Source organism: Crotalus tigris, unplaced genomic scaffold (assembly GCF_016545835.1).
Source record: "Crotalus tigris isolate CLP2741 ecotype Arizona unplaced genomic scaffold, ASM1654583v1 scf7180000024469.1203045, whole genome shotgun sequence".
NCBI classification, from domain to species: Eukaryota; Metazoa; Chordata; class Lepidosauria; order Squamata; family Viperidae; genus Crotalus; species Crotalus tigris.
Genome location: NW_024100640.1, coordinates 45,088 through 105,933, shown reverse-complemented (window position 1 = coordinate 105,933; position 60,846 = coordinate 45,088). Strand labels below are relative to the sequence as shown.

The 60,846-nt window shown below is 42.4% G+C and overlaps 1 protein-coding gene across 2 annotated transcripts; it reads left to right on the top strand.

Moving 5' to 3' along the window:
• Window positions 1–3,371: 3,371 nt before the first annotated feature.
• Window positions 3,372–49,022, top strand: BCAT1 (branched chain amino acid transaminase 1). 2 transcript variants are annotated; one of them, XM_039332893.1, is made up of 12 exons: window positions 3,372–3,670; window positions 20,684–20,752; window positions 28,627–28,827; window positions 32,515–32,571; window positions 35,704–35,814; window positions 36,940–37,059; window positions 41,360–41,523; window positions 42,211–42,353; window positions 43,565–43,650; window positions 43,792–43,932; window positions 44,894–44,968; window positions 47,952–49,022. In XM_039332893.1, the coding sequence occupies exons 1-12, from the start codon at window positions 3,665–3,667 to the stop codon at window positions 47,991–47,993; spliced, it is 1,215 nt and encodes a 404-aa protein (XP_039188827.1). In that variant the 5' UTR covers window positions 3,372–3,664; the 3' UTR covers window positions 47,994–49,022. The 2 variants fall into 2 exon arrangements, with proteins under 2 accessions (XP_039188827.1, XP_039188828.1); XM_039332894.1 differs by lacking the exon at window positions 32,515–32,571 and having other exon boundaries at window positions 3,376–3,670.
• Window positions 49,023–60,846: the final 11,824 nt, after the last annotated feature.

Here is a 60,846-nt window from a genome sequence, read left to right as displayed (position 1 = left end):
CGTGATTGGCGGACATTTTGGACTGTGGAGGGCCTGTAGGGAAAAAGGATTAACTACGCTTGCTTTTTCATGGGAAACCCAGAGCTGGTTTCGCTTTCTTCGGTGCCAGTGTGGTGTATTCAGTAAAGCTTCATATTCTTGGAAAACAGCATCCCAGGAGTTCCTTTTTCTGGATTCGCCAACTGGACAGTTCACACTGGGAATGCTGAACAGAAGTTACTTTAGACTAAAATTGAAATAATGTTCAGCTATAAATAATAATGGATTATATTTATTTGAGGGGGTAAAACCCGTGCACCACTGTTGTAGCTGAGATTAGAGATGGCCACAAATGTTGGTTGATTTTGCAACAGTCTTGTGGACACAAAAATCGGATGATATGCATTTGTCTCCAAGAAACTGGAGTTTCAGGGGAGTCCTGTTCTGAACTAAGAGCCAGTTTGATTTAATGATTAAGGCAGGGATCTTCAAACTTGGCCCTTTTATGACTTGTGGACTTCAACTCCCAGAATTCCTCAGCCAGGGAGTTGAAGTTCACAAGTCATAAAAGGGCCGAGTTTGAAGACCCCTGGGTTAAGGTATTAGGATAGAAAGCAGGAGACTGAATTCTAATCCCACCTTAACCATGAAAACCAGCTCTTGGTGACCTTGGACCAGTCACCCTCTCTCAGCCTAACTCACCTCACAGGGTTGTTGTGGGTAAAGTAGGAGGAAAAAAGAGCATTAGACATCTTTACCACCTAAAATTGTTTACAAAACAAATAAGGCAAGCTATATAAAATCAATCAGTCAAGAAGGCATTATACGATCAGTTGACACAATGAACATGACTTTGGGTAAATTCTGGGAGACAGTGAAGGACAGAGAGGTCTGGAGTGCTAGGGTCCATGTGGTCAGAAAAGAGTCGGACACAACTTGATGACTGAACCACAACAACATGATCATTTGGTTCCTAGAGAACTGAAATATGTTTCAGTTTTGAAAAGACTTAACTAGCAGTAATTAAGTCTATAGTTAGGAAAATCAGAGTTCCTCATAATGGATGAACCTTGGATATATTTCTCAGCCTACAGTCTCTAAGAGGGTGAAAACTCCTTAATTTGTCTAGAATTTGTCTTGAATCTCTGATGTAACCTGAAGATGGAGCACCAACTTAGTTTTAGGAGAGAGAGTCTTCAAACTTGGCCCTTTTATGACTTGTGGATTTCAATGCTCAGAATTCCTCAGCTAGGCACGCTGGCTGAGGAATTCTGGGAGTTGAAGTCCACAAGTCATAAAAGGGCCAAGTTTGAAGACCCGTTTTAGGAAATTGATTTTTTTTAAAAAAATTGATTATGCATCATCGTCAGGATTGATTCTTCATGAGAGCTTTACTCCAAGGAGGATAGACCCCCATTTTGGTCCTTCAGGTCTTCCAAAAATGCACCCATGGTCCCTCTAACTGAATCCATCCACCTTGCTGCTGCTTGTCTTCCTTTCTTTCTTTCCTTCCACTTTCCCTACCCTTACAACCTTCTCCAGAGAGCTGAGTCTTCCCATAACACAGACATGTCAAACATAAGGCCTGGGGGCTGGATGCGGCCCGCGAAGTGGTTTCATGTGGCCCGTGAAGCCATCCTGGAAACAGTGAGGGAATGGCCCCCGCTGCCTTGGCCCTGGCCCAGGCCAGCCGGGAGCCAATGTACAATTTTGTGGTGGCCATCTATGCTGAAACGCATTCAGTCTTAGCTCCACAAGGCCATCCGGAAACAGCGAGGAACCAGCCCCTGCCGTGTCAGCCCCGCCCCCTGGGTGCATGCTGGCGAGGTGTCACCCTTTGTGAGGAATGAAGAAATGGACCATGCCTTGGCGCTTGCCCCGGTCCCACCCCCTTCTGCCAGAGACCCTCAGATCTGTCCCACTCCTGCCCAGGCCCCCACAGGCACCCTTGACACAAACGATGTAGAGCTGGCCATGCCCACCCAGTAGGCCACACCCACTCCATCCACACTCACCCAGTAGGCCGCCCCCCGAGGGCAACTACAATGCTGATGCGGCCCTCAATGAAATTGAGTTTGACACCCCTGTCATAACATATCCAAACCCCGATCATTTTGAACCTGATAATTTGTCTTGAATGAAAATTTTGGGGTTTTGTTCAACCACCCGTTTCCTTAGCTGTCCATGGTACTTTTTAGGACTCTTCTCCAACACCAATTTTCAAAATCATTTTGATATTCTTTCCGTCCAACTTCTTAAAAATCCAACTTGTGCTTCCATCCAGCATCGCAGGGAATATCACTGCCTGAACGATTCTGATCTTTAGGAAACAGGATAAGGCAATCGAAATATTTGGAGTAAATTTATACATCTGACCGAAGGCAAAGTATGACAGGTCTGGTTGTAACTCAGCCTGTTGCGTGAATGCAGCAAATATGGTCTGCTTGGCAAACCGCAGCTGAACATCCAATGTGAGAGGGAAACAAGATTGATGGTATCCTTGATTTAATAACTACAACAATTCAACCATCATCTCTTTCTTTTCTACTAGAACAATTAATCAGTGGAACAACCTGCCTCCAGAAGTTGTGAATGCTCCAACACTGGAGGTTTTTAAGAAGAGACTGGACAGTCACTTGTTTGAGATGGTATAGGTCAGGGGTAGGCAACCTTGGCTCTTTTATGACTCGTGGACTTCAACTCCCAGAATTCTTGAGCCAGCATGGCTCAGCTTGGAAACCTCTCCCTTTCCCCTCAGCATGGCTGGCTCAGGAATTCTGGGAGTTGAAGTCTACGAGTCATAAAAGAGCCAAGGTTGCCTACCCCTGGTTTAGGTTCTCCTGCTTAAGCAAGGGGCTGGACTAGAAGACCTCCAAGGTCCCTTCCAGCTCTATTTTATTCTATTCTATTCTATTCTATTCTATTCTTTGTTTCTTATCTTATCCTATCCTATCCTATCCTATCCGTTTCTTTTTCCTATTCTATTCTATTCTATTCTTTCATTATTCTATTCTATTCTATTCTATTCTATTCTATTCTTTCATTCTATTCTATTCTATTTTTTATTATTCTATTCTATTCTATTCTATTCTATTCTATTCTTGATATGTCTGTGAGTGTGTGTGTGTGAGAGAGAGAGACAGAATTTGTGTATAAAGCCAGGTTCGTGAATCACGTTAAATTACAGCCTATTCTTCCTCGCCAGCTGGAGTCGACTCGCCAACGAAGGAGACGGTCGATCGTTTTGGCAGCCACGTGAAATTTCTGTCAACGTTCCTCCTTCCTTCAATTCGCTTTGCAACAGCGGACCAATGAGAGCGTCCGAAAGTTGTTGTTTTTTTTTTCCCCGCCCCGCGTCTTGCTGCCCCTAGCGGAGCTTCGAAGGAGGTGCCGTTTCCTGCCGGTGATGCAATAAATCCGAGCTGGGTCGCTGCTGTCCGCGGCGAGGAAGCTTCACTCGCGGCTGCAACGTGTCTCATCAACGGCTGCCTTTGCTCCGGTCCCCAAGGCTGCCGAGGAAGCGGAGGGGTGGGGGGAGGGAAAGGAGGGCTGCCTCTGCCAGTTGCAGCGGTGCAGCTGTGCAGCTGTGCAGAGATCCGTCAAGAAGAAGAAGAAGAAAAGAGAGCGCTCTCCCCCCATCTCTCTTTGCCTGCTTGGAGAAATTGGAGTGGATTTTGCTGTCAAGATGAAGGTACTGTAAGAATTTCCGAGGGGAAACACTGGCTAGAGATGCAACTGCTGGCGGGGTGGCAAGCGATCTGCCTCTCCCCCCCCCGCCCCATTCACAAAGCGGGGGGGGGCAGCTTCCACTTGCAAATAATAACAGTATAAAAGAGCGAATCGCGCTCTAGTTTAGGCGCATCTTTCGTAAATGCATCCTTGCTGCGTTCTGCACGCTTCTATAGCATCCGTAGAGACGAGGGTCGAAAAGACAGAATAAAAATAGGGGGGGGGGGAAATATTGCCGTCGATCGTTTGATTTCCTCCCCCGCCGCCCCCCCCCGCCCTTCCTTTCGTGGATTGGGGTCATTGTTCTTGTGGTTTAATAAAAGCATACGACCTGTGGGTTTGGGATGGATTAAGCAAGAGTTGAACTCCATATGGTGGGCAAGACACCGAAATATTTGTGCGTTTCCGTAGGCGCGTTTGTACGCTTAAGGGCTGCTCGCCCCCCCCCCCCTTACCAAGGACAGATCCTGCTTCTGAATAGGCAATTCGGGGGAGGTGGGGGGGAAAGGATTTATTCTTTTAAAAGGATGAAGATGGATTTCTGGCTTTTGCAGTTTTTGGTTTGGTCTGTGAGACGCAACATTTTAAGGGCTCAGGCGTTTATTTATAGCCTCTTGCTTTGCAATCCATTTCCAGTTCCAAATCAGGTCAAGCGAGAGCAACTGAGCCACTGACAACGGGAAAAATCAGGGAATGGAAGATGGGGATTGAGATCCTCTCTCCTGTCATGCAAGTATCCTCCCCCCCCCTTCCTTCCTTTTCTCTGGAAACTGAGTTTTTTTTTAGTTGAAAAAGAATGGTTCCAGATATTTGTGTGGGGCTTCCCCTCCACAAACACACACACACACACACACACTTATTTCTGCAGAAGAACATCTCCACAGACCTTTGTTTGTAGTATTTGGTAACCTCTCAGAGGTATTCACAGGAAAGTCCACCCTGGTTAGTCCATTCGCTATACCTTAGAAAAGTTTGGGCGGAATTGCTAGGAAGATTTCAGCAAAAGAGAGGACAGGCAAAGCCTACAGACCTCCAAGTTGTCATATAGATTGCTAGTGGAAAAAATAGTGAGTTGTTCATTGTTAAAAATGTCTTTGGCTCATATTACTGCAGCTGCTCCTAAACTGGCCTCCTTTTGCTAGTTGACAAATGTAATATAGCCTGGGTGCCCACAGCTGTTTGACATTTATGAAGAGGCCAGCCATCCAACCCTGATTTATGTCTGATCCAGGAAAATAAAAACTGCTAATTTCTTCAGAGGCTACTCAAGATCGTAGGGGACAGATGCCAACTGGAGTGTGATCCCCACAGGAACGAAGAAGGAAGACTAATAGAAAACTCCTGGTGGTGGAGAACGTCCCTGTTGGGATTCTGTTCCAGTTCTGCTGTCTTTCAAGATTTGTTTACAGGAAGCCCTTGACTTAACAACCATTCATTTAGTGCCAGGGGCAGGCAAACTTGGCTCTTTTATGACTCATGGACTTCAACTCCCAGAATTCCTGAGCCAGCCATGCTGAGGGGAAAGGGAGAGGTTTCCAAGCTGAGCCATGCTGGCTCAGGAATTCTGGGAATTGAAGTCCACGAGTCTTAAATTAGCCAAGGTTGAGGAAACCTGATATAGGCCAGAGGTAGGCAACCTTGGCTCTTTTATGACTGGTGGACTTCAACTCCCAGAATTCCTGAGCCAGCCACGCTGAGGGGAAAGGGAGAGGTTTCCAAGCTGAGCCATGCTGGCTCAGGAATTCTGGGAATTGAAGTCCACGAGCCATAAAAGAGCCAAGGTTGCCTATCCCTGATTTAGTGATTGTTTGAAATTACGATAGCATTGAAAAAAGGGACTTAGGACAGTTTTTTACACTTACGACCGTTGCAGCATCCCCATAGCCCCATGATCAAAATTTGCACACTTGGCATTGGGCATGTATTTATGACGGTCGTCGTGTCCCGGGGTCATGCAATCACCTTTTGTGACCTACCAACAAGCAAAGTCAATGTGGAAGCCAGATTTGCTTAATGACCGTGTCACTAACTTAACAACTGCAGTGATCACGTTAGCAATTGGGAAGAGAAAGGCCGTAAAATGGAGCAAACTTCACTTAACAGCTGTCTTGCTTAGCTCAGTGCGGTCGTAAGCAGAGGGCTACCTACGTTTATTAAATGTGGAGACTGCCCATCTCACCTATAGAGCAACTCTGAATGGTATGCAATTCAGCCATAAAAGATGGGCGGCTAATACGTGTTATAAATAAATAAACACCATCTCAATATTGTGATCCGCTTGGAGGCAGTTAAAAGAAGAAACGAAATAACTGCAGTTACAAAAGACAGAGGGAGGGTCTTCGTGGTGTTAAACAACCCCAGGGTTGTGTGTTCCTCTGTAGGCCTTAAGTGAATTGGCTGAGCCAAGTCTGCATAATTATTGATGTAGATCAGTGGTTCTCAACCTGTGGGTCGGGACCCCATTTGGGGTCGAACGACCATTTCACGGGGGTCACCAAACAACGCAATCCGCCATTTTTTCCCCCTTTTCCTTAGCTGTGCTATTCCCTTTTATTCTATTGGCTTTTGAAAGCCAATAGAATAGACTCTCTTGAATAGAGTCTAATTCTATTGGCTTTCAAAAGCCAATAGGAATTGTCCAGGCTGTCTCTGCCCTGCTGAGCCCGCCAAAAGTCCCATTCTGCAAACGGTGCTGCACCAGTTGAGTAGTCCTCGACTTATGACCGGTTGAGTAGTCCTCGACTTACGACTGGCTGGGGATCACGGCATTAAAAAGGTTGAGAACCACTGATGTAGATACACATTCTGTATGCTTTCCATTTTTCTGAATATCTCAATCAGTCAGCATTCTATGACTGCAGATGCTTATTTATTATTGGGTCATTTCGGATCATTTTTCTTGGTTTGGGGTAACACACATACATCCCATCTTTTTTTAGCTTTCTGGAACTTCCCCCAAGCTTGCTGCTTTCTGGATGGTACTTTAGGGACTTTCCCCAAATTTCCTGTCGCCACACAGCTAAACCGTGGTGCCAGTTGAGCTGCATAAGCACTTTATGAATCAGCTCAGTGTTAGTGTTAGTCGTGGGGCTAAGGCACCGTTTGTTGAAATGCTGTTTGTGGAACAAACCACCGTGAGCTGGGTTTTGACCATCTGCACAAATTGTCCCTTGCGAAGCAGAGTGGATGGGCCTAACATCACGCAGAAGCAAATTTGAATGAAGCATAGAACAGGCTTTCTGTGACATGCTTGACAATAGGAACGGAATGTTTTTAAGGGTGGGTGTGGGATATGAGAAGCTAAGATTGATTGATGTATGGGTGGTAGGCCACGTCATGTTAAATGCATTTTTGCTTTCCACCACCAACCACCTGGTCTTTTTAAAAGTGTAGAGAACCAAGGGGGGGGGGGAATAGAGGTTTACTTGAAGAGACTGCTAATCTGGTTTTTCAAGGCTTTCCTAGTTTTGGGATGGTCCCTATGAAGATGCTTTGTCTTCTCCCAACTCTCCATTATTGCCAATAAAGGAAAATATTTGTAGCTCAGAGTTGAAATGAGGGTTCCTTGATGCTTTCTGAGCTGGGCTGTTTCCTTGCAGATGTTTCATTACCCGACTAGGTAACATCATCAGGGCTAGTGATCCGTGCTAGCACTGATGATAGTACCTAGTTTGTGTAATGAAACATCTGCAAGAAAACAACCAAGCTCAGAGAGCATGAAGGACCCCTCGTCTCCCTTACTGAGACAGAGAAATTCCATCAAGTTTTGGAATGTCAAGAGGGTTCCAGGATGTGGGTCCTAGACCTTTAGCAAAGCTGGCGTAATGTATTTGCTGATGTCCACCAGCCTCCTCACTGTTGCATTTCAGGATGGGTGATAGTTCCAAAAAGTCTTCAAAGGTATCCCCAAAATGAGTTCATTGCAATAATTCAATCTAGATGGAATGAAGGCATGTATGTTGTTGTTGTTAGTTGCGAAGTCGTGTCCGACCCATCGCGACCCCATGGACAACGTTCCTCCAGGCCTTCCTGTCCTCTACCATCTTCTGGAGTCCATTTAAGATCATACCTACTGCTTCAGTGACTCCATCCAGCCACCTCATTCTCTGTCGTCCCCTTCTTCTATTGCCCTCAATTTTTCCCAGCATTAGGCCCTTCTCCAGTGAGTCCTTCCTTCTCATTAGGTGGCCAAAGTACTTGAGTTTCAACTTCAGGATCTGGCCTTCTAAAGAGCAGTCAAGATTGATCTCTAGGATTGACCGGTTTGATCGCCTTGCAGTCCAAAGGCATGTATAGCTGTGGTCAATTCTGCCCTGGGCATGAATGGAAGCTGTCCTAACTCATCCTTCATTCTAACTCACCTGGGAGAGAATCAAATCAGGAAAACCTATGGTGGGATAGAAAAGGTAAATTGAGAATAAGGCTCTTCAAGGAAGGCAACAATGAGGACATTCTCTTAGGTATTTCTACTCATGACATCTTTGGGGCATCCCTAGATAAAAGCAGATCCAGAATAGGAACTTTCGTTTGCTTGTTTAGATCAGGATGAGATTTATGCTGATGAGTTTTATCTCCAAACATTCTTGGCTCCCATCGTCAATCCTCAGATATGATAACTACAAGCAGTTCTCAACTTACCATCATTTGTTCAAAGTTGAAATAGCACTGAAAAAAAGAGACTTATGACCATTTTCCATACTTCCAAGCGTTGCGGCATCCTTGTCACGTGATCAGAATTCAGACGCTTGGCAACTGGCATGTATAAATGACAGCTGCAGTGTCTCAAGGTCATGTGATCACCTCTTGAGACCTTCTGACAAAACAAAGTCAATGGGGAAGCCAGATTCACTTAATAACCATGCTGTTGACTTAACAACTGCAGTGATTCACTTAACAATGGAAGCAAGAATGGTCGTAAAATGGGGCGAAGCTCACTTAACAACTGTCTCGCTTAGCGGAAATTTGGGGCTCAATGGTGGTCGTACGTCAAGGAGTACCTGGATAACCCCAACACCCTCTTCAGGTCACAGATCCCCTATTACTGATTAGGTTGTAGCAGACCTATGGCAGGTGACAGCATTGACTGGATCGCTTAGGACTACAGGATGCCATAAGCAGTCCATCAAAAATTAACCACTTGATGATAATGATGCTTATGTTCAGGTGCATGAAGTAAAACAGCAAGGAGTACAGTGTAATTATGTGCATGGGAAGTCATAAGTGGCAGTAGCAAGAATGAGATCAAAGGGAAGATTAAAATTAAGGATAAACATTGCTGCATTGTGTGTTCCTGGTAAGAGTTCACGCGTGTCTAATTCAGGATACTGTACTTCATTCCATTTCCTCTCCAAGCTGGTTTCCATTTTCTTACCCAGTAATTACCAAACTACCAAAGGAATATGACACTTGTTTTTTTTTAATGTAGGTTGGCTGATACATCCTCTTTGAATAGACTTTCTTTATATGATGAATGTATGTATGTATGTATGTAAGTATGTATGTATGTGTTTTTTTATGATGCACCCGATCGGTCCAAGGAGCTCGAAATAGTTACATCAGCTTCCCTTTTATATATTATATAAAAATATAATATATAATAAACAGGAACATGACCCCAGAAAATAGGAGCATAGCTGTCAACCTGCAGGAACAGCTACAGCAAGAAACAGACCAAAAGCAGGGGGGGGGGAGCCATTGCTTTATTTATCTGAACAAAATCTCTCCTTCCTTTCAGCCAACTTACTGTTATAAATTGAATTTTATCTACATTCCAATTTCCCTTGGAATTGATTGCTTTCGCTCATCGCATATCTATTAAGAATCTAGGTTACTGGGTTTGAATGGAGGGCAATCGTCCAATAAACCATTTTAGTGTTAGAGATTAAATTAATGTTTTCCTAAGGGTTTTTGTTATAACTGTTGCCATATGCTGCCAAACAGGGAAACAAATTAGCTTTGTTTTTTTAATGGTCAGGGCTCACTGCTGCTGCTTAAAACTCAAGATTTTCTCTCCCATGACATTAAAGAATATAGCACAGTAGTTTACACTGTGTCATAAACCAATCCTGGTGCATCAATTTCTTCTAGACCCTTCCTTCCTTCCTTCCTTCCTTCCTTCCTTCCTTCCTTCCTTCCTTCCTTCCTTCCTCCCTTCCTCCCTCCCTCCCTTCCTCTCTTCCTCTCTTCCTCCCTCCCTCCCTCCCTTCCTCTCTTCCTCCCTCCCTCCCTTCCTTCCTTCCTTCCTCCCTTCCTCCCTCCCTCCCTCCCTCCCTTCCTTCCTCCCTCCCTCCCTTCCTTCCTCCCTTCCTCCCTTCCTTCCTCCCTTCCTCCCTCCCTTCCTTCTTTCCTTCCTCCCTCCCTCCCTCCCTTCCTTCTTTCCTTCCTCCCTCCCTCCCTCCCTTCCTTCCTCCCTTCCTCCCTTCCTCCCTCCTTCCTCCCTCCCTTCCTTCTTTCCTTCCTCCCTCCCTCCTCCCTCCTCCCTCCTCCCTCCCTTCCTTCTTTCCTTCCTTCCTCCCTCCCCTCCCCTCCCTTCCTTCCTTCCTCCCTTCCTCCTTCCTTCCTCCCTCCCTCCCTCCCTTCCTCCCTCCCTCCCTTCCTTCCTCCCTCCCTTCCTTCCTTCCTTCCTCCCTCCCTCCCTTCCTTCCTTCCTTCCTTCCTTCCTTCCTCCCTCCCTTCCTTCCTCCCTTCCTCCCTTCATCCTTCCCTCCCTTCCTTTCTCCCTCTCTCTCTCTCCCTCCGTCCCTGGAATAAGTCTTGATTTTTTTTTTCTTATGTAATACTTCTTTTGGTATTTGAGAAAGGCTATTCTGTTTCTGCTCAGTCTTGGATTTTTTTTTCAGGACTGAAGGTAGCCAGTTTGCTCAGTGCCCTCTTGTAAGGTTGGGTGCATCTTCTGGTTTGATCAAGGTTTGATCAGTACGAAACCCTCTTTGGTACATTTCTGAAGATGTCTCGTAGGTATCAATTGCCTTCTGCTACACTAGAAGCAAGTATCATTGTTAAAGATCTCCCGTAGGCATCGAGTTACCTTTTGCTACGCTAAAGGGGAGAATCATTTTGGACTGGAGATGCTAAGGATTGCCCTTGCATGCCCATGTCTAGGTTACAGTCTTGGGACGGTTATGCCGATCCCTGGTCTTCTCACAGCAGTTCTGCTTCGTCATTAGGAAAGGTTGCTTTGAGAGAATGAATTGAACTGTCAGGTATCCGGTGATCGGTTTGAATCAGTAACAGCTCTCCATCACGAGCTTCTTACAATTCATGTTTAGTTTGCTTGGTTGCACAAGCTGCTCAGTTCGGAATGCCCATCAATCTGGCCCTTGCTGGCTGTGACAGCTTTATTGCAAATAACACACACAGGTACAAGATGTTTTGCGATCTTGGGCAATTACTCATGATATCTTTTGCGCTTGGAGAATTTTTAATGTTCAGGTCCAGTTCCACCTGGAAATACCTGGATGTTCTCTATGGCGGTTTCTCCATTACAGGTAGTCCTCAACTTACAACCACCATGAAGCCCCAGATTTCTGTTGCTAGGCCAGACAATGTTTATGGGAGTTTTGCCACAGTTGTTAAGTGAATGATTGCAGTTGTTCAGTTAGGAAAATGGTTGCTAAGTGAATCTGGCTTCTCCATTGATATGGCTTGCCAGAAGGTCGCAAAAGGTAATCATATGACCCATGTCATAAATACAGTAGTGGCCAAAATTGTGGAAACCTTTTGGGAAAAGCGTATTTTTGAGGTTTGATTGCTAATAACACCACTTTTTTTGGGAGTAGTACCATAAAATTATATATCAACGGAAAGATAATTTAATCAAGAATGTAATGCAACCAAGTTTGTTCAATTATCTATACTGTATTCTATAGCCAAATAACCAGAAAAAGGAAGCACAACTTGCTTAGGTTGGTATCAAGTAGCTTTCCTTCATCTGATTGTAGCCAATGAGCATGAGGGTTTAGAGAGCCAATCAGGTGTCATCTTGTTTTGGCAATGAGCCAATCAGATCACAGTAGGATTCAGGGATTGACGTCATGTATTGAAGCTGAGAGGAGGACATTTGTCAGTGTGTTATGTGATCACTATCAAGTTGGTTGGGTTTTTTGTGTTCTTTCATTTAGTGAGCTTGTAAAACGTAATAAAATTAAAAGTAATGGTGCAAAGAGTTGACTGGTCGCCCATAAAGTGATGTAAAATAGTATTATTAAGTAAACAAGGCTACAGTTATAAAGAAATTAGAAGAAAAATGGGTGGAAACTTAACCAAAGGTGGCATTTCTACTGTACACTTTTCCCAAAAGATTTGCACAATTTTGGCCACTACTGTATAGGTCAGTTGCCAAGAGTCTAATTCTGATCACGTGACCCTGGGGATGCTGCCATGGTCATAAGTGTGAAAAATGATCCTAAGTCACTTTTTCACTGCAGTTTTAATTTCAAATGGTCACTAAATGAATTGTTATTAAGTTGAGAACTACCTGTACCAAGTCCTGATGTCTTCTAAAATCACCCAACTATCATTGTGCCAAGATAAAAATGTAGGTAATACTTACCTAATGACCACAATTGGAAGCAGCAACTCTACCAGTAAGGGCCCTGGTTGTTAAGGATGACACCGTATGTCCACAACTTACGATTTCACTGCTGGCTTCTTCATTGGGTAGGCCTGTTGGAAATCATCTGTTAAGTGTGCAAAACGCCAACACAGTGCTAGGCTGCATTAACAGAGGGATAGAATCTAGATCACATGAATTGTTAATACCACTTTACAATGCCACACTTGGAATACTGCATCCAGTTTTGGTCACCACGATGTAAAAAAGATGTTGAGACTGTAGAAAGAGTACAGAGAAGAGCAACAAAGATGATTAGGGGACTGGAGGCTAAAACATATAAGGAACGGTTGCTGGAATTGGGAATGTCTAGTCCAGTGGCTCTCAACCTGTGGGTCGGGACCCAATTTGGGGTCAAACGAACATTTCACGGGGGTTGCCAAACAACGCAATCCGCCATTTTTTCCCCCTTTTCCTTAGCTGTGCTACTCCCTTTTATTCTATTGGCTTTTGAAAGCCAATAGAATAGACTCTCTTGAATAGAGTCTAATTCTATTGGCTTTCAAAAGCCAATAGGAATTGTCCAGGCTGTCTCTGCCCTGCTGAGCCCGCCAAAAGTCCCATTCTGCAAACGGTGCTGCACCAGTTGAGTAGTCCTCGACTTACGACCGGTTGGGGGTCGCGGCGTTAAAAAGGTTGAGAACCACTGGTCTAGTCTAATGAAGAGAAGGATGAGGGGTGACATGATAGCAGTCTTCCAATATTTGAATGGCTGCCACAAAGAAGAGGGAGTCAAGCTATTCTCCAAAGCACCTGAAGGCAAGACAAGAAGCAACAGATAGAAACTAATCAAGGAGAGAAACAACTTAGAACTAAGGAGAAATTTCCTGACAGTTAGAACAATTAACCAGTGGAACAACCTGCCTCCAGAAGTTGTGAATGTTCCAACACTGGAAGTTGTGAAAAAGAGATTGGACAACCCTTTGTCTGAAATGGTAGAGGGTTTCCTGCCTGAGCAAGGGGTTGGACTAGAAGACCTCCAAGGTCCCTTCCAACTCTTCTGTTATTTTGTCCTGTCAAATGGCGATTGCAGGACTCTGTGATGGTCATAAGCTCCAACCAGTTGCAGGTCCTCCGTCTGTATTTAATAGAACTCTTTGTTTGCCAATCATGCACAAAGAGCGAATTATCTGTGTACAGGAAACAGGATTTATACACTGTCACCCCTGACAAACAATGTGACAGCTCAACTATGGAATGAAAATCAGATCTGACATCTGAGTCAGTAGAAGCTCTGTTCTCTGGATCACCAGGGTGAAAGTGGTTTATCTGGCCATTCAGCTCTTTTTCCCACCTTGCCTGTGCCCGGCGGTCACAAAGGAAGTGACTCTAGGAAGAGATAGGATCGCTCTGAGAACCACAATGGGTGAGGCTGTAGAGTTTTGGAAAATAAGCCAGTAACTGTTGTTTGAATAGATACCGACAGCCTCTTTCCAGTCAAAAAGAAAAGAATGGTCTATAGTGTGTACGGATCAAAAGTTGGTGATGGTGACTTCCCATATTGCTACAAACCATAAGGTGGGCTTTGCTTGTTGAACTGAATCATTGTAAAGGCAAATATACATGTCCGAAGATCATGTTGCAGGATCCAATCTGAGTCGGTCACCAGGACCAAAACTTTATTCTTCCAAGCTTTTGGGCTCAGGCTGAAGTCCATCTAGAGGGAACTTCTTTCTCTCCCTCTCCAGATATTCTGAAGACATTCTGAAGAGGGAGAGAAGTTCCCTCAGAATGGGCTCCTGCATGAGCCCAAAAGCTTTAGTCCCAGTGACCGACTCAGATCGGAACCTGAATCATTGTGGTTTGTTAACTAAGGCCTAAGATAGCCTAACACAGTGATGGCGAACCTTTTAGAGACCGAGTGCCCAAACTGCAACCCAAAATCCACTTATGTATCATCGGGTTCTGGGTGGGCGTGGCCCATTGGGTGGGTGTGGCCCATTGGGTGGGCATGGCTTTAGTGGTAACGGCAGACTGGGTGGGACTAAAAAGTTCAATCAATCAATTCCAACTTTGCGAGATCTTTTTTTTCCCCACGAAAAATTGAAATTGATTGATTGAACCTCTTTTTTTTTTGCATACAGTAACAGAGGTTTTTATAAAACCCAGCTGAAGGCCTAGGACTGGGGTGATGGTGCGTGTGCCCATAGAGAAGGCTCTGCGTGACACCTGTGGCATGCATGCCATAGGTTCGCCACCACGGGTCTAACATGTGAACTGACTGGGGACTATTTGGTTGCATCCAGACTGAGGATTATTAATTTTAATGAAAAACAGGCAGAAGTTGTTATAAACAAATCATTAATTCTGCCAACCATAATTTGGCAAGCCACACAGCATATTATTCTATGTTGGGCTTAAAGACAGCTTATCAAAGAAAGCACAGTTGCACACTGATCCCTCAACTATAGCTTAGAAGTTAGATGGTGTTAAGATTATACAGCAAGCTAAGCACAAATGAGCACATGGTATGAAGGCTGACAACGAATGTGAATCAGGTTTAATACTTCAAAAGTCAACTGGCAAGGGAATCCCTGATACAATTTCCATTAGGTACTGAGTTCATTGGATTAATCACTCATTTAGCTCACACCCAGTGCTTCTTCTGAGTCTCAAACAGACATGTTGGGATACACATAAATGAATTAAATAAATAAAATACAACCTCATATATCTTCACATTGAACTCTGGGGGTTAATCCATTTTCTTGGCTTATGCAATTGGTTCAGTCATAGACTAACCAAATGACCTGATTTGTGCAATTAACCAAGCCACAAGAAACCAGCCAAGGTTAAAAAAAAAAAAAAGAAATAACTAACCATGGTTAAAATGCCACCACTAGCTGACCTGTTTCAGTGTGTTGCGTGAACACAGCTAATCTCTCTCCATTTCCTTCTCTAGGCACACGGTCTGTCTGCATGTGAAGTGGATCAAAGTTTTATTTTATTTTATTTTTAAAAAGGTTGTGCTGTTTTGTACAGAATTTACAAGGAATGGGAGACACCAAAGAACCAAAGAAATGCAAAACGATCCAGAGAGTATTAAGGACATATAAGGAGACTTTTAAGAAGAGACTGGACAGCCATTTGTCCAAAATGATATGAGGCAGTGGTGGCAAACCTATGGCACGGGTGCCAAAGGTGGCACTCAGAGCCCTCTCTGTGGGCACGCGCACCATTGCCCCAGTCCTAGGCCTTCAGTTGGGTTTTATAAAACCTTTTCGCTTTAGGCCTCCACCGCCATGTGCAAAAAAAAAAAAAAAAAGGTTCAATCAATCAGTCAATTTCAACTTCTCGCGGGGAAAAAGAAAGATCTTGCAAAGTTGGAATTGATTGATTGAACTTTTTAGTCCCACCCAGTCTGCCGTTACCACCTCAGCCATGCCCAGCCAATGGGCCACGCCCACCCGGCATCCGACGATGCATAAGTGGGTTTTGGGCACTCGGTCTCTAAAAGGTTCACCATCACTGATATAAGGTCTCCTGCTTGAGCAAGGGGTTGGACTAGAAGACCTCCAAGGTCCCTTCCAACTCTATTCTTTTGTAATTCTTCTGTAGTTCTGTAACTCAAGGATTAGATATGAATAGTCGGTGAGTACAGTTTGTCCACTGACTGTCTGGAATTCCATCGCTCTTCCCTGGAGCAATGACAAACACAGTCCAGGTTCTTTTTAGTCTTACAAAATCCCTGATGAAAGAAATACTTAGCCTAAAGTTACCCTAGTGAGGCTTATGGCCATATTGGAATTTGATCTTGCATCTTACTACTTGCAATCTGGAACACTGAATTCCCTGCCTCGTCTGCCAGGGATGTGATCTTGTAAAATTATTCTTTCAGTCCTAAATTACAGGGGAGGATATGCATGGCTATGATGACAAATTGATCTGGAAAGCCTCCATCTGCAAACAACAATCCCTTTTTTATTTTTTTCTATTACTTTCCAGGCTGGATTTGCTTTAGTATTCTGGATAATCATTCGGATGCTTTGAAAGATTTAAGATTTGCCTAATTCTATAAGCCATTCTTACCATTATTTAAAAATGGGGTAGAAGAGGAAGGGAAGGACATGAAGCAATGCGTTTATTTGCTTTGGATGGTGCTCTGAGCCAGGGATAACCTGAGCAGGTAGCACATGAGAATATTTGTTTCCGCACAAGTATTCTGTCTGCTCCCTCCCTCCCTCCATCCCTCTTTCTCTCTCCCTCCCCCCCTCTTTCTCTTTCTCTCTCCTTCCCTCCTTCTCTTTCTCTCTCCTTCCCTCCCTCCCTTCCATCCATCACAAAAAATTCAGGCAAAATAAAGGCTTTTCCTATCCTTGAGGATTCTGCTGATTTGCAGGAGACCTTTGTATCCTTATAACGTGATGAGGCTTTGACAGCTAAGCTGAGCAACTGTGGACTTCCTTTCAGCTCCATGGCAGTAGCATTTGAGGGCAGATTTTGCTCTACAATTTGCAGAGTGAGAGTTTTTTGAACTCCTACCTCCTTCCAGCTCTGGGATTCTTCTCCCCCCCCCCCGGTAATTGCTATGGACTGGACAATTCCCTACTATCTGCCTAAATGTAAAATCTCAGGAAATACTTTAGACCCTTCAATAAAACAGAATATCTGTTGCTGTCGAGTCTAAGAACCGAGAATGACACATAGAGGTACTTCCAAATAATTACTTTATTGTTTACCTACAGACAGATTCTTGCCAGACTAAAAGCAACGATCTGCATAGCTACAGATATACTCTGTGAACTGCTAAAGAGGTGCCATTTCAGCCATTTTCTTGTCTACCACACATTTCAAGCTCTGCTACCTCTTTGCCCTCTGGAGGCAGGCTCTCCCTCCTGGGATTCCAGACTGCATTCCACCACAGTAGCTCAGGGTTGACTCGTGGAGTCTTTGATGCTCTCTGAGCTTGGTTGTTTGCTTGCAGATGTTTCCTTATCCCACGAGGTAACATTATCAGTGCTGGCGAAGTAGGGTTTTCTCCCTGTTTATATATACCAGCTTGCCCAGACAGTGTTAGTAGGAGTGGAGTTTTGTATTTATATAATACCCTAATCAAGGATCTACCAAGGAGAAAATCACCTGCCCACCAGCACTGGCAGGGCAAAGTACTGTATATAAATAGGGAGTAAATCCTACACTCACTAGCGCTGATGACATTACCTAGTCTGGTCATGAAATGTCCGCAAGCAAACAACCAAGTTCAGACCTCACCAAAGTCTCCACTTTTGATTGTCCTCTCTGAGTTGGCAGGAGCTTTTAATCCATTCAGTGCAGTTGTGTTTATGGTGGCACGCTGCCTTGGAGTCTCCTTTGTGTTATTATTTTGTCTGCTGCACCATTTTTTTTCTCCTCCACAGACTTCACGCCAGGGCTCAAGGAAAATATCTGGGTCTTTCTTAGTCTCTTCAGATCCCCTTCCAGAAGGTTACGAAGAGTTACAAGCTTGTTCAGCCAGAGTTAAAAATAGCCTTGCGTGACTCATCTATTCGGCAAACATATCTGCTTGAGAATCTGTGGTGGATTATTATTGTAATTGTTATTATTATTAGAAGACATAAATGCAACCCTGCAACCCAGATGGTGTGATTGTTCTTTTTAATCCCTCATAGCTTCTTTTTAGAAGCTGAGATACTGCTACAGCGATCAAGGAGATTTTGTACTGAGGCTGACATGTTGTGCTAAGCCACTGTCTGTTTTAACCATAGTCTACTGAATAAGCAATAAAGGCCACATTTATTTAACACACGAAGCCCAATAAAAGGAACTCCTGTATATTGTAAGTAAAGCAATTCTTGGACTGCCAAGATTGGACAGTTAATCCTTGACTTACAACCGCAATTAAGCCCAACATTTCTGTGACTGAGGCGTTTGTTAAGCAATTTTTGCCTCAGTTTATGACCTTTCTTACCACAGTTGTTAAGTGAATCGCTGCAGCTGTTAAGTTAGTAACGGGGTTGCTAAGTGAATCTGTCTTTCTTATTGATTTTGCTTGCCAGAAGGTCTCAGAAAGTGATCCCATGACCCCAGGACACTGGAACAGTCATACATATGAACCAATTGCCAAGCATCCAAATTTTGATCACATGACCATAGGGATGCTACAACAGTCATAAATCTGTAATTACAGTCATAAGTCACTTTTTTCAGTGCCATTGTAACTTCAAAACTTGGTAAATTAACTGTTGTAAGTCGAGGGCTACCTAATACTGCAATGCTGGGTGGGCAGGGTCAATTTTTCAGAATTTGGGGAAGGAGTTGAAACAAGCCTGAAAGAAGCTAGCCTGACGAACTTGGCTTGTTTTAACAGAACGTGATTAAATAACATTAATGAGGCATTAATACTTGATTGGAAGACAAGCACAAATTTTACAGGGTGACGGTAGGGTAGATAGCCTTAAGGCAGGGGTGTCAAACTGCTGGCCTGTGGGCCGGATGTGTCATGGTGAAACTGCACCCACCCCATTGCCGGCAATGGGAAAAAAGTTGTGATACATCGCGACACATCATGTGACATTATGAGTTTGACACCCCTGCCTTAAGTTTTTGGAAGATGAGGACAGAAATAGAGAAAGTAATGCTGCAGAACAATTGGAGCCTATATCATGCATGTAGCAAACCAAGAATTTCACACTATTTGCTGAGGTTTGGGGAGAGAAGTTAGAAGTGAATTATTTGGGCTTTTTCTAAAATAAAAGTGGCATGCCTATTTTAGGACTTAAATCATAGCTTTCAAGAGTTTTGCCATCATAAATCAGACTATTACAGTACTCACTATACAGTATGGGACAGCCCAGATTTCACCTGCCTCAGTATTAACAACGCTGACTGAAAAGTGATGCTATAATCAGATATCTGTAGGTTTATAATTAGAAAAAAGAAGATGGTAGCCATAATGGTGTGATAATTATCATTTTTGGTCATACTATTTTGGATACTTCTGTCTGTAATGTTGTCTGCACAGGACCGTTCTGTGTATTAACATTTAGTTGAGATTGATCGTGCTAAACAGAACTTAGCATCCTGGGCCCTCTGGCTCAAGAGATCAACCCTGACTTTCTTCTCTATAGTTCTTCAGGAACTTGCAGGCAAGGTTGATATGACAAAACAGCTTACACCAGTTTAATAAAGATCTAGTGATCTCTGCAACATCTAAGCTTGAATTGTTCCAAGCTTGTTATTTCTTTTTGTCTTGACTTTTTAGTCTTTCACAAAGACAGAAACTCAATTAAGTTTAACTTGTTGGAAACCTAGATGGAGGTTTTATGAGTCAAGTAGTCCTCAACTAACAATGTTTCATTTAATGACCTTTCAAAGTTGCAACAGCCCTGAAGAAAGCAACTTATGACCACTTTTCACACACATGACTGTTCTAACATCCGAAGGACCATGTGATCAAAATTCAGTTGTTTGGCAACTGACTCATATTTATGATGGTTGCAGTGTCCCAGGATAATGTGATCACGTTTTGCTACCTTCTGACAAGCAAAGTCAATGGGGAAGCCAGATTCACTTAACAACCGTGTTACTACCGTATTTTCCGGCGTATAAGACGACTCGGTGTATAAGATGACCCCCGACTTCGGAGACGATTTGCATGCTTAGAAAGTCGTCTTATATGCCGGAAACTACTGTAATTTCCGATGTATAAGACGATTCGTCGTATAAGACGACCCCCGACTTCGGAGACAATTTGCATGCTTAGAAAGTTGTCTTATACGCCGGAAAATACGGTAAATTAGCAACTGTAGTGATTCGCTTCAGAATTGTGGCAAGAAACATTGTAAAACGGAACAAAACTCACTGAACAAGCATCTTGCTCAGCAGTGGGAATATTGTGCTCAATTATCATCATAAGTTGAGGACCACCTGTGTCTCCTCTCAGTTATCTTTTCTCAGTATGCCATTTTTTTCCCTGTCTCACCTTGTAGGATCTGTTTCCCATCCCCGAATCACCCTCATTTTTCTTCTTTGGAGCTGATCTAGTTTTCCAGAAGCCTTTTTTAAAATGTGGATATGGTCCTCGCAGTGGACATTGCAAGCAATTCCTGACTAATGGTTGAACTTTTAATTCAGAAACAATTGTCCCTTTGTTCTTCAGTATTGAGAATCCCAAGACCGGGCAAAGCAGGATTTATCCTCTGAGGAATCCCAAATGCTGATTGTACCAGATTTTCTTGCAAGATTATAAACTGTAGATCTCAGATTACTCTTTTCAAGCTTTCTTCTAATCCATCACCCCATTTCTCCGCAAGTGCCCCAAATGTTCCCTGAACAGGTGCAAACTGCTGGAAGAGTACATTAAAGATGACTTTGGAACTTTGATTGAATTGTATTTTTTTAAGCGTTGTCCTTTGTCCGTTACAGGGTTGCCAAAATGACTATGCGGATGGATGCACAGAGGCAGCTGCAAAACCCATGACCGACTCTTTCAAGGTGGGTTCGTTTGCCAAAACAGAAACGCCTGCAGGGGTGTTCAACTCAGTGTGGGAAACTCTCCTTGAAGGATAAAGAGAATTATGGACAATCAAGAGTGCTGCCAACCTGGAGGGTGCATTGAGGTTAAGCATTCCCAGGTGTTGCAGGATCCAATCTAGATCGGTCTCCAGGACCAGAGATTTAGTGTTCCAAGCTTTCAGATTTATGCTGTAGCCCATCCTCTACCGCAGTGGTTCTCAACCTTTTTAATGCCGTGACCCCCAACTGGTCGTAAGTTGAGGACTACTCAACCGGTCGTAAGTCGAGGACTACTCAACTGGTGCAGCACCGTTTGCAGAATGGGACTTTTGACGGGCTCAGCAGGGCAGAGACAGCTTGGACAATTCCTATTGGCTTTTGAAAGCCAATAGAATTAGACTCTATTCAAGAGAGTCTATTCTATTGGCTTTCAAAAGCCAATAGAATAAAAGGGAGTAGCACAGCTAAGGAAAAGGTGGGAAAAAATGGCGGACTGCGTTGTTTGGCGACCCCCGTGAAATGGTCGTTCGACCCCAAATGGGGTCCCGACCCACAGGTTGAGAACCACTGCTCTACCAGAATGTGTGTTGTGGGCTAGTCTATGCATAGCATTTACAGTATGTGGTGTCTGGTTGTATGTGGTTTTTAAAAATTATTATTATTTGTTGATTGAGGTGTTGATGGCCAGCTATTAAGTCGTCATCTGTTGTTTCCTTATTCTGCTAAATTCTCAAATACCTGATATGCTGGTAGTAAATCAGTACTCCTGTTATCTGACAAGGGGCCCTTTCCCCAAGCTTCAATCATTTCCCCTGGCTATCTTTGTACCTGCTTGGCTAACAATCGCAGCAGCTGTGAAATTGAATGTATGTCCTTGCTCATTGCAATGTTCTCTTGTGTCTCACGAAGCACATTGTGAAGCATGCTTGTGCTGAGAGCATTCAGGGACAATGGGAGCAATCTCTCTCCCCCCCCCCCTTTGAATGTGCAGTCCCCTTTGTGATTTTTGGATTACAGGTAGTCCTCGACTTATAAAGTTCATTTAGTGACTGTTCAAAGTGACAATGGAACTGAAAAAAGTGACTCGTGACAGTTTTTCACACTTACGACTGTTGCAGCATCCCCAGAGTCACATGATCAAAATTCAAATGCTTAGCAACTGGACTGTATTTATGACAGTGGCAGGGTCCCAGGGTCATGTGATCACCTTTTGCGGCCTTCTGACAAGCAAAGTTAATGGGGAAGCCAGCTGCATAACAACGGTGGCAAGAAAGATCATAAAATGAGGCAAAATTCACAACAAATGTCTCGCTTAGCTTATAAACTCCACTGACTCTTTAAAAAAAGGCCCAGATTTTGCCAAGACTTAGCCATGTTCTTGAAAAACAGTTAAACTGAGGTAAACCATAAACAGGAATTTTAGCAAGTTTGTGGTGAGCTTTGAAGGGCCTGATATGCTTTGCTGTAATGCTGTTTATGAGACTTGGTTGGTTTCCCTCAGTATATTGCCAAATATGAAAATATTCTAAAATGTCTTCTTCTTCTTCTTCTTCTTCTTCTTCTTCTTCTTCTTCTTCTTCTTCTTCTTCTTCTTCTTCTTCTTCTACTTCTTCTTCTTCTTCTTCTTCTTCTTCTTCTTCTTCTTCTTCTTCTTCTTCTTCTTCTTCTTCTTCTTCTTCTTCTTCTTTTCTTCTCCTTCTCCTCCTCCTCCTCCTTTTTTGGAGGAAAGGGAATTTCTGATTTCTGATACTCAGTACTTTGATCACTTCTGTTTGTTTATTTAAATGGAATAGATTTTGGCTGCATTCACACAACTCATTGACCTTGGATTAACAACATATGATTGCCATATTCACAAAACTTGATACACTCAAACTATAATGGCATATATGAAGCCCTGGTTCCCACAACATTCCAAGAAAACAGCTGGATTGAAAGGAAAACAATCTATTGTATGAACCCAGTTCACATTTCTGAATGCGCATTACCAAAAAGAAGGCGCTATTTTATACATTCTTGTCATCTGCCTTCTCATGATCTTCAGAACATTTGTTTCCACATAATGAACCCAGGCCATCTTGTTGAGGTTCCATGAGGGATAGTGTGTCTCGCAACCACACAATTGAACTGAATGATCATAACTTTACAAAACACTTTCCTCTTCAATTTGGCTGGGCCCCAAACTGTGTGGGACTAGTTTGAAAAATGGACAAGTCAGCTTTCACATTTCCTCAATTAGGACTTCTAACAAGGAAATGAATCAGTGGTTTCTTATCCTGTCCTTCATATTTTTGCATGAGATGTAAAAGTAATATTAACACTTAATTTCCCTGCCCTTATTTAACACAGAGTATCTCCTACACGTTTTAAAGGAAGAAAAGTCAAAATTTTTCCTTAAGGAAAGTAAAAGTCAGAACTACCGTATTTTCCGGCATATATGAAGACTCGGCGTATAAGACGACCCCCAACTTCGGAGACGATTTGCATGCTTAGAAAGTCATCTTATACGCCAGAAACTACCGTATTTTCCAGCGTATAAGACAACTCGGTGTATAAGACAACCCCCGACTTCGGAGATAATTTGCATGCTTTAGAAAGTCATCTTATACGCCGGAAAATACAGTATATAAATCAAGCCTAAATTGAACAAAAAAAGAAAAGAAAGAAAAGAAAAGTAGACATCTTGTGGCAAAGAATATTACATGTATGTTGAGTGAAGATAATATGGTCCTAGGAAAATGCAACACATATTGGATGGATGTGTGTTAGGGACCTATGGACATAATGTAAAGTACATTATCTGTAATTTGGATACAGAATAACAGAGTTGGAAGGGACCTTGGAGGTCTTCTAGTCCAACCCCTTGCTCAGGCACGAAACCTTATATGAGGGATAGGCAACCTTGGCCCTTTTATGACTCGTGGACTTCAACTCCCAGAATTCCTGAGCCAGCCATGCTGAGGGGAAAGGGAGACATTTCCATGCTGAGCCATGGTGGCTCAGGAATTCTGGGAATTGAAGTCCACGAGTCATAAAAGAGCCAAGGTTGCCTACCTCTGCTCTATATCATTTCAGACTTATAACCATTTGTTTACTGCCCAAAGTTACAATAACACTGAAAAATATAATTTCATGACCGTTTTTCAAACTTAGGACCACTGCAGCATCCCTGTGGTCACATGACCAAAATTCAGATGTTTGGCAATTGATTCATATTTATGGCGGTTGCAGTGTCCTGAGGTCGTGTGATGCACCTTTTGTGACCGTCTGATAAGCAAAGTGAGTAGGGAAGCTGGATTCACTTAACCACCATGGCAAAGAAAGAACATAAAATGGGGCAAAACCCACTCGACTCCTGACTTGCTTAGTGACAGAAATTTTAGGATCGACTGTGGTCATAAGTTGAGGACGACCTGCATGTAGCCCATGTTGCATAATCTAGCCTACTCAAGTCTGTGTCCTCCCTAGAGCTGATCCTCAACTTACAACCAGTTACTTAGCAATCGTTCAAAGTTACGACAGACCTCTCCATCATGACCCGGCTGTGAAGTTTCGATAGTGCATTTCCATAGCTGAGAATGGACTGGAACTCAAGTCCTTCTGGTCTTACTTTCTGCATGCCCAATAATTTATGCATAGTCATCATATTTTCATCATGCAAAACTAAACAAAAACAACACTCTGTTGAAACGAAGCTACACAAGACACATCCACACAATTATTTTCGTAATAATGGTTCTGGTTATTATCCTAACTATTTTACTTAAATCGGCTTATTATATGCATATCCTGGACATTGTAATTAGTGTGTAATTGTTGTGCATTCCTTGTTAACTATCAGGACTCCTAACATGTTACATTGGTGTACAAATAGGTTTCATTAATAATTTTTTGGGCTTCAGCATCTAACTATAGCCCTTGGTTTCCGGATCATCTTTAGTCTGTACTAACCAGGTGTGATTGAGCTTAGGTTTCTCTTGAAATCAGCAAAAAGAGAGCAGAATATTTGCTGTACGGTTGCTGCTGGAACTGGAAACTGAGGGATTTAAAATGTACAGCAGAGTCTTCCCTGAGGAAACCTTGACTGACTAGGCAACGTTAACCTTGGATTGCCTTTCAGTTTTCAGCGTAGCATCCTGATGACTGTTTCATTTTTCTTAAAAAGAACGTCCTTCTTTTCTGAACATTGAGTTAGCATTAATACTGGCTTTCCTATGTTCAATTTTGTTCTTTGCAAGTCTGCCTCTTAATCCCTGACATTTTTGGAAGTTCAACAGACATACTTCTGTAGCTGCATCTGATAATCTGAGACATCTGTCAAAAGCATGAGAGAAAAAAATCTTCTAAGCTTTATATATTGCATCCAGTTTTGGTCACCACGATGTAAAAAAGATTTTGAGGCTCTAGAAAGAGTGCAAAGAAGAGCAACAAAGATGATTAGGGGACTGGAGGCTAAAACATATGAGGAACGGTTGCTGGAATTGGGCATGTCTAGTTTAATGAAGAGAAGGACAAGGGGGGACATGATAGCAGTGTTCCAATATCTCAGGGGCTGCCCCAAAGAAGAGGGAGTCAAGCTATTCTCCAAAGCGCCTGAAGGCAGGACAAGAAGCAACGGATGGAAACTAATCAAGGAGAGAAGCAACCTAGAACTAAGGAGAAACTTCCTGACAGTGAGAACAATTAACCAGTGGAACAACCTGCCTCCAGAAGCGGTGAATGCACCAACACAGGAAGTTTTAAAGAAGAGACTGGACAGCCATTTGTCCGAAATGGTATAGGGTTTCCTGCCTGAGCCGGGTTTGGACTAGATGACCTCCAAGATCCCTTCCAACTTTATTATTATTTATATCTGCCCTTTTAGATTTCTTTTTTTTTTTTTAGGTGGAGATCCTTCTATTTTAGGAGACAAACCTTTGTCCAGATGAGAACTGACAGTGCAGTTTTTGTTCTATTGAGGCCTCTTTAAAAGTCTTAATCTTACTATTTTTTTAAATCTGTTTTTGCTCTTTATGCACTGATATAGGTAGCCTGACTTATGATCGTAACTGAGCCCAGAATTATGGTTGCAAATCATGGTAATCATTAAGTGGGTCACCACATGACCACACCCAATTTTACAACCTTTTGTGCAGAGTCTGTTAAGTGAAACACTGGAGTCATTAAATGAGTGTGGTGCTCATGAAGTGAATCCATTGTCTGCAATGACTAGAGGAGGGTTTTTTTTTTGTTTTGCTGGAAATCAGAAGGAAATACGTTTCTGGCAAAAAAAAACACCATTGTAAATTGTGGTCACATGATCACAGAACACTTTCAAATAGCTGCAAATTCTGGCTGATTCCTGAGCACCCCAAATGTAAACAAGTGACTTGTTGGGATGTGCAGCCTCCAGAACTTCGTAGCCCTGGGGGGGTCCGTTGTAACATAGAATGGGCACTAAGCAACCCATCATAAATTGAGGTTTATTTGTGGTTTGATATGGCTTCACTGCCGTGGTTTGAGGTTTAATTGTCTTGGGAGGTCAGCACAGATAGGTGGATCTAAAATTTGAAATATGGAATAGAAGTGAAGACAATAATGAATGTTTCCCAATTTACATGTGTGTGTGTGTGTGTGCGTGCGTGCGCGCACTAGCAGGTGTGTGTGTATGTATTTGTGCATGCAGATGCTACTTTCACAGTAAGCCCTTCTGTTTCATTACATTACCACAGATTATGGAATATTTCATGCGTGCAGAAAAGGCATCTATAAACAAGCAATTAGCAAATTTAGTGCACGCCTGTGAAATCCAATCTTTGAGAGTCAGTTCTAGAAAGTGGCACTTCTATAAAAATAGAATTTGGGACTGTGGGTCAAAATGCAAAGACACTGCATTCTTTTCCAATAAATTTTGGCCTAGCTCTGCAGATATTTTTCTGCAGGAGATAGACAGCAGCCAAGTAGAGTCAAGAGTTGGGAAAGAGAGCTGTGGGAACTGAAATCTTTCTCATGAAAATAGGGTGTGATCTGGTAAAAGTACAGTTCTCTTGAGAGACCATTCCAGATCTTAGCAGAGTGGGCATCAACCGTCTTCTGAAACTCTCAACTCCGACAAAAAAACCAAGCAGACAGATTTAAACAGTGCTTTTTTTGTTAAAAAAACAAAAGGTGCCGGAACTCACACACGTCATACAACCCGCCTTGCCTACCCTACAAGGTTCCATCCATAAAAGGTGCTGGAACTCCGTTCTGAGCGTTCTATGAGAAAAAAAGCCCTGGATTTAAATAACTTTTTCTTCATCAAACTGAATGAGAATACAGGTACTCCTTGACTTACGATCACAATTTCTGTTGCTAAGCCAGGCATTTGTTAAATGAATTTTTGCCCCATTTTACAAACTTTCTTGTTTTTAAATAAATCACTGCAATTATTAAGTTAGTAACGCGGATGTTAAGTGAATCTGACTTCTCCATTGACTTTGCTTGTCTGAAGATCGCAGGACCTAGGACATTGCAACCGTCATAAATATGAATCAGTTGCCAAGTGTCTAAATTTTGATGACGTGATCATGGGGATGCTGGATTGGTTGTAATTGTGACCACTGTCGTAATTTTGAACGGTCACTAAATGAACTGTTATAAGTCAAGGACTATTAGTTCAGTTGTTCAGTAGAACGATAATGATGACATTTATTTATTTATTTATTTATTTATGAGACTTATATACCGCTTTAAGTGCAAGCACTCTCTAAGCAGTGTACACCAGTAAGCAATGTATGTATGTATGTATGTATGTATATATATATATATATATATATATATATATATATATATATATATATATATATTTACATTTCCCCCAACAATCTGGGTCCTCATTTATGGGGACAGACGTATTTTCATGTGGAAATAAAGCAATTCCAGATATCTTTCAGATACTTTAAAATTGGGAAAAGGCATTTAACATTTTGTGACATTTAAAAATGGAAGTGCCAACATTTTTTGATTTAGAGAGTCACTTTCCCTTCTGCCTTTCAGATCAACTCAAACTTTAAAGTTGCAGGTTTACTTGGCCCTTGTAATTCCTCAGAAATGCTTTTCAGATTTAGTGGCCATCTTCAATCTAGTTTTTAGTCTATGGATAATTTTAAGAAACAGAACGAGAATGATTAATTTTCCATGTTTCTTTGAGGTTGTTTTTAGAAATCCCCTTTTTCATCTCTATTTTGTTCTCAGCAAACAAGTTGAGTTCATTTTTGACAAGGATACATCAACATACACAATTTTGATGGTGGTACATTGATGGAGATACAATATTGGATATGTCCAGTGATGGGATTCAGCCAGTTCACACCACTTCAGCAGAACCGGTAGCTAATTTTTTGTTGCCCAGGTCCAGAATGGACTTCCGGAAGCGACATCCACACAGAGAACCGGTTGTTCACATATTTGAATCCAACCACTGGATATGTTTACTCCAATGAAATAAAGGAATGGTGATGATATGCTAGCAGTGTTCCAAGATTTGAGGGGCTGCCACAAAAAAGAGGGGGGGGGTCAGTCTGTTCTCCAAAGCATCTTTGTCAGGAAGCAATGGATAGAAACTAATCAAGGAGAGAATCAATCTAGAAATAAAGAGAAATTTCCGGACAGTGAGAACAATTAACAGTGGAACAATTTGCCTTCAGAAGTGCTCCATCACTGGAGGTTTTTAAGAAGATATTGGACAGCCATTTATCTGAAATGGCATTGGGTCTCCTGCCAAGGAGCAGGGGGTTGGACTGGATGACCTCCAAGGTCCCTTCCAACTCTCTTATTCTGAATAAGGGCTGCCAATTTTTTAAAAAAATATAATTTTGTCTTGTTTTGTTCAGGCTGATGATCTTGTTATCAATCCATCTACCACGCTGAAGGAGAAGCCGGACCCAAATGGCTTAGTATTTGGGACAGTTTTCACAGACAACATGCTGTTTATTGAATGGTCCTTAAAATCTGGATGGGATGTTCCTCAGATTAAGCCCTTGGAGAATCTCTCTGTGCATCCAGCCATCTCAGCACTGCATTATGCTGTGGAAGTGAGTATAGCGACAGAATGAAGAGAAACTTCATTCTATCTTTGTCATTAAATTAAAAAAAAATAATAGTGTGGTCTTTTATACAAATGTGACTTCTTTTCGTTTCAAGTCAGTGCAAAGTCTCCCAAGGATAGTCTTTCCCAGCTTTCTCCAGTTGTGTTGGAGTTTAATTCCCCAGAATGAGGAGAGTTGAACACATCTGGAGAACATCAAGTTGGAAAAGAATGATTGATTAAGAGGGTGAGGCATGAACAGTGAACGGATAAAGTCCAGATTTTGAAAATCATTTTGCTGATCTTCATTTCCCCCTGGAATAGGTAGATGAGGGAAGAAACTGATGTTTTCCAACTTCCAATGCCCCTTGTTGGCTTCTTCTTACAGATAGTAAGAAAATGCCAATGTAGGGTCACTCACCATTTTTTTCGCTTAAAAAATTGCATTTGTTGAAGATACATCAGTCATGACAACCCATGCATCACATTTTAACTGACACTGTTCTTCTGAGATGCTAGTAAGTATTGTCAATGGTTTAAGCATCAGACTAAACTTTAGACATACTTTTTTTTTTAACGAGTCAATGCTGAGTTAAGCAACATTCACAATTTACAATCCACAGTGGCTGGCTTTGCAAGACGCATGAACGCCAAACCAATCCTCATTATGGTTTAGTACAATGTGTGAAACTAACCAAGAAATAGTGAAGGTAACCATATTTATTCTCTTGTTTGTCAAATGGCCAAAGACACATTTGTGTTGCTGTTTCTTCATTTATAACAGCTATTGAAGGCTGTTGTGAGTGCAGTGGTGGTGCAGTGGTTAGAATGCAGTACTGCAGGCTACTTCTGCTTCCTGCCGGCTGCCTACAGTTTGGCAGTTTGATTCTCACCAACTCAAGGTTAACTCAGCCTTCGATCCTTATGAGGTCGGTAAAATAAGGATCCAGATTGCTGGGGGCAATAGGCTGACTCTGTAAATCACTTAGAGAGAGATGTAAAGCACAAGTGTTACATAAGGAATGGTTGCTGGAATAGGGTATGTCTAGTCTAATAAAGAGGGGACATGATAGCAGTGTTCCAATATCTCAGGGGCTGCCACAAAGAAGAGGGAGTCAAGCTATTCTCCAAGGCGCCTGAAGGCAGGACAAGAAGCAATGGGTGGAAACTAAGCAAGGAGAGAAGCAACCTAGAACTAAGGAGAAACTTCCTGACAGTGAGAACAATTAATTAGTGGAACAACCTGCCTCCAGAAGCGGTGAATGCTCCAACACTGGAAGATTTTAAAGAAGAGACTGGACAGCCATTTGTTCGAAATGGTATAGGGTTTCCTGCCTGAGCAGGGGGTTGGACTAGATGACCTCCAAGGTCCCTTCCAACTTTATTATTGTTATTAAGTCTAAGAGCTATTGCTATTGTAGTTTATTAGTATAGCTGCCAATACAGTATATGTTTATTTCATGGCTGACAGTACAACAGGGGTGATATAAACAGGAACAATTCTTAGAATGTATCATTTCCCCAAATGCAGTTCTTCACAACTGCAATATCAGTGAAGGCACCAAACAAAAAAGCTGCAGCTGATCAAAAAAGCAGTAAATTCTGAGAACCATACTTTATCCTCTTTGATATACAGGTAGTCCTTAACCTACAGCCATTCATTTAGCAACTGTTCAAAGTTACGATGGTAGTGAAAAAAAGTGACTTAGGACCGGATCTTGCACTTATAATTGTTGTAGTAAATCTTAACCCCATTATTCATGATTGCATCTGAGGTTTCACGCTAACTACACCATCTAAATCAGGAATGGCTGCTATTTTAAGTTTGCGGGAAACTTGAATTGATAAATTTGTGATAAGCCTTGATTTCAAATACTGGTTTCTGTGGAAAAAGGTGGTCCATTTTGTTCAGATATTATAGGCCTTTCACTGAAGACCTTCTATGCCTTAATGAGTTTTTTTGGTTTAGTGCAGGGGTAGTCAACCTTGGCTCTTTTATAACTCGTGGTCTTCAACTGCCAGAATTCCTGAGCCAGCCAAGCTGGCTCAGGAATTCTGGGAGTTGAAATCCACGAGTCATAAAAGAGCCAAGGTTGCCTACCCCTGGTTTAGTGTGTCATGCAAAGATAGCTCCACTCTGATTTAAGGCCAATTTACACATATATCCATCATTTGCAAAACTGGAGTATTTACAGTTGAACAGGATGTTCCAGATTTACAGATGAACGGGACGTTCCCGCAGTAAGCACTGTATCTGCAATGTAATGGGAGTGCCATCTATCCTTATCGTTATAATTCGATGCTTGGGGTTCTGGAAAATCAAGACAAATTTTTGAATGAGCTTTTGGTGTGTCAGAAAGCAAGCTGCCCACCTGTACTGAAATGAATTGGTAACTGCCAGAAACCAGCGTGGTTACTGATCAAGGTGCGTAGGGCCCAAGGTTCCAGATCATAGTCCAAAAACATCAATACAGGTTATATTCCATTTGTGTCGGAGCCTTAATAAAGGGCACGTTTTGGGTGCCAGAAAGTGAGGAGAAAACGTGGAGCAATTCTTTCAAACCCCTTTCTTTTTCGTCCCCCTCTTTGGCAGTGTTTGTAATGATTAAAAAAAAACTGGATCTCAAGAATGAAACAAAATCATACTCTGATTTGTGCACTTCCAGTGTTTTTCAGAAGTGATGGTGAGGAATCTAGAACCTCAACCCTTTTTTCCCCATTCTCTTTTTTGGGAGGACTCCACTGGGATTTTTTTTCATTCCTTTCTGTTTTGATTGATTGATTGATTGATTGATTGATTTTAAGGTACAGGTAGTCCTTGACTTACAACGGTCCACTTGGTGACCGTTCAAAGTTACAAGATCATTGAAAAAAGTGACTTACGGCTGTTTTTCACATTTACAACTGTTGCAGCATCCCCATGTTCACATGATCAAAATTTGGACATTTGGCAATTGACTTGGATTTATGACGGTGGCAGTGTACCAGGATGACGTGATCTCCTTTTGCAGCCTTCTGACAAGCAAAGTCAATGGGGGAAAATCTGATTGATTTAACAACTGTGTTACTGACTGAACAGGTGCAATGATTCGGTTAATGACTGGCAAGAAAGGTTGCAAAACAGGGCAAAATTCGCTTTAATGACCATCTCACTCAACAACATAGTCTAAACTTGGGGCTCCGTTGTGGTCGTAAGTTGAGGACTACCTATATCTATCTCGCCTTCCAAAGGCCAGTGCGATGATATTTTTTTTTCAGTCTCTGTGGCTGAGGAGATCTAGATCAGAGGTCCTCAAACTTTGGGGTACCAGGGACCGGTTCCGTGGAGAAAAGTTTTTCCATGGACTGGAGGGTTGCGTGGTTTTGTGTGCTGCCTGCATCCCACAGATGGGGCTTTGCTTGTTTGTGCGGACCGGTTGCTGGCATGCCGTGGCCCGGTACTGATCCACAGCCCGGGGGTTGGGGATCCCTGATCTAGACTTATTCACAAAGAGCAAAGGAACCACGCTGGAGTTTCAGGCCTTCTCTGTCTCTCTCTGAGTAGCGTTACTGCTGTAAAACTCATGATCTGAAATCCTCGCTGCTAACAATGAATATGCTCTTCTTTCTTTTTTTTTTCCTCATCTGCATATGTCCCCCCATTGTTTTCATTGTTTTATTTACTTTTAACCTTATTGCATCACGTTTCCTCTAGCCAAGAGGAGTGACAGAGGCGAAACTGCTCCAAATGCTATGGCTCAATGAATACACAGTGGGTATAACGTGAGACTAAATGTTCCTTCCTTGTGATCTGTGATTCCTCAGATAATCTGGCCTCTGCCAGCTTTGCGGATGGTCCAGTGGAGTCTTCCTCAACTTGGGCACCCTCCAGATGTGCAGAACGTAGCCTTTTCTCCTTGGTGTATCCGGTTCTGACAGTTGAAGTCTACCCTACAAAAGAGTATGTGTAGCTCAGGGTTGAACTGTGGTGTCCTTGGTGCTCTCTGAGCTTGCTTGTTTTCTTGCAGACATTTCATTACCTAACTCTGCATCACGGCACTGATGGTATCACCGAGTTGGATAATAGAACATCTGCAAGAAGACAACCAATCTCAGAGAGCACCAAGGACACACAGTTCAACACTGAGCTACAAAATATTCTTTTATGTTGGCAATGAAACATCTGCAGGAAAACAACCGAACTCAGCTGGAAAGTGGCCAGATTGAGAAAGATTGGTCTAACTGGGCGTTGTACCGACAAATTACGGAGATCGGATTCCTCTTCTAGTATTTGTTTCTGGTGATCTGTTTGTTACACCGTGAAATAAGACTTGACAGTACTGCAATAATCATAAAATTAACGAGTTTGCTCACAAATAGAGATCCTGTGCTAGACAGCCTGAAGCAGCAGTTGTCCACAAACCTCTGAAAGTCAGTCTCTTGGCCAAGTTAAGTAGTTTGAGTTTGCTACTAAGTTAACATTGCCCAAACAGTTGAAATACAGAGAGCCAATGTAGTGTAATGGTTAAGGTGTTGAGCTAGATATGGGAGACCACGATTCTGGTCCACCATTAGACAGAAAATAGGAGAAGGAAAATACTGTGTATGCCAGTTAGAGTGCCTAAATGAAAGGAGAGATACGTGTCTAACAAAGAGACAATAAAATAAGTAGCGACAATTTTACACGCGAATCCTAAATCGGTCTCACTGCATTCAGTGGAATGTATTTTCAGAGAAGGGGGAATGAAATGGTAACTTAAGCAGGAATCTTATTCAAGGAATAAAAAGGGTCAGTTGAAATTTGGGGCTCTTTCTGAGCGCATGTTGGCTGTCCATATACCCCAAATTATAGAAGCTCAGCCTTTTTGGAAAATTTATGCAGACTCTAAGCCAGGGGCTGTTCACCGACATGGCCTCACGTTAACAATACTTTTAAAAATAATAGGTTATTCATATTCTCAGTTTTTTTTTAAACCTATTACCCTTTCAGTATAAACAGATTTTCAAAATAATATAAGATTTCCCAAAGTAAGAGTAGAAAGCAGATTTCAAAAGCATTAATTTTTTTGAAAAAAAAAATCAAATTATCCAGACATAGTAAGAAAGTTCTCCATTAAAAGCATGGAAGGATAAAGTCATCTTCAATCATAGCTAGAATCATAGAATTGGAATGGACAGTTGAGATTACCAAGGCCAACTTCCTGCTCACTGCTGGAATCAAAAATGACAAAAAAAATTCTGATATCGTGAGGTGACAATACCACTTTATACTGCACTAGTGAGACCAAAGCAGATTTCACTAATAGCTAATAATAGTTCTGTTGCATTTTCCATCAACTATGAGCCTTGTAGAACCAGCAACTATTGAATTCCAGAGAACTGTGTAGGAATCAGTCAGAAAAGCCTTTTGAACCAGCGGCATCAATTCTTTTTTCACTTGGAAAATCCAGCTGCTTGAGGCGATATCCATACTTTTTTGTTCAGGACTTGAAGAACCAAACTAGTAAATTAATTAATTTTCTGGCTCTCATGAATTCAAGAATAGATTTGAAACTGATAGCCCCTGTCCCCTGCCTCAAGGTCAAAGATTTATTGTTACTTTAATACTGAGATGTGTAAAAACCATTAGCAATTTCCCAATTGAATAAGCAAAAGTTACAGTTCTAAGTATACTGAGCTGTAGGCATTCATTTCAACCTGGGGAAAATTTTAATGTTGAGATACAGTATGTGATCACACAAAACAGTTGCCACATGGGGTAGAGCAGTGGTTCTCAACCTGTGGGTCGGGACCCCATTTGGGGTCGAACGACCATTTCATGGGGGTCACCAAACAATGCAGTCCGCCATTTTTTCCCCCTTTACCTTAGCTGTGCTATTCCCTTTTATTCTATTGGCTTTTGAAAGCCAATAGAATAGACTCTCTTGAATAGAGTCTAATTCTATTGGCTTTCAAAAGCCAATAGGAATTGTCCAGGCTGTCTCTGCCCTGCTGAGCCCGCCAAAAGTCCCATTCTGCAAATGGTGCTGCACCAGTTGAGTAGTCCTCGACTTACGACTGGTTGGGGGTCGCGGCATTAAAAAGGTTGAGAACCACTGGGGTAGAGTCTAGATATTCACAAGATGGCCTCATTATCTTTTCACCTCTTTGTCTGACTTGGTCAATAATGTTTGTCAAAAGCCTGGATTGATTAGATAGGAAGACTGAAAAGTTTTCAGTGTGTTCACTAGTGGGACATCATGGTTTAGTTACATCTCGACCAATCTGCTTCACGTTCACATTCATTTTAAATTTCCCATTAATAGTTAAAAGCAACATTTGAATAGTTAAACAGCTATGTAGTAATCAGTCACTATCCTAATAGGAAATTAAATAGGAAGTTTAGGATAGGAAGCCCCATGTGCTGCGATGTTGAGTGATCCTCTAAGAGGCTTTATAAAGTCATAGGTCAATAGTTCTTCTGAACGTAAGAGAATGAGGTAGCCAATTAATACTTATATAGCAATGCATGCTAATATGCAGGAAGCAAATGGCATCTATCTACAACTCATTTAAGCAGCTGTAACAACTTTCAGGTTTGCATGGATGCAGTGGGACAGAAAAAAGAAACAGATGCAGCTGCTTTAATGAGTGGTAGACGTTTAAGTCCATATTCCCCTGCAGTCCAAACAATCCTCTTTAGCACCTCTGGAGTAATGTAGGAATTTTCCACCGGCTACTTGTCATTTGAAGCGAAATAAAAACCATTGGTTTTTAACTCGTTTTAAATGAATACCTTAATTTGTATAACATTTGGAAAGAACACACGTTTATTTTAACCAGTTTCCTTATTTTAATTACGGGTGCATGCGTTGAAGTATGGGGGCCAGTGTCACTCCCAACTGGTATGTTCTGCTTCCTTTAGCTGTTCGAAGGCATGAAAGCATATCGAGGTGTGGATGGCAAAATACGCTTGTTCCGGCCGAGACTCAACATGGACAGGATGTTACGGTCAGCAGCGCGAGCAACTTTGCCAGTGCGTAATGCAAACCTCCGTTTTCCTTTGTTAACTAAGAGGATGCTGTTCATGTTCCCTTGTAATCAGGCATCTCTTTTTTTATCTTATTCTCAAGTTCCTCTTAGTAATGATTTGACTATGGGGTGTTCCAATGATTGACGTTGCCCTTTTCCATTCCATCTCTTTCCATCACTCTGATGCCTGCTTAGCTCTCCACACTTACCTCCAAGAGGTTTAATTATTTTCTTTTAAAAGGGCCACTGTTGGAGGAAGTCTTGATTACCAATAAAGGAGAATATTTGTAGCTCAAGGTTGGAATGAGAGGTCCTTGGTGCTCTCTGAGCTTGCTTGTTTTCTTGCCGATGTTTCATTACCCAAACTAGGTAAAATCAACAGCACTGATGATGTTACTTAGGGTAATGAAAGGTCTGCAAGAAAATAAGCAAGATCAGAGAGTCTTGAGTGGCATTTGCCCTTAGGAATTAACCTGAAATGCAGGAAGCTTTGAAGACAACAGACTGATGGAAAGAAGGGATATGTACACGTCCTCCTCGGTCCCTTCATTCTTCAGTTCATGTTTCATCTGTGAGAATATAATTGAAGTTATCTTCAAGTAGTATCTGCTACCACCCCTTTTCCCCCACTATTGCCAGAGGGAAAAATACTCCCCAACAACACCCTTCTGTGATTATCATTTTGAAACCTGTTTCACAACTGTGATAAAGCCACTTAAACCAACTTATTTCTTGAGTGGTTACAGCCATAAGATTCTTTAGCACTGTAGCCATGGTGGCTCAGTGGTGGAGTGCAGTATTGCAGGCTAACTCCGCTGACTGCCAGCAGTTCAATCCTGACTGTCTCAAGATTGACTCAGCCCTCCATACTTCCAAGATGGGTAAAATGAGGACCCAGATTGTTAGGGGGCCATAGGCTGATCCTGTAAATCGCTTAGAGAGGGCTGTAAAGCATTGAGAAGCGGTATATAAGTCTAAGTGCTATAGCTTGTTGCACACTAATAGCAGATTGGTAGACATCCTGGAACATCCCTGCCTTTGAACAATCAACCAAACCTGATGTTGTCATTCGGGTGTTTCCACTTCAAGATTGTTTCTAAGTGTTGCCTCCTTCTCTTTCCACTTGCAGGGATTTGACAAAGAAGAACTTCTGCAGTGTATCCAGAAACTGGTGGAAGTTGAGAAGGAGTGGGTACCCTATTCAACCTCTGCTAGCTTGTATATCCGCCCTACTTTAATTGGGACAGAGGTGGGAAGAAAATACGTTTTTTGTTCCTTCTTTCCTTCATTCCTTCTCAACAATCCCAAGGGCAAAGCACAACGACACAAAAATAGTGTGATACATGTTGACGTCAAGTCAAGCTGATGCTTATTACGGTCAAAGGACAGAGCTAGTTTAAAACCCTCAAGGAATATCCAGTTAAAAATTCTAGAATAAAATAATAAATAACAATTAAATTTATATTAAAAATCACAATTGGGCATCCAATCTGTCAGCTGCCCAGGAACAAAACACAGCATGGCCTAACTAACCTATAATATCAATCCTTAAACTGTGAGGCCCATATTCATTAAGTACTAAAATGCAAGAGAGTGATAGAGCAAAAGGCTTTCCACCCTTAATTGTGTAAAATAGCTATGATGGATTAATCACCTGTTTCCAACGAATCCCCAGTGCTATGGCGCAGAATCTAGCGACCTGTTCTGACATGGTGATGTCATGTGACATCCACTTGTGGGATTTGGCCGGTTTGCATTGATTCAGCAGAATTGGTAACTAAATTTTGCTGCATCCGTAGAACTGGCTGGCTTCCAGAAGTCCAGTCTAGGCCTTGGAGGCCTGCAGGAAGCCCCCCATTCAGCAGAACCAGTAACCCAGGAACAAAACACAGCACTGGGCCTAACTAGTCCTATAATATCAATCCTTAAACTGTGCCTCCCAGGCCTAGCCCATATTCATTAAGTAAAATGCAAGAGAGTGATAGAGCAAAAGGCTTTCCACCCTTAATTGTGTAAAATAGCTATGATGGATTAATCACCTGTTTCCAACGAATCCCCAGTGCTATGGCGCAGAATCTAGCGACCTGTTCTGACATGGTGATGTCATGTGACATCCACTTGTGGGATTTGGCCGGTTTGCATTGATTCAGCAGAATTGGTAACTAAATTTTGCTGCATCCGTAGAACTGGCTGGCTTCCAGAAGTCCAGTCTAGGCCTTGGAGGCCTGCAGGAAGCCCCCCATTCAGCAGAACCAGTAACTAAATTTTGCTGCATCTGTAGAACTGGCTGGCTTCCAGAAGTCCAGTCTAGGCCTGGGAGGCCTGCAGGAAGCCTCCCAGGCCTAGACACCCCACCAGAAGTGCATGGATGCCACTTCCGGAAGTCCATCCTAAGAGGTCTGGACGAGGCCTCCCAGGCCTAGACACCCCACCAGAAGTGCATGGATGCCACTTCCGGAAGTCCATCCTAAGCCTCAGAGGTCTGGACAAGGCCTCCCAGGCCTAGACACCCCACCAGAAGTGCATGGATGCCAATTCTGGAAGTCCATCCTAAGCCTCATAGGTCTGGACGAGGCCTCCCAGGCCTAGACACCCCACCAGAAGTGCATGGATGCCAATTCTGGAAGTCCATCCTAAGCCTCAAAGGTCTGGACGAGGCCTCCCAGGCCTAGACACCCCACCAGAAGTGCATGGATGCCAATTCTGGAAGTCCATCCTAAGCCTCAAAGGTCTGGACGAGGCCTCCCAGGCCTAGACACCCCACCAGAAATGCATGGATGCCAATTCTGGAAGTCCATCCTAAGCCTCAGAGGTCTGGACGAGGCCTCCCAGGCCTAGACACCCCACCAGAAGTGCATGGATGCCACTTCCAAAATTCCATTCTAGGCCGTGGAGGCCCAGGCTTGCATCAAATAAGAGAATTGGTTGTTCAGGTATTTGAATTTCACCACTGGTGACATCCCACTTTTATGCACTCATGTCTCAGATCTGATGCAAGATGTACAGTGGCAGTATCATGCACATTTTATCTCTTCTCAATCCCCATTCTGGTCTTCCCTGGCATCTTCTATGCACTTTGCCATTATGTCATTGCTTTCTTGGAGCCAATGAATGCACGTAGTCCTCAATTTGAACCATTCATTTAGGGACCAAAGTTGCAATGGTACTGAAAGAAGTGACTCACGACCAATCCTCTCATTGATCTCCATTGCAGGATGCCCACCTGATTAAAATTCAGGTGCTTGGCAGTTGCAGTATAACGGGTTTCATGCAATTGCCGTTGGCGAACTCTCCAATTGGCTTCTGACAAGCATAGTCAGTGGAGAAGCCAGATTCGCTTAATGACCATGTGATTCACTTAACAAATGCAGTGATTCACTTAACAATCACTTAACAATTGTTCCAGAAAAAGGTCATAAAATTGGTGCAATTCACTTTTTAACAACTGCCTTATTTAGCAACGGAAATTCTGCTCCCAAATTCTGTGGTCGTAAGTTGAGGACTAAGTGCCCAAAGACCGTTATTTAAGCTGAATAACCCTTTTCTCTTCTACTTGGAGTAGAACTTTGAGATCCTTGTGGCAATGACACCTTCTTTGGGTGTTCCATGGGAATTTATCTGGTGTTTCCTAAGGGACAGGAGAGGAAAATAAAAATAAATACTTAATCACCTTGCATTTCCTGGGCATTCTTTACAAGAGTGAAGAAACCAAGAATTTACCACTATTCTGGTTGACAACAGTTCCACCTAGTGGCAATATTTTGCCAGTTCATTACACTGATTGAAATTTTAGCCTCCTTTTTCTCCTAAGCATAACAGGCTGTGTCTACCTTGAGTCAGTCAGTGGATTAGGACAAATGAGCTATGAGGGCCAAATGTTTGCTAGATGCCCTTCTGGGTAGAACAACCATTTCATTGCACCTTAAGACATACAAGTCTTGGCAACATTCCTTTGTCCCAACCAGCATTTAACATCTGGTACTTACATTGCTTATTGAAGGGGCTAAAATGGGACTGAATCATTTATTATTCAACTTTCTGTGAATAACCCAGCCCAGTGGTGGTGAACCTTTTAGAGACCGAATGCCCAACTGCAACCCAAAACCCACTTATGCATCGTCGGGTGCCGGGTGGGTGTGGCCTATTGGGTGGGTGTGGCCCATTGGGTGGGTGTGGCCCATTGGGTGGGCATGGCTGCGGTGGTAACGGCAGACTGGGTGGGACTAAAAAGTTCAATCAATCAATTCCAACTTTGCAAGATCTTTTTTTTTCCGCGAGAAGTTGAAATTGATTGATTGAACCTTTTTTTTTGTTGTACCCAGCGGCGGAGGCCTAAAGCGAAAAGGTTTTATAAAACCCAGCTGAAGGCCTAGGACTGGGGCGACAGTGTACGTGCCCACAGAGAGGGCTCTGAGTGCCGCCTCTGGCACCCGTGCCATAGGTTTGCCACCACTGACCCAGCCCTTGATTTAGAGGTTGTGTGAACTGAGCTAGTTTATCAAAATCATAAGAAGACATTTCTATATGTTGTAGCCTGTTATTTGAGCACTGACATTGGCTTTAGTAACAAGTCTATGTGTGTCATTTTGAGCAAATCCTTGTTGGGAACATGGCTCAAGATCCCAGAACAAGCTCAGTTGGAATTCCAGCAACAAAGTTTTATTTAAAAAGAAGCATTTGCAAAGGCTTGGTGAACTGAAACACATGTAGGAGTTCAGCCACACTTTAAAGAGCTGTTTGACACATTTTTATATCCTATCCCTGACGCAGATTCCCCCCCTCACCTATTGCACTCAATGCCCCTTCCCTAATCATCCAATAAACTATCCAGACTGCCTAAAACCACTGTCCATCCCATGTTCCAGGAAGCCCCTTTGTGCACATCCGATCTGCCACCATCTAATTTTCTATTAACAAAGCTCAATTCTTATAATTATCTCTGTATTTGTTTTCCTTCTATCATTAAACAAATCACCCATGTCCATTAAGTGAGATATCACATGACCACAACTTGCCATTTCACTTCTGGCTTCTCCATTGACTTTGCTGGTTGGAAGCCAATTGTGCAGTGCACATACGGCAATCACGTAACCATGGGCTGCTGCGATAGTTGCAAATGTGAGGAGTAGCCAAAAAGTTACTTTAAAGTTCTGTCGGAACTTTAAACAGTCGCTAAACAAGGCAATCCTTAAGCAAGATCTACCTCTATCTTCTGGTACTGCCGTTGGACAGATCCATCTCCTACCTCAATGCCTGTGGTTGCAAAAATCATAGATTTATAGACCCATAAAGTTGGAAGGAGATATTTGGGCCACTAAATCCACATTTTGCTCTGAAGCTTGCCCAGTAATTTGGTGTTTAGCTTCTGCTCCGAAACATGCAACAAAGGATGTTTTTTTGCTTTTTTAACCTATTGGTTCTGTTGATGATGGGAAATGTTAGGACATTTTCTTTATATTTTATTTCATTTCAGCTTTATTGAATATTGACATAAGAACTGGATAAGAACCTATAAGTGCAATGTATTTGTCTTCCTTTCTTCTGCGTAGCCTTCTCTTGGAGTCAAGAAGCCCTCAAGGGCCATTCTTTATGTGATACTGAGCCCTGTGGGGCCCTACTTCTCAAGTGGCACCTTCAACCCTATCTCCTTGTGGGCAGATCCAAAATATGTCCGAGCTTGGAAAGGTGGGACTGGGGACTGCAAATTGGGAGGGTAAGTGAATCTCGTTGCAGCCATGCTCATTAAGACAGGGGTGGGCAACTATGGCAACTTTACAACCTGTAAACTTCAACTCCCAGAATTCCTGAGCCAGCATGGCTCAGCTTGGAAACCTCTCCCTTTCCCCTCAGCATGGCTGGCTCAGGAATTCTGGGCGTTGAAGTCCACGAGTCATAAAAGAGTCAAGGATGCCTACCCCTACCCTATACCATTTTAGGCAAATGGTTGTCCAATCTCTTCTTAAAAACCTCCAGTGTTGGAGAACCCATAACTTCTGGAGGCAAGTTGTTCCACTGATTAATCGTTCTCACTGTCAGGAAATTTCTCCTTATTCTGGATTTTCTGGCTTTTCAGCCTGGTGTATAGTGTGGCCTTGTCTGATGACATCCCAGCCAATGCTAACCAGGCTTGGCCCAATTTACCCAAGGTGATACCTATCTTGACCACCTATTTGCACATAAAAGTATGTGGAAGGCCCAGTAAAATAAATATGAGCAGTCCCATAAAGCTCAGTGTGCTACTTTGTACTGTATGTGGTGTCCGTAACCCAAACCTCTAATGATTATGTACCTGGATTTTCTTCAAAAAAATTTTTTAAGAAAATCCATCTGCCCATTTGCTCACAAGCTTGTAGGTATATTCTCAAGCAGATCAATGACCCTTTTGCTCTGTGCCCCAAAGGAATTATGGCTCTTCAATTTATGCCCAACGTGAAGCCATGGAATTGGGGTGCCAGCAGGTTCTCTGGCTTTATGGGGATGACCATCAAATCACAGAAGTCGGGACGATGAATCTTTTCCTATACTGGCAAAATGAAAATGGAGGTATGGGGTCTGACTTGATTGAACTGCTACCTGAAGCTTCCTGCCGCTCAACCTTATTTACTATATTGGAAATAAATGGCTTTTACGTGGAGTCTCCATCCTCCACATGGTTCCACCCTGCAAAGATGTTAGAGGTGGGGAACCTGGAATCTCAGATCCAAGTGCTTCTCAAAAAGTCTTGGTTGTGGTTCCAGGGGGCCTCACCATTGCTAACAAATGAATTATAATTGGAGAAAATGATTAAATGCATTGCTAAGTCTACTTAATGAATGTCATATAATTATGAAATACAGAGTCATAATTGGCTGTATAACTACATTCAGAGAATACTCCTAAATGACTCTACGTAAGATTGGAGGGAACTTTGACATGGGCTTTGGGCTGTTCATCTTTTTTCCTAATAATTTGGGTGAAGGTGGGATTACGACATTTGCAGAATAGGCGAAACTAGGACTGACAAACACTTGAGAAGGAAAAGAGAAGATTCAAAAAGATCGAGAAGACTTGAACATGGGCCAAAAGGAAGAGGATGAACTTCCAAAGGGAGAAAATTAAAAGTTTTACATTCAGAAAGAATGAATAATGAAAGGCATGTGTCTAAAATTTGAGATGGGGTAGTCCTGGGGATCGTGTGCATACAAGCCCTTGGTTGATGTAGCAGAGTTACATGCTTTCCTCAACCAGGAGACCCTTCGGATGATCACTCACGTCCTGGTGAAAACACCACTGGACTACTGCAGTGCATTGAACATGGGGCTACCCTTGAAGACCATCCAATTGCTACCTCATCTGGATGGTTGGCCCTGCAGGTATTGGTCAGCAAAACAGATGAGGGTATGCCCTCCTAAATAAGCCATAGGATGGCACATTACAAAGGCCCTCACGTGTCATGTTAATATGATGGCTGGATTCTTAAAATACATTGAACCACAAACTCCCCAACTTCATTTTAATCTAGCATTTTATGCCTATCCTAATATTATGTCTTTTAAAAGATGAGAATGTTTTTTTTTTCTCATTCATCCACCTTCCAAGAAGTAAGAAGGAAAATTCTTCAGAACATTAAATACTGAAACAGGACAATAGCAGAACATTTTTCTTAGGATATGTTTTTCAAAAGATCTCTTCTTATGGCTGCTATAACTCTTATTTTTTATATGACTGTATAATCCTGTACTTTTATGCTGAAGTGTCCTGCTTTGTATTGACAGAAAATGAGCTGGCAACCCCACCGCTGGACGGCATCATCCTTCCTGGTGTGACGAGGCAAAGCATCTTAGATCTGGCACGCAAGTGGGTGGGTAGCTGTCCGCTCAGATTTGATCCTTCTGTGTGAGATGGGATTTTTCCTGATTTTAAACACTGCAAGAGTCTTAGCTCTTGGCAAACATGACTTCTAGAACTGCTTGCTTATTTTTTATTTTGTATTTTTGCTCAGGGTGAATTTAAAGTATCAGAGAGATACATTACTATGAGTGATCTCAGAACTGCCTTGAAGGAAAAAAGAGTGAAGGAGATGTTTGGGGCAGGAACAGCTTGCGTTGTATGTCCTGTTTCAACAATACTGTACCTGGGAGAGGTAAGAGCCGGAGATTCAGAGTTGTTATTGCAATTCTAACCACTGCCTGTTTGATATTTAGCTGATTGTATGCCATCAAATTATTGTTGACTCATAGAATCATAGAATAACAGAGTTGGGAGGAATATTGCAGATCTTCTAGTCCAACCCCTGCTCAGGCAGGAAACCCTATACCATTTCAGACAAATGGCTGTCCAGTCTCTTCTTAAAAACTTCCAGTATTGGAGCATTCACAACTTCTGGAGGCAGGTTGTTCCACTGGTTAATTGTTCTCATTGTCAGGAAATTTCTCCTTAATTCTAGGTTGCTTCTCTCCTTGATTAGCTTCCATCCGTTGCTTCTTGTCCTGCCCTCAGGTGCTTTGGAGAATAGCTTGACTCCCTCTTCTTTGGGGCAGCCCCTGAGATATTAGGACACTCAGGAGTTGCCACAAAGAAGAGGGACTGTTAGTGACCACATAGGTAGATTTTCTCCATAACAATCTCTCTCTAACCTGGTTCTTCAGTTGTTCCAACAGTTGTAACTAAGACCATCCACCTTGCTGCTGACATGAATATCTTGCTGAAATTATAGGCGTTCTCAGGAGGAAAGACACCATAATGTCATACCTGATACCGTTTCTCTCCTTATTCTCCTTGCAGATGCTGTGATGTAATTTGTATCTGTCAAATAAAATGTCTTTGGCAGTTTATGTTCTTGGGAATGAATTTTATGTTTGTGTGATAGTTAAATAATGATATCTTGTCAGCCTTGCTTGGCTTCTGCAGAATTTGTTTTGCACTGAATTAAGATTGAACAGAGGAAACAAAATTATATCTCAAATGGGGAAAAAAGAAAGCTTTTCACTGCTGGTTTTTCATTTATTTGGTTTGTCTTTCTGTTCCTAAGCCTTTTGTAATTCCATCAGAAATCAATTTTCTGAACACCTTTATATTTTAACTAGGTTTTTCTTTTCTTCTAGAATTTGCACATTCCGACGATGGAGAATGGACCTCAAATAGCAACCCGTTTCTGGAACCAGCTAAGTGATATCCAAGTAAGGATCTTTCTATGAGAAATAGACAAGTGTACGAATGGTTGAATAGCTCCATTATTGCCTCACATCCTGACAGAAATGCAGTATACACACATAATTCCACCCGTCTCTGTCCTGGGTGACATTGATTCAATCCTGAATCAACATGACAACAGTGTTCCAATATCTAAGGGGCTGCCACAAAGAAGAGAGGGTCCACTTATATTCCCAAAAAAATCAGAAGGCAAGACAAGAAATAATGGATAGAAACTAATCAAGGAGAGATCTAGCCTAGAACTAAGGAGAAATTTCCTGACAGTGAAAACAATTAATCAATGCCTCCAGAAGCTGTGAATGCTCCAATACTGGAGGCTTTTAAGAAGAGACTGGCCATCCATTTTTCTGAAAAGGTCTAAGGTCTCCTGCTTGAGCAGGGGGTTTATTTTATTTATTTTATTTTTAACATTTATAAGCCGCCCCCCTCCTGAAGGACTCTGGGCGGCTAACAATAAAAAACACATAAAACCTAACAAAACAATACAAAAACAATCATCCAGGGGTCAGGTTTTATAAACCCCAGACCTGCCGGAAAAGCCAGGTCTTAAGTAGCTTACGGAAGACCAACAGGGTGGGAGCGGTCCTAATCTCCGGGGGGAGCTGATTCCAAAGCGTGGGCGCCATCACAGAGAAGGCCCTCCTCCGCGGCCCCGCCAAATGGCACTGCTTGGCCGACGGGACCTGAAGGAGGCCCAGCCTGTGGGATCTAACCGGACGTAGGGAACTATGAGGTTGGACTAGAAGACCTCCAAGGTCCCTTCCAACTCTGGTGATGATGATTGCCCTGTATTATTTACATCTGGAAACCTATAGTATCCAAAACAGGCATGATAGGAAGCCAATTTCCCATCTCTGTAGTTCTCCATGTTGTGACTGGTATTGATCTTTTAGATCGCCATGCAAATTTTCTGAAGTCTTCTGATCAGCTGAGGGCTAGCCCAGATTCCCTCCAGAATGTTTACACTGCTTTACATTTCCTCTTTGAAGGACTGGATCTTGTTTAAATAGAACGCTGAGTAAAGGGAAAATTCAGGTTTGTTGCTTAGCAAATGAAGAAGATGGTGGAATGAAGCAAACCAAACAGCAGTGCTAGAAACAGCTCAGAGGCACAGGGCTGTAGAGTTTGTTTGTTTATGAAAATTTATATGGTCGCCCAACTCACTCTCAGTGACTCCGGGAAACCTACAAGGATCAAAACTCAATATAAAAATAATAAAAAAAGCAGTACCGACCCCATCTCCATGGCAACAACAATCCAATGAGCCATTTGATGGGCTCCATATCACTTCAGTCTCCCCAGGCCTGTTGTCAAAACCAGGTCTTCAGAGCTTGCGAAAGAGTGTCAAAGTGGGGGCCAATCTTATCTCCACAGGGATAAGCCACCACAGAGAAGGCCCTTCTTCTTGGTCTTACTAGATGAACTTCCTTAAGAGTGGGTACCTACATATTAAGAGAGGGGACTTATATATAGCATTCTCTGCCTCTGGTGGGTCAGGTAGATATGACCGGGAAAAGATCATCCTTCAGATAACCTGGTCCCAAGCCATGTAGGCGTTTGAAGGTGACAATTGGCACTTTGAGTTGAAATTAGAAGCAAATCAGCAGCCAATGCAGCTCCCACCACAAAGATGACACATGCACATATCTAGGCCTGCGCAAAACACATCTAGGCCTGCACAAGATCAGCTCTTCCCAAACCAAGGAACCATCCTAGACTTTAATCAACATGCTGGGCTCACTCTCAGTAGAAGTGGCAGAACAAAAATCTTTTGGTTTGCTTCATTTACATTTGCTTCAAATTAAATATAGTTAACACGCCACGGCCAGCTCGCCATGGTCAACTCACCGAGGGACGAGTTACACTAATATCAAAGAAACAGTGGAATAGAATCATTAAAGAAAGGATGCCAAAGGAGAGACCAAATGAGGTGTGAATGACAAAAAATAAAATAACTTTTAACTGTTTTAAGTAATTAAATTGAATTCTCAAATTGTCCCCCAGCGAGTTTTCCTGTGGTGAGTTAGCCGTGGCGTGTTGGCTGCGGTGATTGTCCCACTCTGTTTCCCAGAGATGTATTTAATATTTCACCTTTCGGTTGCATGAAATAGGACCATGTGATAACCTTTTAGAAGTCTCCTAGGGAGAGCATCCAAACATTTGGGCAGTGTTGAAGGAAAAATCTTCATCATGGTTCAGTCCAAGCCGAGAATAAACAGCATGGCAACTGCTTTAGAAAGAAGGTTGCAGTTTATTGAAGAGGAGAGCCAGACAGAAACTGGCTCTGGAAGAAAAGAGAGAGAGAGAGTGCACATGTAGGGAGTGGGTTTTTATACCCTCTGGGGCTTTTCTTTGAAATTGTTTCCTGTTCCTGTTTGAGGCTTTGTATTTCCTGTGTCATGAATTCTGACCTGAGTCTGGGTGTGCCCTTTGGCATCTGTGGGTTAATCCTATTATGTCCTGTCTTAGAGTTTGGGTGGGTTATGTAGATTTTAGGTGTCTTTGTCTTCTTAATCTTCTAGCTTCAACCTTCCTGAATGGTTTACATCTGCATTTCTACAGAGCTGGTTTCTGCTTGGGGGAGGGAGACTTGGGGCTATTAAGAAAACTGGGCATGCTTTTCTGCCTCTTTAAGATCCTTTGAGGAAATATATTTTTCTGCCCTTTTAATATTTCCCTCTCTGGGGAGCTGACTTCCCACAGCAGCCAATTGCAATTTTAGGGCGTTGGGGAATATACTTCTTCTGAATATCACTTTCTCAATCCCTTAATCAGCACTGTTAACAGCCAACCATATGCAGAGTTTTCAAAAACTCTAAAACGGTCTTCCTGTTCAGGCTTACTCCATAGTTTTCAAGAAAGAGGTACCTCGTGAGTTTCTTGGTTGAATAAAGACTTGAACCTGGGTCCCAATGGCGTTTCTCTTAACACACTTTCTTTGTGTTTCAGTATGGGAGAGAAGACAGCGACTGGACGATCCTGGTGTCATGAATGTGAAGGATGAGAACATTTCAGCCTTCTGCAAAAGCACGACAAAGTGTTTGAAATGCCACCTGAACGATGACCAGTTTCAGCTGTAGCTCTGTGTAGAGTAGTCTGTGTATTATCACTTTATTCCTGAGCTGGGGAGTTGAGTCCACATGCCAGGAAATGAAACTTAGGGCTGTTGTTTCCAGGCTGCAAATGTCAAGTTGATCACAAAATAGCAGGAACCAGCTTTCTTTCTGGATCTCTTTGCTGCTACGTTGTGGTCAAGCAGATTTTGGCAGGCCAGAGAAGGTAGTCCTAGTAAGCACATTTTTTTCTTCTGTGATTTTGGTCTAGAGTAGAAATCTGTCTTCTGGTGGAGGTGCTAGATGTCAGCAATAGAGACTTTCCCAACAGATCCCTTGGTGTCCCTTATAGATTTGGTACAGTGGACAACTGTGTTTAGACGTTCTTCAACTGCTCTTCATCGCCAGCCAAATACTCTTGGCCTTATGTCACTTTTTAACCAGATTGTTAGGTGATTGTCTGCCAAATGACTGAGAGTAAACCTTTCACTATCTCCTTCTCATCTGCCACCTTAGAAAATTAGAGATTTATTTTTTCATAAGACAGGTGGATATATGCAGGACCTATTTTGATTGTTTTTTTTTCATCTTTAGAACTATTGTCCTAATTCATAGGACTTTGAAGAATCCCAGCTTTAGATCACTGACTAGAATCACATCTCACAGAGGATAATTCCTAAATTGGATCTGATGTCTAGAGGAATTTTTTTTCCCTCTCACTAATAAGTGACTTCTACCACTGCCAAACTATGGGAGGTTCTGTAAATCAGATTGTTTGAATGCAGAATAACGGTTCTGTTGGTTGATGGCAGAGCCATCTACAACATTTTCAACAAGGCAGGTTTTAGAGCAGTGGTTCTCAACCTGTGGGTCGGGACCCCATTTGGGGTCGAACTACCATTTCACGGGGGTCGCCAAACAACGCAGTCCGCCATTTTTTTCCCCCTTTTCCTTAGCTGTGCTACTCCCTTTTATTCTATTGGCTTTTGAAAGCCAATAGAATAGACTCTCTTGAATAGAGTCTAATTCTATTGGCTTTCAAAAGCCAATAGGAATTGTCCAGGCTGTCTCTGCCCTGCTGAGCCTGCCAAAAGTCCCCTTCTGCAAACGGTGCTGCACCAATTGAGTAGTCCTCGACTTACAACCGGTTGAGTAGTCCTCGACTTATGACCGATTGGAGGTCGCGGCATCAAAAAGGTTGAGAACCACTGTTTTAGAGAGTTGCCAGACACTTGATTATGGCCCAATCCACCATGCTTGAAATCCTTTAGAAAGGAATCTCTTTTTTTTTGGTAGCTTCTACAATCCTACCATTGTCTCAGCTTTCCTTGGAGACAATGGATTTAAAATCTCATCCTTCCTTTCATGCAATCTTAATATCATGACACCACAGTGATCAGATGCATTAGAAAAGATTCCTGATTCTCTAAGTAAGCTTTAATAATCTACTGTATCAAAATAGATTAAACAAGATGCTACTGAAGTATCTTGAGATACTGGAAGGCATCTAAATCAAGTGTGGGCTGACCCCAGACTTACCAGACCTACTTTGATCTTCCTTTCCTTTTTTCTTTTATTTCCACTAGATTCCCCCAAGATCCACAAAACTAGATCAAGTTATAAAATAATGGTCTGGAGCAATGGTTCTCAATTTTTTCTTCACCACGGACCCCCTTTAAGTAACTTTTGTGGCCACAAACTGTGGCCACGAACCCCCAAGGCTTAACTCAAGATTTAAATCATAACATTTTTTCAAACCCCCGTGACAACATTGCGCCCCACCCCCCACCCCCCAGGGATACACAGATCACAGGTTGAGAATCACTGGTCTGGAGGAAGCAAACCACACTGAAACATATTGCTTCAGTTAATTTTAAATTTTGCCTTTTCTGAATACGTTCATCTACTAAATACAGTTCGGAGGTCTTGGCTCAATATCTTTTGAGTCTGAGCTTGAAGGCATCCGAGCTTTAAGACATCTCTTGCCAAAGAAGTTACATACAACAGTGTTCGGCACACTCAACGTTTCTTGGACCAAATATTTCTTGAGTTAATCTTATTGTAGCTTCACGAGACAGCAGTTTGATGATTCTGGCAAAAGAGTCAAGGCACGAGGCTTTCTTTTAGCTAGGACACCCACAGGGACTAATAAAGTTCACCCCCTCCCTCATAAAGAGAGAAGGGCATGATTTGGGAAAATTCTAACTCTGCTTCTTGAACCGTGAACCTACCTCTACTTAGTGATTGATCAAGACTGAGTCTATGCCCAACGTTTGTTTCCCTGTGATCTCATAGACACCTAAATTTTTTAGGAGAAAGGATGTGACAAGACTTTACCAATTCAAGATGCAGGTAATGGTAGTGAGGAGGTGATTTGCACGCATTCCACACAGTTGTCTGACTGTGACCTCAAAGAGAAGGCCTGATGTAGCCTACTCCCTTATGCATATGCAAAAGCATTTTAATACCCAAGGATATTCGTTCACTCTCATCATGCTCCACCGTGTGCTGAAATAAGGAGACGCGTTCAACAGCATCATGTCAAATATTCTTTCCAGAACATTTTAACTGGATCTTAAATCTGTTAATATGGATTCTTCACATTTTGACCCAATACTCTTAGTTATAATATTCCATGTTATAATATTCCAACGTTTCCCACAAGCACCTTAGTGCAAAGCAAAATTTTTTGTATTGTATGACTTCATTCTGCATTAATCAGCAAAGGCCTTCCAAAAAGATGTCATATCTTAAAACGTTATCCTTTTATTGAAGATCAGTTGAAGCTGATGATACTGGACTGAGTTCTGCTTAGGATAGTTTTCTCCAGGGTGGTTCTTCCATGTGTGCTGAGGTTCCATATCCAAGGTTTCTCAGCCAACAGGAATTCTCAGAATTGGAGTTCCTACAATTCAAGGCCACCTGGATAGGATAAAAATGGTCTAAGAACAGACTGCTACTTCTCAACCTGGGGAAGATGTGTAGACTTCAATTCCCAGTATTCCCCAGACAGCCATGCTGACTATAGAACTCTGGGATTTGAAGTCCACACATCTTAAAGTTGACCAGGTCGAGAAACATTGAAATAGATACAATAAGCACAAGCTATTTCCCAATGATGGTAGACGTAACACCCTGCATTTCTTCTTCTTGCCAGTTGAATTTGTATTGTGCTGCTATCCTTGTTAGTTTCTGTTCCAGTTACTGCTAGCTATCATTGGTGATGTGCAGAGTTTTGCTTTCCTTTGTCTATGGTTGGTCACATTACTAACTGGGATGCTTACAGTTCTGATCTTGAGTAAAGCTACTACTGGAGCAGGACCATCATAATAGAAGAGTGCCTTTTGACGAAGAGTGTGTGTCCATGTTGAGAGTTTGACTTGCTGAGAACAAAATGATGTAGTCAATGTTTGGCAGAGACAGGATCTGAAAAGACTGGTTGTTTCTGTTACCCTGTCAGGAGGATAAGCAGGGGGATCTAGGACAACTCACAGTGGCCATCTTGTCGTGGCCAACCTGTCCCACAATCTCACTGTGGGACACTCGCCAGGGCCAACTCGCTGCGGGAGAACTTACCACAGGACAATCCATGCAGGATAACATGATAAATATTATCCACCATTGTTTCTGTGACATTTATTTCCATTTTTGTCAATGGAAATAAGGTTGAAGAAACACTGGCAGATAACATTTATCGTGTTGAGTTGTCCCTCGGCAGGCTGTCCCAAGGTGAGTTGGCCACGGTAAATTTTCCCATGATGAGTTGTCCCATGGCAAGATGTCCTCCGTGAGTTGGCCCATGGCAAGATGGCCCTGGCAAAATGCCCACAGCAAGTTGGCCATGGAAAGATAACCGTGGCAAGTTGGCTGTGGTGAGTTGTCCCGTTCTATAAGCAGGGAGGCGAGCACTCAACCCCCATCCACCCCCATTTCCTTTCTGCAATTTTCCTCCCTTAGTTACTGGCCGCTTCAAGTGAGAAAAGCAGATGGAAACAAGGCAGATTCCAAGGAAAAGGAGCAAGCAGTAAAATAACTGTTTTTTATCCTCCACTGGGGTGTACAGTAGTGACCAAAATTGTGGAAACCTTTTGGGAAAAGTGTACAGTAGAAATGCCACCTTTGGTTAAGCTTCCACCAATTTTTCTTCTAATTTCTTTATAACTGTAGCCTTGTTCACTTAATAATACTACCGTATATGCCGGCGTATAAGGCGACCCGGCATATAAGACGACCCCCGTCTTTGGCATCGAGTTGCATTCCTAGAATGTCATCTTATACGCCGGAAATTACCAGTATTTCCGGCATATAAGATGACTCGGTGTATAAGACGACCCCCGTCTTTGGCGCCAATTTTAACGCTTGCGGAAGTCGCCTTATACTCCGGCATATACGGTATTTTACATTGCTTTCTGGGCAACCAGTCAGCTTTTTTCATCATTACTTTAATTTTATTATGTTTTACAAGCTCACTAAATGAAAGAACACAAAAAAAACCACAACCAACTTGATAGCGATCACATAACACACTGACAAATGTCCTCCTGTCAGCTTCAATACAGGACGTCAATCACTGAATCCTACTGTGATCTGATTGGCTCATTGCCAAAACAAGATGACACCTGATTGGCTCTCTAAACATTCATGCTCATTGGCTACAATTAGATGAAGGAAAGCTACCTGATATCCACCGAAGCAAGTTGTGCTTCCTTTTTCTGGCGATTTGGCTATAACTTTTCATAGAATACAGTACAGATAATTGAACAAACTTTGTTGCATTACATTCTTGATTAAATTATCTTTCCGTTGATATATAATTTTATGGTACTACTCCCCCCAAAAAAGTGGTGTTATTAGTCATCAAACCTCAAAAATACATTTTTCTCAAAATGTTTCCACAATTTTGGCCACTACTGTATTTCTTAGCTGCAGTAGGGGTTTGCGTCCCCAGATCATCCTCGCCTGTGCCATTGAGCATACAGCTCTCATCAAGATGAATTTTAAGCAACTCTGTCTGCTTCAAGTTTCTCCCTTGACAAGGGCATGGAAAGAAATGTTCCTCCTGTTTAGGGTGTGGTGGTGTTCACCATTCCTGAAAACCACTTGAAGTGTTCTTAAACAATTTGCCTCCAGGGAGTGCCTGTTTCTAAGTGTTGTGTGAATGGGGTCGATGACAATCCGCTACGGTCACCTTGCCACAGTCAACTTTCTACAGCCAACTTGCTGTGGCCAATTCACCACAGGACAACTAGCCACGGCCAACTTGCTGCGGGATAATTTGCCACGGGACAAGAGTTACAGTAATATCAAAGAAATGGTGGAACAGAATCATGAAAGAAAGGACGCCAAAGGAGGGGCAGAATGAAATGTGAATGACAACAATTAAAATATTTTTTAAAAAATTTATCTTAAATAATTAAACTGAATTGTTCAGTTGTCCCGCGTTGAGTTATTGTAGTGAGTTTTCTCGTGGCAAGTTGGCCATGGTGAGTTATAATAATAATAATAAAGTTGGGAGGGGCCTTGGAGGTCATCTAGTCCAACCCCCTGCTCAGGCAGGAAAGAGTTGGCCACGACAAGTTGGCCGCAGTGAGTTGGCCGTGATGAGTTGTTCCATTCCGGTTTGAAAGTTTCCTGTCTCAAAGATGCTTTTTTTCCCCAAAGGCTACTGGACTGTTTTTTTTCTTGAAGAGGAAAATTTTTCGCTTCTCATCCATGAAATTTCATCACTTCTGAATGATGAATTGATGAAGCTTTTTGGATGAGAAGTGAAACATTTTTCTTCTGATTCCTCAAGAAAAAGCACCATTGAGACAACTATGACTTGGAGGACTGAGAATCTCCATAGGCCAGGGGTAGGCAACCTTGGCTCTTTTATGACTCGTGGACTTCAACTCCCAGAATTCCTGAGCCAACATGGCTAAGCATGGCAACCTCTCCCTTTCCCCTCAGCATGGCTGGCTCAGGAATTCTGGGAGTTGAAGTCCACAAGTCATAAAAGAGCCAAGGTGGCCTACCCCTGGCCTAGGCCTAGGCCACTTTATGACTCATGGACTTCAACTCCCAGAATTCCTGAGCCAGCATGGGGGAACTATGGCCCCTCATGATTCGTGGACTTCAACTCCCAGAATTCCTGAGCCAGCCATGCTGAGGGAAAAGGGAGAGGTTTCCGTGCTGAGCCCTGCTGGCTCAGGAATTCTGGGAGTTGAAGTCCACGAGTCATAAAAGAGCCAAGGTTGCCTATCCCTGCCATAGATGAACATTCCCTGTCTTCTCAGCGTTGGATTTTGGGAATTGCAAACTGCTGAAAGCAAAAATGAAGTATTCAGAATCCTAGGAAGGTTCCCTCTTTCCCTCTCGTCCCCAACAAAGCATTTGCCTCATGCAAAATGTTCAACACCACCAATGGCCCCCTTACAATGGGACAATTTCAAATTCAAAGCATTTTGTGCATCTCTTGTTGCAAACATGCATGATTTACCTCTGTTACTCCGCAGCCATAGAGCTTAAATGGAACACACTGTTGTGTCCTTGAGATTCTCTACAAAAATGGATCCACCCTGTGTGAGGTGTGTTTTGTTTGTTTGTCTTTCAGCCTGTTGTTGCTAAAAGGGGCTGGTTTTTAAAAGGTCTTTTCTTCAATGTACAGGAAGTTACTCAGACCAGCAAGGGTATTTTGATATTGCGTGACAATCCAATGAAAAAAAATAAAAAATAAAAATTAGACCTCTGCTGTCATCTGTGTTTTCCATCTTTGCGTAACAGCAAAAACAGTTTGCGCCAGCCAGAAAAAGAGCATCGTTAAGTGAAGTAAATTGCACTCCTTTGCATTAAAAAAACGTGGACCTCAACTCCCAGAATTCCTCAGCCAGCCTGCCTAAACTCCTTCAAACTCTCACAATGCAAATAGACTCTCTTTGTACCTGCTCTGTTCAGATATTTTTGGCCCTAATTATTTTCCTTGTTCTGGCAAATGAAGAGGTAAGATAAGTAGGTAGGAAGGTAAGCTGAGTCAGGTCATATAAGGAACGGTTGCTGGAATTGGGCATGTCTAGTTTAATGAAGAGAAGGATGAGGGGGGACATGATAGCAGAGTTCCAATATCTCAAGGGCTGCCACAAAGAAAAGGGAGTCAAGCTATTCTCCAAAGCGCCTGAAGGCAGGACAAGAAGCAACGGATGGAAACTCATCAAGGAGAGAAGCAACCTAGAACTAAGGAGAAACTTCCTGACAGTGAGAACAATTAACCAGTGGAACTACCTGCCTCCAGAAGCGGTGAATGCTCCAACACTGGAAGTTTTTAAGAAGAGACTGGACAGCCATTTGTCTGAAATGGTATAGGGTTTCCTGCCTGGTATAGGGGGTTGGACTAGATGACCTCCAAGGTCCCTTCCATCATCATCATCATCATCATCATCATCATCATATTATTATTATTATTATTATTATTATTATTATTATTATTATTATTATTATTATGTTTCTCAACATTATCGACTTTAAGATATGTGGTCTCCAGTTCCCAGAATTGCCCCGCCAGCATAAATTCCACAGCTGTTGAAGTCTGTACATCTTACAGATACAAGTATTCCCCGACTTACAACTGTTCGTTTAGCGACCGTTTGAAGTTACAACAGCCCTTACAACCTTGCAGCATCCCCATGGTCATGTGATCCAAATTCACATGCTTGGCAACTGGTTCATATTGATGACGGTCGCAATGTCCCGGGGTCCTGTGATCACTTTTTGCGACCTTCTGACAAGCAAAATCAATGGGGGAAAGCCAGATTCACTTAACAACCATGTTATTAACAACCGTTATTAGCAACTGTGACAAGAAAGGTCGTAAAATGGGGCAAGACTCACTTAATAAATATTTTGCTTAGCAACAGAAATTTTGGGCTCAATTGTGAGTGCTCCATCACTGGACGTTTTCAAGAAGAGATTGGACAGCCATATGTCCAGAATTATATACAGTAGTGGCCAAACTTTGTGGAAACCTTTTGGGAAAAGTGTACAGTAGAAATGCCACCTTTGGTTAAGTTTCCACCAATTTTTCTTCTAATTTCTTTATAACTGTAGCCTTGTTCACTTAATAATACTATTTTACATCGCTTTCTGGGCGACCGGTCAATTCTTTGCTCCATTACTTTAATTTTATTACGTTTTACAAGTTCACTAAATGAAAGAACACAAAAAAAAACCCAACCAACTTGATAGCGATCACATAACACACTGACAAATGTCCTCCTCTCAACTTCAATACATGACATCAATCCCTGAATCCTACTGTGATTTGATTGGCTCATTTCCAAAACAAGATGACACCCGATTGGCTCTCTAAACACTCATGCTCATTGGCTACAATCAGATGAAGGAAAGCTACCAGATATCAACCTAAGCAAGTTGTGTTTCCTTTTTCTGGCTATTTGGCTACAACTTTTCATAGAATACAGTACAGATAATTGAACAAACTGTGTTGTATTCCATTCTTGATTAAATTATCTTTCTGTTGATATATAATTTTATGGTACTACTTCAAAAAGAAGTAGTGTTATTAGCCATCAAACCTCTAAAATACACTTTTCCCAAAAGGTTTCCACAATTTTGGTCACTACTGTAGGGTCTCCTGCCTGAGCAGGGGGTTGGACTAGAAGACCTCCAAGGTCCTTTCCAACTGTTATTCTGTGGTCATAAATTGAGTGCTACCTGTACTGAGGTTGAGAAACCTTGATCTATTGAATAGGAATCAAAAGTTCTGCATTTTTAAAAAATTCAAGCCAAAACTTGATTGTTTTCTTTAATGAAACTTGCATTTTGTTTTACCAATTTAAAATTTAGCTATTTTTAATGTGTGAAAAAGAATTTAAAAAATTGCTATCCCATCAGAAGAAAATTACAATGGGTTGGATAGAGCTGACTCCCAAGTATTGCTGTAATTCTCTATTAAATGTGTCATGGAATTTTATTAGTGAGTTTATTTGCTTGAGATGTTTGTGTTCCATGATGAAATTATTACTTAAGTGATTACTTCCTTTACTTAAGCAATAAAATTATAAATCATGCATAAAATAGCTTTATACTAATAGGGTCAAATGTAACTAATACATCTTTGCAATTATAAATGGAAAATCAGATAATTAATTGCATGTCCCATCTTTCTCTTAACAAGAGTGCTTTGTAAGAGAAATAAAATATAATGAAAACAAAAGCGACAATAAGGTTTGTTTTGATATATAAAAAAACTGCTTTCTCTATTAAAATCTTTTTCAGCTAAGAAGTAGCACATCTGTTAGGCCTCTGAACTGAATGAAAGGTAATAAAAGGACACAAAAAATAAAGCTAGCAGGGCCTTTTGAGGAGAAAGTTTTAGAATTTGGGAAAAATAGTAGTAGTAGTAGTAGTAGTAGTAGTAGTAGTAGTAATAAAGATGCTTTTTTGATTGGACACAGATTTTAAAACCTGGAAAAACTCATGAATGAGTGAGACCTTTCAAGTAAGGCTTTATCAGTGGCACCATTTGAACAGTCCATGGAATCTGCCTCGTAGCCGGGTAGATTTTATTTATTTATTTAATTTATTTGCTGCCCATCTCACTCTACAAAGCGACTCTGGGTAGTTTACAATTGCAATCATAAATATAAAAATATATTTTTTTAAAAAATAAATAAATACAGAGACACATCCCTCCTCGTTCCCCATTAGGTGAGTTACTATAAGGTTACACTCTTTCCGACCGCCTTCTACATATTTCCTACTACATACTAAATCATACATCACATGTGCACTTAAATTAAGAGATAATATATGCAAGGTGTGTCAAATAATATTCAATAGGATTTTAAGCATGCCTATTGCCTTGTTTTGGGTTCCTGGTTATTTTATGGATTCTTAGAAGAATGGGTTCGTTCCTGTTTTTCAGTTCAATTTTAGCTTTCCTTTTATTCAATTCAAGAGCAAAAGGCAAGCCCAATGTGATGGCAGCCACATTATTAATCCAGCAGCCACCTCAAACTTTGAGCATCGGGACCTCAGGCTAACTGGCAAAGCCGGGTTTTAAAGCCCTTCCAGAAGGCCAAAGATGAACTCACCAGTAGTTGGTTTGTCTGTTCCACCTTCCTTTCATCTAGAACAGGGGTCCTCAACCCCCAGTCCGTGGCCCAGTACTGGGCCGCGGCATGCCAGCAACCAGTCTGCACAAACAAGCAAAGCCCCATCCGTGGGATGCAGGTAGCACACAAAACCACGCACCCTCCAGTCTGTGGAAAAACCTCTCTCCACGGATCCGATCCCTGGTGCCCAAAAGGTTGGAGACCTCTGATCTAGAGCACCCAGATATCAAATACAGACACTTCTTGCTGCAATCCAGGAAGGATGCAGAAGGACTCAGTTCAGAAATTTGACGGCAGTGCCATAGCACCTGTAGGAGATGACCAAGATGAGCACAAGGGCGGGATTAAATACATCATCACTACACCCCCATAAGAGACCTAAATCCATTGACTCTTATCTGAGGTCAATTCACCTTGATCTTTAGTAGTTCAAATTCTTGTAGATGTAGTACTTTTGAGGCGCCGTGGTTGTGCAGTAGTTAGAATGCGGTATTGCAGGCTAACTCTGCCCACTGCCAGCAGTTCAATCCTGACCAGCTCAAGGTTGACTCATCCTTCCGTCCTTCCAAGGTTGGTAAAATGAGGACCCAGATTGTTGGGGACAATAGGCTGATTCTGTGAACCGCTTAGAGAGGGCTGTAAAGCACTGTGAAGTGGTATATAAGTCTAAGGCAGTGTTTCTCAACCTTGACAATTTTAAGGCATGTGAACTTCAACTCCCAGAATTCCACAGCCAGCAATGCTGGCTGTGAAATTCTGGGAGTTGAAGTCCACATGCCTTAAAATTGTCAAGGTTGAGAAACACTGGTCTAAGGGCTATTACTACTGCTGTGGTTGATCTGATGTTGCATTAGGAGCCCTGGTGATGTAATGGTTAGAATGCAGTATTACAGGCTAGCTCTGCCCACTGCCAGTGGCTCAATCCTGACCAGCTCAAGGTTGACTCAGCTTTCCATCCTTCCAAGGTCAGTAAAATGAGGACCCAGACCGTTGGGTGACTCCGTTAAACTGCTTAGAGAGGGATGTAAAACACCGTGAAGCAATATATAAGTCTAAGTCAGCGGTTCTCAACCTATGGGTCGCGACCCCATTTGGAGTTGATTGACCATTTCATGGGGCTCGCCAAGCAAGGCTGTCCGCCATTTTTTTCCCCTTTTCTGGTGGGTGCCTTACCTCCCTTGAGCTGGGCCAGCTGGTGGCCCAGCCGGTGGTCGGCCTGCTCCGTCTCTGCCACTTGCCAGCTACGCCTCAGCCGGTGCAGGGGACGGCACCATGCATGCGTGGCACTCCCGGGCAGGGAAAGTCCTCGACTTACGACCGGTTGGGGGTCGCGGCATTAAAAAGGTTGAGAACCACTGGTCTAAGTGCTATTGCAATTTGAATTCTATTCTGGTTGCTGAGTTCTTGCACCTGACAGCACCTTTGCCTCAAATCAACTTTTGAAATCCTGCAAAAGCCCCCTCCCCCTTTTCTTTGTCTCTCTAATCAAAAGAACACTCAGATTTGAAAATCTGAACCAAATGGATTTTCTCAGAATCAACTGAATTATTCAAATTACATCAAGGCTGATTATTCACTGTTTTAGGAACCAGCTGTCCCACCATCCCAATGCAGCAGCCCAACCTTGCCCCTATTGTCTCAAATAGGGTGGGCTTTCCCACTACTAATTCCCCTGATAAATCTAGTTCTGCCTAAATGAAAGTAACACAGTTTGAGATATTAGGCTCTATTGTCCCCCCCCCCCTCTTCACCCTCCCCTTCTCCATCCTTGCTTCAGCAGAACCCACAAAATTCCCCAGGCTAATAAAGCATTGTAAAAGAACATCTGTGCATCTCTTCTTCCCTTGTGCACTATTTGTTTAATTGTGGTGGATTAACATAGCAAGGGGATGGTACATCATAACTAGGCAATTATCCATTCTTCATCGCTTAGTTATAGTTGCGCTAATTGGTCGTTTAACACATAAGATAGGCTAGCATTAGGGGCTGTTCAAAGAAGAAATCAACAAATTAATATTGTTGTGTGATATTTGCATAATGGGCTGCAATTATTTAATGTTTAATTGGGTTGATCAAATGCGATTCAGCCCCTCTCACGTCGGGCGGGGGCGGGGTGACTTTGGGTGGGTGCGGTGTGGAGATTTGCAAGTTGGAGTGGGGGACTTAGAAAGTCCCCCAATTGGTTTCAATGGGCCCTTTCAGGAATATTTCTTCTTAGATCTTTCTGGTAATGTGTTTGATGGTTATCTTAAACATAGACACAGAAAGTAAGACCTTAAGCCACAATTGCATAATTTGCGAACCGCTGAGAATTATATCAGAATATTAGAATGGAGCTGGAAGGGACCTTGGAGGTCATCTAGTCCAACCCCCTGCTCAGGCAGGAAACCCTATACCATTTCAGACAAATGGCTGTGCAATCTCTTCTTAAAAACTTCCAGTGTTGGAACATTCACAGCTTCTGGAGGCAGGTTGTTTCACTGGTTAATTGTTCTCACTGTCAGGAAGTTTCTCCTTAGTTCTAGGTTGGTTCTCTCCTTGATGAGTTTCCATCCTTTGCTTCTTGTCCTGCCTTCAGGTGCTTTTGAGAATAGCTTGACTCCCTCTTCTTTGGGACAACCCCTGAGATATTGGAAGACTGCTATCATGTCCCCCCTCATCCTTCTCTTCATTAAACTAGAC

Excerpts from the sequence above, each read along its gene's own strand:
- BCAT1 (XM_039332893.1), top strand. Across the intron at positions 35,815-36,939 it reads CAGCGCGAGCAACTTTGCCA|GGATTTGACAAAGAAGAACT; the intron begins GTGCGTAATGCA and ends TTCCACTTGCAG. Across the intron at positions 43,933-44,893 it reads CAATACTGTACCTGGGAGAG|AATTTGCACATTCCGACGAT; the intron begins GTAAGAGCCGGA and ends CTTTTCTTCTAG.